At 34.7% G+C, this 72,089-nt stretch overlaps 2 protein-coding genes across 5 annotated transcripts in view; one reads left to right on the forward strand and one right to left on the reverse strand.

Annotated features, from left to right (window-relative positions):
• The first annotated feature begins 6,746 nt into the window (after positions 1-6,746).
• On the forward strand, positions 6,747-38,264 carry LOC118195181 (phosphatidylinositol-3,5-bisphosphate 3-phosphatase MTMR14-like). 3 transcript variants are annotated; one of them, XM_085806654.1, is made up of 16 exons: positions 6,747-6,922; positions 7,652-7,711; positions 7,848-7,942; positions 11,852-11,948; positions 17,483-17,553; positions 18,908-18,970; positions 25,179-25,292; positions 25,367-25,437; positions 27,068-27,135; positions 29,395-29,472; positions 32,316-32,379; positions 33,001-33,160; positions 33,260-33,296; positions 35,079-35,137; positions 37,828-37,958; positions 38,001-38,264. In XM_085806654.1, exons 1-16 carry the CDS (start codon positions 6,824-6,826, stop codon positions 38,045-38,047), a joined length of 1,314 nt encoding a protein of 437 aa, XP_085662780.1. In that variant the 5' UTR covers positions 6,747-6,823; the 3' UTR covers positions 38,048-38,264. The 3 variants fall into 3 exon arrangements, with proteins under 3 accessions (XP_085662780.1, XP_085662781.1, XP_085662779.1); XM_085806653.1 differs by having other exon boundaries at positions 6,748-6,922; positions 37,828-38,264; XM_085806655.1 differs by lacking the exons at positions 35,079-35,137; positions 38,001-38,264 and having other exon boundaries at positions 37,828-38,000.
• A 29,787-nt stretch (positions 38,265-68,051) lies between these two features.
• Positions 68,052-72,089, reverse strand: part of LOC146993706 (uncharacterized) — a 19,739-nt gene continuing 15,701 nt past the window's right edge. For both annotated transcript variants that reach the window (XM_085806657.1, XM_085806656.1), the window contains exon 6: positions 68,052-68,279. In XM_085806657.1, coding sequence (XP_085662783.1) covers positions 68,198-68,279 — 82 coding nt within the window. In that variant the 3' untranslated portion in view covers positions 68,052-68,197. The remainder of the gene's footprint in view (positions 68,280-72,089) is intronic.

Below are 72,089 nucleotides of genomic sequence, written 5' to 3' on the forward strand. Positions count from 1 at the left end.
TAATTCTGTTATGTTAAAGCCAAAATTTGGACGAAGATAAAAATAACTTCGTATTCTTGTATTAATAAAAACTTTAGTTTCAGTGCCGCCAGCTTGGCGAAGAATGAGTAAAGTAAAAATTTATTTTCTCTTATTCATTTGATGGTAAATTGTAAAAATCATATGTCTTAGAATTTTGTAAATATACGTAAATACTTGAATGTTATGTAAAAGTAGAATTTAGTCTAGAAGCATAAAATTTTAGATGCTGAAAGTAAATGTTCAAAACCAATGAATTCAAAATTTAAGTATTAAACTGTAGATAAAATCATGCTTTAGAGCGAAAGCCTGCATGTCTAAAGATGAATGAGGAGGAAGTTAGAATGAATGTGTTTTGTAGGGTTCTCCACCTACACTTGAATTTTAAGAATGTTAAAGTAGCTCATCGAGTTGTAGAATGTCGAGTAAGGTGTGTCTATTTGGTCGTTGAATTTTAACAAATCATGGTGGTTAGGGGAAGTGTTGTAATACTAAAACACGAATATTCCCGTTTGACACCACACATGGTGGAGAGCCAGGGTAAAGCTAAATTAATGTTTGAATACTTGAATGGATGTGAAGTAAGCAGTAACTAAGGAAAATAAATCGTTTAAAAACAAAAATGTATTCAGTGTCAAGAAAATGTAAATTATAATGTATTTAGAAAGATACTGATACTTATTCCTTCCAGAGGCTGGAAGGAAAAGAACAAGATTGATTGCTGAAGTCCAGGAAAAGTTGCTGTAAGAAGAGAGATTTAAATAAATATCTACAGAAATTTAGTATACCTTTTGTTACATAAGATTTTTTTGTGTAAACGAGGCTCTTAAAAGTTAGTTCAGAATTGTAGAAACTTTACAACAGGTCGTTTGTAGGACCTGCTTCCAAGTTTTCCAAATTCTGGCAGCGGCAAATGTAGGGTTTATATTTATTTTAACTAACATTTATTTTAAGTTGAAACTATCTTTCCTGTCAAGCCTTACTTTCTCCCGGAACTGCCAATGCCAGAGTATGTAAATTTTTGTAGAACGCGCAAGGATTCAAATTATCAGTGGAAGTATTCTTTGTTAAATAGAAAGGAAACGAGTTCGAGATGTGCTTTTCTTACTTCACGAGAGCGGAGGTAGTTAGTCAGAAATTGAAGAACCCCGCGTTTCGGCCTGTGTGCTTACCTCGGAGAATTGTTAATCGTTCAACGTGATATTCAAAGTTTGCTGAATTAGCAGCGGTATTGTAAAACGCGGTGAGGTTAGTTACGTTTAGAGAGCCTCGTAGTTAGAGTCTTGTTATTATTTCTTTTCAGGTTCTTATTTTTATTTTACTGCCGGGTCGGCGTAGTTTGTGAGCGTCAAGAGCACGCAATTGTAATTTCTTAAGTTGAATAAAAAGGGACTTAAACCCTTCGCAAGACTCTGTCTATTTCCAGTTTCAGCAGTCACCACTTTGTTGCGTGCAGGTTGGAGGCGCGCAACTGTACAAGGTATATGCCTGCATTTCTAGACGATTGCATTTCAGCTAAACGTTAGGAGCTATTGTCCACCTCTTATTAGTGCTTGACGAGCAAAGCTCCCTGTACTAACAAGTTTCCTTGGATTAATTCAGAACCTTTTGTGAATGAGTTGGGGTAATGGGAAAATCATTTTTTCATTTGTTATCAAGTATCTTAAAATTTCAGAAAAACCAGTCTTTACTACAGATTAGAACTGCCTCGGTTATGCCTGCATTGCAGACAAGTTAATGTGCTCTAGTTTTATTTCCTCAGTGTGTGGTGCGAACATGTAGAAATTCAGAATGTCTGCAAATAGAAAGTACAGAACTCTAACTTTGGAGACAAAGATAGAAATTTTAAAGAAAGTAGAGGATGGTGAATGTAAAACAAAGTTAGCAGCTGATTATGGAATTAAAAAATTACTTTGTCACCGTATTGAAAAAGTAAGGCATCAACTTAAGATTGGGAAAAATTTAAATTTTCTAGAGGAAAGAAACTCATGAGAAATGCGTCCCCAAGAAAATCTAGAAAACATTTTACTGCTATGCTTCCAGGATGCTAGATCTCGAAATTTTCTGATAAAAGGACCGCTATTGCAAAGGAAGGCTGATTAATTTGCAAGTCTAATGGGTATTGAAGATTTTAATTGCTGTGATGAATGTCTTTCTCGGTTTAAGACAAGACACAGTATTTCCTATCAAACTAAAAGTGGGTAAAGCTCTGATACATCAGAGCTTTCATTTGCATATGAACACGTATCCACAAATTTCGGTAGGAAACTGGCAAGACTCTTCCCTACTTACCTGCCGAAAGATGTTTTTAATGCGGACGAAAGTGCACTATTTTATAAACTCTTGCCAAACAAGACATTTCATTTTAAAGGGGTTGCTTGAGTAGGAAGTAAAATCAGTAAACAGAGGATTACAGCCTGAGTTAATATGCATGGAAGCGAAACGCATAAATTATTAATGATCGGAAAGTTCAAGAATCCACTGTGTTTTAAGGGAATCCAAACACTGTCAGTTGATTATGTATCCAATACAAAAGCAGGTATGACACAAGACATTTTCAGTAAGTGGTTAAAAAGAACAGATAAGCAGTTTTCGATGGAAAAGCGTAAAATTATCTTATTTGGGTATAACGCAACATTTCACAATAACCATCCAGGACTGAGTTCCATACAGGTTGAATATTTACCGCCAAACGGAACCAATGGATCAAGGAATCATCCAGGATTTTAAAGCAAATTATAGTAAAAGACACCTACAAAAAAATCCTTTTTTAATTTATGGTGAAACTACAACATTACTCTGCGGACAACTATAAATGATCAATACGCCGCATGGGATGCTGTTAAAGAAAGCACAATTAGTAATTACTTTCGTCATTTTAAATTTATACCCGTCGAAGAGAACACTCCTATCGAAGAATGTGACGACACTGATACAGCTTTTCCTGAATTCAAAAACTTTAAATCTGATAACGTCACTTTTCTGAATTATGTAAGAGTTGAATACTTGGAAGTCTTTGGAAATCTGAGCGACAATGATATAATAATAACTATCCGAGAAGATGAAAAAGAAGAGACCTTATCGGTTCAAAACTAGTGATCAAGCCTTAATAGACTCTGTAAAAACTCTGAAAGCATTTATTCAGATCTAACCTTAATCTGAAAATAAACTGAAATGTTTACTTCAGATCGAGAAGCTGGTTGAAAAATGTAGGCATAATAAATAAAGCCAAACATCCATTTTACAGTTTTTCTCAAAAGACTGATTCACATTTTTAATTAATACATTAATAAGTTTACTTCTGCTGCATATATTCTGCTTCCTTTTGTGGTTAATGTAATCATTTGTTGCTTTTTAATTTATTTAATTTTAGACAGCATAGTATAATATATTTTCTAGGGTTATAATTCTTGGATAATTATCTTCTTCAGTGATCCACTTTTAAAGTTATACTTCCACTTAACAACGGATAATTCGAACTCTTTTCTGAGAACCTTTGAGTATAAATCAACAAGCGTCCATTGTAATTCTTTGTTCTTGTCCATAACTTTCTTGAATATATACCTAAATAAACTGGCAAAAAATACTCTCTGGGTATTATATAAATATAAATATACTGTGGTCCCATTTTTATGGCATCAGAATAAGTGACGAAGAGAATCGGCAGAGACAGAATTAGTTCTTCACAGGTAACATGAGAAGATAAAAGATTTATATTATGATCAAGAATTGTGAAATTACATATACTGTATCTCTCAGCAGAAAGACATAATAAATTATCCCAGTTGGTTAGTGCTATCGATTCAATTAAAGATTCAATTTATAAATAGATAAAAGATTTTATTATCACTTCTGTAAATACTTGGGTATTTAATATTACCACATTCCCTCGTATATCCTCCCCCCCCCAGAATTTCAGCATCAGGTTTCGAACATTTAAAAAATATTCCCGAAAATTTTTCCTTATTCAGTTCATTCAAATAAGAGCTCTCCTAAATTTTGAAACGATTTCGTAAGTATCTATAAATAACATACGTATTTATATATAATGTACATAGTTGTTCATTCTATCATTTATTTGTAATCATTTTCAACTGTCTTAGCGTTTGTTAGACGTTCTTTGCCAGAGCTTCAGTTTCTCCTGAGCGACGAAAGGTGTAGCCGCGCTGCTCCTCACCTCATGGTGTAACATCGACACCCCATTCTTCTCCCGGACTCAAATCACCGTCCCACATACACAATACCCTTCACGTAGATAACAATCTGAATTGCCGCTCTCAAGGCATTATTTCAGCAGAGCTGGTAACGTCGCGCTCCTCGCGATAAACAAGCAATAATTCCTTATTGGTATTGGAAACGATTTGATTAACATAATGATTGTTTTCGTCTTACTAACAAAGACAAACCCTCTCAAACTAGCTGCGAAGGTCACGTCTAACCTTTCCTTTGTAACAGTTCCTTTGTAACCTTTGTCCTTTGTAACCTTTCCTTTATGCCAGCCTAATACAAGAACCGACCAATCACAGCGTAGTACACATGAACTGACATTCATTCTATGATTTCGCTGAGTCAGCTGCGCAGTAGCTGCTCTAATTATTCACAAATTATTTGAGGCTTTAGGAGTAGTGCAGACAACAGTAAAAATGTACACGATTTAAGTTACAAGGAAATGCAAATGAAGATATCTTATGACACCAATATTACTATATATTCTTATTAAAATGTAGGTTTCCTTTAGATAAATAATATTATAATGGTTACCTGTAGTTTATCCCTGACTAGTTTAGATTTCTTATATTCTAACTGTGACCGCATCCTTCGAAAATTAAATTAATTTTTCTCTCTCGATTTGCGGACTAAAAAATTAGTAAAAAAAAGGGGGGGGAGAAATACGTAAAAAATAGGGTATATAAGAACGTTCAACAAAAATCAATTTTGAAATGACGTCCTTCAAAAATACGCATTTATTTTGAAGATACAAAAGAGAAATAACCAAATTAAGAAAAATCTTTGGGAGCGATTGGAAATTAAAAGTGAATATTTATCCTACGTTTGTACAACTGAATCTTGATTGCTCAAAACTTTCAGTGCGGCAAAGTGAAAGCCAAAACGGGCTAACTTTCAAAATAAAGACTAACTTTGTTCAGGTTTTTTTGAAAAAATTTGTATTCTTTTCAGTTACTTTTATAAAAATTCGGATTACGTTATGTAGGTTTGGTTAATTTAATTTTTTCGTTTATGGCAAGTCTTCCCTTACGTAGCTTAGGAACTATAATAGCTGTAAAAAGAAAAAAAAGTAAAGCTTTAAACTTTTAAGTTTCCACTTTAATGTCAAACTGTAAGGATAATGTAAAAAAAATCTTGATGGTGATCTGCGTTAAATTTTAATTGATCGTTGTACCTCGCTTCATTTTGATTTATCGACTAATGTTCCCTGTAAGCTGTACATTTATTTTTATGGAATTTCGCAGAGGGTTTACTTGGCACGTACACGAGAATTAGAGGAAATAAACATGTTCACTCATTAAGTTTTTTTGAAGCAGGAGGGTAAAAATAAGCGCAGGGCCCTAGCCGGGAATCGAACCTTGAACCTCTAATATACGCGTCGAGTATGCTTACAATTACTCAACGAAAGCATGCGAAAAACAAGGAGAAAATGCCTTATATATTGCCCCTTTTAAAGAGGGATTGATAATTGGGGAACACGATTCACAAGTCTTGATGGTGACAATTTATCGTCCACCACGTTTTTGTTCGGGCAATACTTCTAGAGTCATTAGGTTATTTTTTGGCAGAAGTGTGAAAATGTGCAGTGCCCTCGCCGGGACTGGAAGCCTGGACCTCTCGAATACCTATCGAGTATATTTCCAATTACACCGCGGAGGCATGGAAAGGAAGGAGGAAAATACATTATAAACCTCTAAAATAATAATGAAAAACCGAAAGATTATTAGCCATTCTACACAGATTCAAACTTGATATGCTTGATATACTTGATTTTTTATTTGATATACCTTTGGACATCTAAAATTAGCAAAACTTCAATGAAGAATATCAGTAAATTAAAGGAAACACTTAAAATTTCCTTTTACAGAAAGCGAAAGTCGCAGATTCAGGTTAAGATGTAACACTGATTTTAAACGAAATTCTCATTCAGGGTGTAAAGGTAAAAACATACTAATTTAACAGACCTTGAGATAGAAAGAGAGTGTTGTATCATATTAAATATGCAATACCTTTCAAATAACGGCTGCTGTGTAAAAATTACACCCAGCTCGGTCGACTAAATCCTTTAGTTCCTGTTTTGTAACCAACACGTCGATTTCTTTAGCCGACTTTTGAGAACATTCATGTAAATTGAAATAATGAATCATTTGGTGATGAAAACTGAAATAGAATGATTGAAGAATAACTTCAGACTTAACACTGTGTTTAATAAAACCATTTCACCATGAAAAAAATTAAGATTACATTCAATAACAAGTTGGAAAAAATAAATATCAATAACTTTCGTACAAGTAAGTTAAAATTCATAAATTAAAATATATGTTAGTGAATTGATTGATTATTGTGATTTATGATGCAATATGATTTTAGTTATAAATATTTTAAATTAAATTACATTATCTCTTTGAGAAAAGGGAAGAGTAAAATTTGCATAATTGTTGTCATTGGTAGTTGGTGGTTGTATGTTAGATCTCAAAAAAGAACTTATAAGTACTTCCAACAAAATTTCCTCCAGTTTGAGTTGAAGAACAGCGGGTATTGTTTTAGTATATTTGTAGTTCCCTTAATACTTCACATTATGGCAAAAGAAGTCGACGTGTTGGTTACAGAAAAGGACCTAAAGGGTTTAGTCGACCGAGCTCGGTGTCATTTATACGAAGCAGGTGTTTATCGAAAGGTATTACATATTTGTTTAATATGATACAACATTCTTTTTGTAGCTCAAGGTCTACTAAATTAATGTGTTTTTACATTTGCAGCCTGAATGACAATTTCAGTTAAAATCAAAATTATCTCTAAATCTAAATCTCTGACGTTCGCTTTCTGTAAAATGAAATTTTAAATGTTTTCTTTAATTTGCTGATATTCCTCATTGAAATTTCGTTAACATTAGTTGTCCAAAGTATATTTAATGTATTCAAATCAAGGTAAAATGTCTAGTAATCGTGAGTTTTTTTCATGTACTAGTTTAGATGCTTTAAAATAAGAAATGGCTAAAATGTTTCTTAATCTTTATTAGTATAATTCTCGAAATAGATCTGTGGTAGTTGAAGAGAAACTAAATTTATATTCGAAATTGTTTAAGAACTGCAAATGCTAAAAGTATTCTTTTTTAAATAGCTGCAGCTAAACATTTAGACTTTTTTTATGCAGGTCATAATCACTAGCCTTCTTAATTATCAGAATTTATATGGAGGCAGAGAATAAAAATCAGATTTTCTTTAACAGTATCGGTCGAAATCAAAAACGATTTTACCGCCAAATGTTGGCAAAATCTTTTTCATGGTGTATCGGGATACCGAATAACCAGGAAGTACCATTCACATTTTTATAATCACATATTCATTAATTTCATAATCCACATTTTATGTAAAGTACCTAAATTTCGTTAAAATTTCTTTTGCAGGAGGATGAAGATATATATAGAAACTCTTTAAAACTTTTTGAAAAGGACTATGAATGTGAGGTTAGTTTGTCTTTTCAATCATGTTTTTAACTATTTATTATTCAGATGTATGTTTTTGCTAAAATTTACTCGTAAGTTTGATACTTTCTGATATGGAATATTAATTAATGGAACTATAATATCAAAATCTTTACAGCTTGTAGTAAATGATGGAATGTTTACACCAAACTACCCATCGAGAATCATTATTCCAGTAAAAGACAAAACAGCCAGTTCTGAAGAATCTCGCAAGTTAGTATTCCGTATTCATTTCATAAATTTTATCTCGCATCTTGATAAAAATTTTAATAGAAATTAAATGCTTAATTGCATTTTTTCATAAGTGTTTCAAGTCGTTGAAATCTTGGTTTTAATAACTACATATCTGAATCATAACTCGTAATTCATGAATTAAATTCATAGACTTCGGTAAATTTCTTAACTGATACTTTCTAATTTAAAGAATGATTATAGTTACTTAATTGAAGAATACTTATAGTTGCATGTACGTAGTGCACCTTATTTTCAACGAAATATTATTTTCAAACCATCGGATATGTAATTAGCCAAGCCATTTGAAAGTCTTATTTTTTATTTTCTACAATACGTCTAAGTGGCTTTCATCATAGCGAGTCCAAAATTAATTTTTTTTATGTGTTTAAACAATGAATAAACATGATTAAAAACTGCATTTCTTAAATTCGTGCCACTGAATATTAACGAACGAAAGAGATTTTTGCACCAATACTAATTTTGCCCACCAGCGGCCGAGCGGTAAAGTCGCTGAACACTGGTAGTTCGGTCTGAGGTTCGAATCCCGCGAACGGGCTGGCTGCATGGGCGTTTTCGTGGTTTTCCCCATGTGTAAAGTGTATACGAGTCAGTTTCCCTTAGAAATTCCTCCACGAAGGCATCCCTCCCCTTAAACGGATAGCCCTCGAGGCTTTCCCATAATCACACACACACACACCCAATACTAATTTTTCTAATTAGTTGTAAATGTTCAGTGATTAGCCATAGTTATATCGTGAAATACTTTCCACTCGCCAAACTAAACGTATTACACTAAATAAAAATTGCATATCCTGATTTCAATTTATAGAAACTCTGCAAGAGTTGTAGTGACGAATAGACATAAAATCGGAATTTAAAATAAAATTGAATCTTAATTGCACGAAAATTCAGATTAAAAATGAATTTAAATTTCCAAATAAGTTTCGAGCAACTGTCGTTCGTTTAAACAATTCTGTTTAACAACTATTCCTATTGTGCTCTATTGATTTTAAAATGTAAAGTCGTGATTTGAAAGCTATTTGAAAATTATATAATAGGTTTTAAATTAATAAAATTGATATGAAAGATCAAAATAACACTTCACATTCTATGGAAGCTTTAATTCTAGGTTTTTTCTATCTGGAATATTCTGATTTTTCTGGTAGAAAATGTTTTTAAATGTAGCCAAATGAACACAAAAATAAATCATTTAATCAAATGGGTTCTTTTACATATTACCATACATTAAGGGAATAATAGAAAATTGTTTCCTTTAAGAAGTCTGGCCCCAGCGGGTCGAACCGCAAAGTCACTGAACATTGGTAGTTTGCTACGAAGTTCCAATGTTACGAGCGAGCTTACTGCATAGGCATCTTTGTGGTTTTCCCCATGTGTAATATATATATTTGCGAGCCAGTTTTCTTAGAAATTCATCCACGAAGGCATCCGTTTCCTTAGACAGATGGCCTTCGAGCGCTTTGCCATAATCAAATAAAACGAAACCTCTAAAACGTCTGAAGATGAGCACTATTAACTGCAAAATCAAACTTCACAGCACTCCTCTAATTTAACCTTTTTCTCGGTATTATCACGCATCCTACTCCATATCTATGGACACGTGTACCCCAGTTACTTGAAATTGAAGGCCTGCTTATAGAAGGAAATTAACCGAGATTTGCGTTTAACCACATGTAATTTAAATGGAGTAAATACTTGTTAAACAAAGTCTGTATAAGCGAAACTTGTAGATACTTCCATGCCATTAGGAATTGCGCTTAATGTTTTAAATACTTTTTTGGTACTTTATTTCTTATCACTTTAAAACTATTGGAAAATGTATCTATGTACAATTACGATTTTTGCTTTAAATAGAGTAGAAATATGTCAGTGTAGTTTTACAGTACATTAAAATTAAAACTCTGGGATATATGTTGGGCGAATTCCTGCCAACAATAAAACCCTTGAAGAGAGTTTTCTCTAACTGGATTCCATATCCTCTAAAAACCTATAAACGTTTCTGCAATTGTTGCAAATCTCTGGAGCAAGTATTCCAGTGAAATTAATTCGGTTACGCCTTCAATAATTAAGGTAATTTAACTCACTAATTCATTATTAAACAACAAAGTCTCCACGTGGTATTTACATGAAAAAAAGCACCCATTTTTTATTTTTATTTTTGACGTTTTAAACAGCTGACTTGGATGTAAAATTTTTAATTTCCATTGCCTTAAATTAATTGCCTTTAAATTTCTAAGTTTCATTGTTAAATGAATAAGCAAACTACAACTGATTACCTCAAAATTGTTTCAGACCTTAAGTAGAAATTTACCTACAAATTCTTGTTTCCTTTTCACATTATTTTATATTAATTTTAATACCTTTTTAAATTTCTGAAACCTTGATTGTTAAAATCTTCAAGGTGGTAAGACTACAATTTGAAGTTTTTGACTCGCTTTTTAAATTTAAGCTTTAATATTAATGATGCGGCATTTATTAGCCGGTAGTCACCGATGCATTCCCAATAATGCTACTAATGTTTTCCTAAGAGCATTGATGCAACTCCTAAGTTACTCTGAATTCTCGTAGTAAGATTTTCTATTAATGCCCTATTCAATGAAGCAGGGGTGGAATGAAATTTTTTTCAGGGTCAGTTTTTGTCCAATTGGTTAAAGCGCATATATGCATTGCATCAATTTTTACGCCAAAAGAGGCTATTAATTCTCAAAATGGCACTTTCTGGCGTTTCACTATAAAAAGCGAATCACTTTTAAAATTCTTGCGACCAAATATATCGCCTTGTATTGTATTTAAAGAAATTAAATAAAGAATTTGCATGAATGTTTACATGTTTTTGGTAATGTAAAAAAACGACGGTATCCAGAGACATCAAATTTTTAATAACTTAATCCTGCACACGAAGATGGAAACCTGGAAACTCGAATTTTTTTATTTTCTATTTCCTATTTTGTAAAACCTTAACGCATTTTTGATTAACGAACTCTACGATTTCAAAGCAAATGGGAAATAATGGCAAAGCTGTACTGAAAGGCATTTTTATACCAGGGCGCGAGGCTGTGTATCAAATTCTAAAGATAGGCCGTTTTTAAATATTTTTAGTTCAAGGAACTTTACCCAAATTCTCTCGAAACTTGTATATGTATGTAAAATTTGAAAACTTTCAGATTTTGTATATTTTTTGGGGGCGAGGGTAACCATTTCCTGTGAAAGGTACTTCGTACAATGTTTCATTGCATAAGATGATTCAAAATGTAATGTCGACAAATTGCTTAATTTCTCTTGGAATAAGAACTGGAATTAACTCGGAATTGATTCGAGGGAAGTCACTTGACTTCTTTCTTTCGCGAGAACTAGTCTCGCTAGTATAATACTTAACTGGCGACTGTCCCTGTAATAATTATTTCATTTAAGCGAAAAATCTAAAAGCTTATATCGTCAATTTGTCTAAAAGTTCATTATAATGCGAAACTTGAAGTATATTTTCCAACATATCTCTATGAAAATAGGCTCTTACCAAGACAGAACAGCTGTACATATTTGTTCGGGATGTGTTATTATGGCCGACAAAATAATTTCATACGAAAGATTAATATTCTGATAGTATAGCTGCGATTGCTAAACAATTGCTGCCGGAAATCTAATTTTGGTCAACTGATCTGCTGTTACGAAAATATTTTACCACTGAAGCGTTAATAAATTGTTGGCGGTGTATAAGCACGTCGCGTTCATAACGACAATGTACCGGTAATTTGGTTCAATTTAGCATTCTAAAGCTCTCCCGTTTAAAATTAATCTTCGCTTAACTATTCGACAATTGCATTCTAAAATTGCGTAGTTGCATACTTACTTTTCAAACCATTTAATTTGTAGGTTTGAACCTCTAATGTTCCAGAGAATGATACAGGATACTCGTAAAGTGAGGCGCAGACGTAGGTTTCCAGTACCTGCCTTGTTGTTCGAAGGAAACGTAAGTTTATCTTCTACTTCGTTAAATATTATTTCTAATCAAATGTGACCTGTTGGAGACCATAAGTCTAAATGCTTTTTCTCAATATTTTAACTGCATTCAAATATCAACTTATTGGCATAATTTCGTACTAAGATTAGTTGGCTAGGTAAACTTCTTTTTAGGCATTAGCTGTTTAATTTAATTTTAAATACGAAGGAAGCTTATCTAGACGTTAAATAAACCTATTGTTTGCTACGGCATTTAAAAGCCGAGTTAAAAAAGCATTTCATAATTGATCTTTGAAGATATGATTTAATTTCTACTGAATTTCAAATACTTATAACTGCAACAATTCATATAAGGTGTATATTCTGACATTAAAATTTCATCGAATCGTCCCGCTTAATTGCGAAAATGTCTACGTTTATTTTCGGTTTTGTAGCAGCTATTCGTTATGAATTTTACGTAGTACATGATGGAGGTTTAACATCCTGATTTACACTTCGTCTGCTTTTCCGCTGATAAAGATGGGCAGTTGTAAATTTTTAAGTCATTAGTTATTTCACTCTAATATAAGGCAAAATCTGAACCTGAATGCTGGATACTTTAGATGGAATGATGGCGTAAATTACTGTAGATTTGTTTCATTTTTAAGAATACGTTTATATTCATAAATCATGGCTAGGAAAGATCTACAACGAAACCAGTTTAGATTTAATTGTTAATCATTAAAAGACGAATCCTTATTGGAAAAAGTGAAACTCGGAATGCTTAGAATTTAGAACTTTTAACCTAAACTTGAAATATATTAGCATATTTTGGAGGAAGTACCATTCGAGAATAAAAGTTGCCCTGGTCAGTTTTCTCTACATGAAGGTGACCATTGGTGGACAGTCGGTATTAATCGGAAGACTTTGAAAAAGTTTTTTATGGTGTTCATTTGTAGAAACGGTAAGAAAGGATTTAGGAAGCGTGTACTCAAGGGACTGCTAGGAAAAATTCTTATAAAAATAAACCCAAAGTTACTTTAATCATAAGCAAGGGAGGAAATGTTTGCAAATGGATACTTAAGAAAGCAAATGAGGCGTAAATAACATATCTTCCTGAATGTAAATGTTTTTCAAAGACGTAAACTGAAAGACGCCTTCAATAAAGTAATTTTTGTGGTAGTGTAAACGGTTTAAAGACTAGTGCTCAATTAGGAACACTGTTACTTTAATTGAATCAAAATAATGAGCCACGAAGTCTCCGTAGTCTGTATATGCAAACTGTGTATTATATTTACCAGGAATATTGAAAAAATGTCGTTAAGTGGAAGTAACGATTCAGCTCAAGTAACGACCACCATATTAATTAAAAGCATATAGAAAGAGCAAGGTGTGTCAGAAAACCATAAGTTGACAAGGTACTACAGCTTAACATTATTTCAAATGAATAATCTTGGAGTTCTATTACAGAGCTTAATTGTAACTTAAATACTAAATTTGAAAGCGAAGTGACCTTAAAGTTCAGTAACTAAATTTGAACCTTCCTTACCTTAGTGTACCTGTTGGATTTGTACACAGGCTCATTTAGGATGTTATTCACAACTAATACTTCAAATAGTTTTCCTTTGATAATTCGATCATCTGGGAGATAAATTTTATTTTCATGCTAGAGTGGGAAGAGTGTTTTACTAAAACTTGATTAACTTTCATGCTAGAGTGTACTCACTCTAGCGAAACTCTTTCATGCTAGAATGGGAAGAGTTTTTGCATGCCTAGCATCAAAAACAGCTGTTCTGGCCTTTTATGTAGTGTAGCAAACATAAATCCACTTTTCCAAATGGAATAGATTAAATCTTGTATCATTCTTACGATTCCATTTACAGAAAAGAAAGTAGAAATACATAATTAATGCCCTGGAAACCTATATTTTTAAGTAGTGTGCAATTTTAAGCTTCGTGTACTTTGCCATAGTCGACCTAATAGTTCAATATATTTGTCTTTGTTTCAGAACAACGTGCACCAGAGTAGAATGGTGTGAATGAGAACGTAAATTTGCAGATAATTGCAGACTATTGGTTTATTCAGCTTTGCTACCATATTGTATTTTCAGTATGGAATGCGAATAATTCTCTTAATTTAACCGCTCGATTTTGAGATACACATTGAATGTATGTAACTATATTAAATACTATTCTTGTATTATCATTCTTCTCGCATAAGTTCATCCGTTGCAATCAGATGTGTTAATCTGTTTGCTAATTTATACGATGTTTCATAATAAGCTTAAAATTGGGGTTGTATTGTGCCTAGCTTGACAATCGTTAATGTTTTCCTTTTTAAAGCATATTTGCTAGTTCTCCCTAGATGTTCATTTATAAACTTTGCTATGCTATGCATTTACTCTCCTTCAGAGGCGTATGTAATATCACATTTAATTACAAATAGCTAACTACTTACTAACATTTAATTACAAATAGCTAACTACTTACTAACATTTAATTACAAATAGCTAACTACTTACTAACATTTAATTACAAATAGCTAACTACTTACTAACATTTAATTACAAATAGCTAACTACTTACTAACATTTAATTACAAATAGCTAACTACTTACTAACATTTAATTACAAATAGCTAACTACTTACTAACATTTAATTACAAATAGCTAACTACTTACTAACATTTAATTACAAATAGCTAACTACTTACTAACATTTAATTACAAATAGCTAACTACTTACTAACATTTAATTACAAATAGCTAACTACTTACTAACATTTAATTACAAATAGCTAACTACTTACTAACATTTAATTACAAATAGCTAACTACTTACTAACATTTAATTACAAATAGCTAACTACTTACTAGATTATATTTTATAAATAACTGTTAAAAATTCTGGTTTCGCAACAGTTAGGTGGGCAAGGTGTACTTTCAATTACAAAAACATTTTAAATGCAATGGCATTTTTAAGCTTACGAAATCGATTTTAAGAGCTTTTTAAATGAATTTATGTATAGAATATCTAGATCCCTATAGTTACATTAAATAAAATGTGTTCATTCTAAAATTAAAATATTGTGTTCATGGGTCGTACAAAGCGAAGAATGAAATGGTTAAAGAAAATGTTAGTGCTACAGAAAATAAGGAATTGCAGCGTTTATGGCGCTATTTTGTATTATAAGAAAATCTAAATTGAACATCTGCGTGAAAAGAACTCTTTACGTAACTTTAATTCTCCCTATTTTGCTCTACGCCGTCCCAGCATAGACAACTGCTTTGCAGACAGATTAAAGATCAGCGTCCTGCAAAACAAAATACTTAGAGCAACCTTAAACGCTCCGTGGTTTGTTTGAAATTCCACGTCCATGAAGAATTAAAGATAAAATGACCGAATCTTAATCGCAGCGCTTTATCTAGCCAATCAAGGAATTGTAAACTATGATACAACAGTTGAAAGCACTGTTAAGACATGGAATGATTCCTCACAACTCGCGATGGTGGTAGTAAATCTGTACAAACGGCAAATGGAAATTTTTCGTTCTTATACTTTTATTTCTCCTGCCAAAGCAGGGAATGGATTTGGACTACCTGGTAAAGCAGATTAAGTACTTTACTTATCAATTATTATTCAATGTGTTAGTGTATTTGTAAAAATTTTACTACCAAAGTTTGAACGTGAACGTTCGCCATTAGCCAAATCACACTACGTGGCCTTACTTGCATTCATTTCCAGTTCGTCAGCCTGCAACATGCGACTTCAATCTAAAAAGGAATTATCAAGATTATTTCTCAATTTTACTGAAATTATGAAAGTGAAGCTTCATCATTAAAATAATTCATTTAAATGACTTAAGTACATGCAGTTAAATTTCTACAAATTTTGCCTTTTAGCGATTAAATTGAATTTCACTTTCGGAGAAAGAAACTTTTCCATTAGTTGGTTAACGTCCCATGAAGAAATTGCAAGTTTCAACATTCTGTATATATAAAAGGCTGTAAATAGTGTGTATGTGTATCAATCTAAATACAATAGCTACTAGCGGCATAATAAAGTCCTGTCGTATAAATGGATTAGACTGAATTTTAAGACCACTCAATTCACACGCTAACAGGAAAACTGAATTTACGAATTTACCTTTGAACACTTTACTTTGCCACAATAACCGTTAAATAAAAAAAAATGTCGACTTTCAAAACTGGCCCATAACCAACTTATAATTTTTTCATAAACTGAAATATTTAGTCCAATGTATTCTTTCAATATTAAATTATGTTCCTAAAGTAATGAAACTGCAGGTGACCATTATGAACGCATTTTCGGCATTTCAGAGGTGAAAATAATTATGTGAAAAGGCTTTATGTGGGCAAAAATTAAACATTGGTCCATTGCACACTAGTAAATCGAAGTAATATCATTGAATAACATTAAAGAAAGATCGATTTCGAATTCCTGTTTAACAGACCCTTTAAGTAAAAGCGAAATACGGTACAAATCCCTAATTTTGAAAATTTTTATCTTGCGTGAGTCTATTTTTAGTAACTTCAAGTACTTTTATCCGTATCATGTGACTGTTAAAAATTTCGTGATTTGCATGAAACGTTTTACAAATTTAAGAATTCAGAGATGTTAAAGCTTTTAATGTTTCAATTTAAAACAATTAATTGCGATTTTAAGTTTGCGAAAATAAAGGCTGCCTAAGGATTTTATATATAAACAGACTTATAATAAGCGGTTTTTATATTTAGCAGTGTTTTGTTTGAAAACTGTATTTCATTAAGGCCAAAATATTTACAGTACATTTTAATTATAAACTGTCGATAATTTCGGACTTTAGTCTCGTTTCGTTTTCAGGCCTTTTCGTTCATGGTCACCGTATGCCTGATTACTTCTAGTTTATTTCAGGTTTTAGAATTTGAAAACGATATTTTTATTTTCCTACATTTTTCACAGGTGTTATTTCGTTTCAATAAATGTGAGAGATCGCATAATTTACGATGATCGAAATTTCAAAGTTAGCACACTTCGCTAATTTTTTCCTTTTCGACAATGCTCAGATTCCTTTTCTGTGAAGTAAATATTTAATACTATTCTTTTTATTAATATCGATATTAAAAAAAGCGTTAGCTTGTGTTTCACACGTATATATATTCAAAGAAGCTTAAAATCAGATCGGTACATCATAGCAGCCTGAATCGTCTTTTTTCAAATGCAAGAAAGGCCCACCAGCGGCCGAACGGTAAAGTCTCTCAACACTGGTAGTTCGGTCCGAGGCTCGAATCCCACGAACGAGCTGACAGCATGGGCGTTTTCGTCGTTTTCTCCATGTGTAACGTGTATACGAGCCAGCTTCCCTTAGAAAGTCCTCCACGAAGGCATTCCTCCCCTTAGGCAGATAGCCTCGAGGCTTCCATAATCAGACACATGCAAGAAAGTTCAATCAGTTCCGGAAGTACATGAATCTGTAATCCTGTAAAATACTTGACTGAATTTAAATTTATAAAGTTCAACCTTAAAGAGCTGGTAGTTATTGATTCCATTCTCTTTCAATTTTAGTTCATATGCCGTTCTTCGTCTGTATATGAGAGTATGGCAATACGATGGACTGAAAAAGGAAAAAAACAAAAGTAAGTAAATATTTTAATTTTCCTCGTTTAAACTTCCAGTCAATTACGAAGAATTTCTCTGAACTACTTTCGTTTTGAGGCTATGCTCAAGATATGTCCTATCTTAAGATCAGTTTATTTAATCGAATGTATTTGTCGCCTATTGCGGGAGTGATCGGTCGTTAAATGATGGCATTAACAATACTTTGAACAAGAATAACTTCACATAAGTCACGAACACCTATATACATTATGCACAAAGTCCAGCATAGAAAAATATAGAAATATAATCTGTAGTTTAAAGTGGATCTCGGTTTTGGTTCAATCGATTGATTGAAGAGACGGTGCTATGCAACCTGACATGAACAAAGTATTTATAATCCACGCAATCCCATAAATGAAACAGCGTCTCAATTATATAATATATTGAATTTGTAGTTAATTTTTCTGGCTTAGAACCTTCAGTTGGGTTAACAAACCCTTAAATATGTTTTTAGACAAATATGCACATTCTTTTCATCAGTCTCCTGTCGTCAATTGCAAACGACATTCTTTCAAACTGGTTTCACAAATTGGTTGGCAGATGAAGTAACACGGTGCAATGCTAGTGTTATTATCTGGTTTCCGAATGCAAATCTTTAGATTAGCTGCCTATTTCTTGGTATTCTTTTATATTCACTCCTAAGATTTGCAATTTACAGAAGTTTCGAGCGCCTGAAAAACTCCAGATTCTTAGATGCCTGAAATCTGAATTCAAACGAACTCAAACCTTTTTGCTATCTGAACAATTCAAGTACTTTTAAGCTGAAGGTAATAGAATTAAAGTTCACACTAGGAAATTAATAAGCTTTGTTATTTTGTATTCATTTGTAGGTAAATCATTCCTTATCGTTGAGTTGATAAAATCCAATGCAGCCTGTTGAAAATTCATTTATGAATTCGCCCGATGCGTTGGAATTCTGTGGTTCATAAATCTTACTATCCTTGCTATAAATTTCTCTGGCATACATCGATTTTTATGCGTACAATAAAACCTGACCAGAAATCACTAAATATATCCAACCTAAATAAAATCTAATGGTTCTTAGTTTTAGCCGATTGAAAGGGCATCATGAATAGAATTCTTGGGTTTCTTTTATGGACAGTCTTCCGAACCATTTTCTAAGGTAACCTTCGAATATCAAACTACTTAGCATCAGTTTATATATTAGGACTTTTATAATTGTAAGTACTTGAATATTTTTGAAATAATATGACTGAATAAATCGCATACGTATTTCTATGATCGGTTATCAGTAGAGAAAATACTTTGTACCATGGAATTTATGAATTTTAAGTCTATTTTCTGTATGTCAACATTTCCTTTATTTTTCAGGTCTTTTCAGGAAGAAAATTTTGAATACGAGATGAATATTGACACTGCAGTTTTTATATTACTGTAAGTAAACTATAAGCAATCTAGAATTAGTATCTTATCGCTCTAGCAATAGTTAAAATGAACAGCTGAGATAGCGAAAGTTATAAGTAAGATGAAAGAGCTGTTTGCAGAATGTTTCCGTGGTATTTCAAATTTATAGCAGAATTAAAATCCATGTCATTAAAACTCAACAGTCCATTCTCCTTGACAGGTTTCGAAAGTTTTAAATTACCAACATTACCCGTAAAACCTTTTCTGATTTTGTTACGGTAGCCTCTACTCTTTCCTGATTTTGTTACAGTAGCCCAGAGTTCAATACTAGCAATGCCCACAAGCGACCGAGGGGTAAAGTTACTGAACGTTGATAGTTCGTTTCAGGGTTTCGTATATAGTGAAGTATGAGCCAATTTTCTTTAAAGTCCTCCACGAAGCATCCCAACTTAGGCAGCTAACTTTGGAGTGCTTTGACATAATTAAAACAAACCGAATCAATATTGGGGGGTTTTAACTAGCTACCCAATTATTTGCATTTACGCTGTTAAGTGAGCCACTTATTCGGATAGCTCCACTAGCATGTGCTGAATGAGTTCATGCATTTAATAACTGCCTCTACGGTAAACTGATTTCGTGAAGCATTGCAAAAGGTTTTGCATGCCTTGCGTGCGAAATAAAAGATCTGGGAATGAATGAAAGATTAAATTTTTTCGAGTGGAAGAAACTGATTTTTTCGTTTTTCTCTCTGCATTTATTTAAAAAGAAGTTAAGCGTTATTTAAAATTAAAATTCCTTATATTCAAAATGGCTAATCTTATTTTTTGTGCAGATTGTGGTATGTAAAGCACTATTAAAATTCGACAAATATTTTGCAAGTAGTCTTGATTTGTTGGGAAACATGGATACATTTCTTGACGTTTAATCTTGTGAATAAAGGTTTAAGAAATACCGTTTTGATACATTAAAATCTGAAACACCTAAACTAGTTGCTTCAATAATTATCCCAGTTTTGCATAAGAGAAATGAAGTACATGTTTTTATCTTGTACAAATATGAACTTTTCAGCTGGTCTTGTCAAGGTGCCTTAGTTGATTTTTTCCACTCACTGCCTAAGCCAAGATACTGTTATGAAATGACTATGTATACGATTCATTTGCCCTAACATTTTGAGTTTGCTATATTAACTTTTACTCACATCGATTTTTTAAATAGAATTTTCTCATGTTGATATTTGGTTTTATAATTCATACAGTTTAAATTTCACCCTATACATAAAGAGATTCACTATCTTAGTCGAGCACGATTTTTCTCATCTTCCAACGTTAGTGGTTCGGTTAGGATTCTTTCATGCAGTTACACTGCTGCAATATTTCTCACCTGCTAATTTAGTTCCAAAGATTGCCCTGGAAATAGAGAGCTGTAACCCTTGGCAGCAGTTGTCGCTTTATATCTTGGCTACAGTCTCGTAGATATACAGGGTGAATACGAAATTCGCGTAACTTGAAATGAGGCATATCCGAGATACATGACATGCAGTAATGTGGGTTGGTAGAAAATTTTCTACCCATCTGAATTTTATATTTATTGCATCTCGCCGTGTAATATTTATTGCTGTCCGAATATCCAGAAAATATTTCTATCCATGCACTGCGTCGGTGCGTCGCTTTTAAGTTTACGTATTTAAGACTTCGAGTGAAGCATTTTAGCGAATATTTCTTGTCCATGTAATCGAAGAAATCGGTGCCATTTCAGCACCTGAAACGGATGACTTTTGTTCTTTAATTTTGATCTGAAGTTGTTTCTTAATATCTCAGTAATGTGTATTTTAATGCACCTAATTTTTATTTTTCATTTTAAATCTAAAATAATTATATGGGTTTTATGTACTTGTTCATCTCTGCGTCCATCATTCTATTATTTCGTTTGATTTTATCAGTATGCTGTTTTAAAATTGTTTGGTGATAGCTTATGCTTGTATCGAAAATTCGTTGGTTATATGCAAGAAAATCTATCTGCACTAGGCACGTTAGAGTACGGCAACAACCCCAATCTCTAAAACTTTACCTGTGTAGGAAGATCTAAAATAAGAGTATTATAGACATAATTGATTTTATATAGACATATAAATAGAAAATTCATCATTCATCAACCCCGGCTTCCATTCTTGAACAATAACAAGACCCTTGGATTTTTTCCTTTGGTGCTGCATCCCTTTTTTCAGATCTACTTGTATTTCTCAGATGGATAAAGATTTGGTTGTAGATTTTGGTATGTGCAACTTGTGTGTAGAACGTGAAAATAATTTGCATGAAATATGGCAAGAATATATACAGTTTAAAAGTTTGTACATTTGCTGCACTTCGACCGTGTGCTCTTTTCATTACCCTCACGATGTTCAATTCTCGGAAAAACGGCATTTGCTCCACTCGCGTAAGTGGGCAAGTTAAACTGCTCCTAATCTTGTAAGCAAAAGGAAATTGTTCTGTTCTTGAAGTAATGTAGCTTTCTGATCTGAATTTTGTTAATTTCGCTAAATTATTTATCCTAAATAGAATTTAAGTCAAACCAAAAGACCATCCTAGACTTGAAATTAGGCATGCTGCACACACCTCTTTGGTAATCCTTTTTAAACACTAGCCAGGTTCCTTTACGTAGTCCTTTTGCTTTGCCAGTCCAGTTTAAGTTGCAAACTAGTTATTGCCTTGTATGAGAGAGCATAAATGAAATATTCATTTCGGACTTACTTTCCCTATAGCAAGTTAAATTTATCGTCTACGTTAACTCTCTTTTATGCTGGATATTTTATAGAATGCGTATATATTTATAGTTTTGTGGCGTTCCGACAGATACTTCAACTTTGGTCTTCGCACAGCATTCAAAGAAGGCATTGGTAGCACTTGTGCTGAAATGTTATATGGTGCAACCCTCCGTCTGCCAGGTGAATTCTTTCACCCAGAATCTACTCCAGTTATCGACCCTCCAACATTCCTTCAACGTTTACGTGAGACCGTGAGCAATACCTCGCAAACCCCAGCATCTTCGCATAACCAGCCAAGCTATTTTGTACATCCTGCGCTTGAGACATCTTCGCACGTATTCGTGCGCAACGATGCAATTAAGCCAACTTTAACACCTTCATATGATGGTCAATTCAAAGTTGTCAAACGAACACCGAAACATTTCACCATCTGCAATGGCAAACAATCGGTGATTGGAATCGATCGTCTCAAACCAGCATTTCTAATGCAAGATCCAACAACTTCCTCATCAACATCACTCCCGGAAGAAAGCTTACATCCCGTTAAAGAGCAACCTAAAACTACCAGATCTGGAAGAAAGGTTAAATTTAGCCCAAAGTACTTATAACGTACCGATGGTACTGGGGGGGGAGTACTGTGGCGTTCCGACAGATACTTCAACTTCTATTAATGAGATGGCGCCACGTGTAAAATCCAGTTCTTAATTGGAGCAGCAAAGCGACGTCATGACTCACTCAGACTTCTCGTCAGACAACTGTACGCGACGGTAGCATGAACTGTGTTCCGAGCTCTGCGTTGATCTCTGCAATGTAATTTAAATTGTAATTTAGTACTTAATATATTCTTTTGTTATAGGAGATTGTCTACTCTTATTTTCTTTAATTATATCATGCATTAAGCACACGACCACCAAAGTTTAAAGGTATATTAACAGTTATATAACAAGCGCCAAATTTTCGGACGTCGCCTTTTGGGGATCGTTCAAGACATCGTTTGGATGGTAATCTTTTCCAAAGCTTTGTCAATAAAGCTTTCAAACTGCACTCCGTGTTTTGTTCACTGAAGCAATTAACCTGTTAAACATGCTATTGTATCTTTTCATTTGATAAAAAAAAACTAGTTAACGTAAGCGGTAAACTATGCACTGTAGTCTTACACATGCAATCTCTCGTTACTTGTCATGCTAGCACTACAGCAACGAAATGTGAATTGAAAACAAGTATTTAAGCTCAATATATCCAAAGCACAGAGGATTCTATTTTCCAAATTTGAACTGGTGAAAGTTTTGTAATGTATTTAGTGAGTTTCAGTATTGGAGCGTAAGCTTTCGAACACTTTTTAAAGGAACTAAACGTTCAATTTAAATGCCTTTAATGGCATGCCTTAGAGCGATCGAGAAATCTTTATAAATGATAAATATTAATGTGTAATTGTGAAAAAATGAGTTGTGGTCAAATATTGGAGCATAAAATTTTAACCGCTAAGAATACTTTATAAAATGTGCGGCCTCCTTTTACGTTTATAGCTGATCAAGTCTTCAAGCATGGATCTAACAATATTTTGAGTTTATTTTTTCCTAATGTATGGTGGATTTTTGCTAAATCTTTTTGGAGGGAGGGAAAGGATACTTATTCAATTATGTCTTGCAAGTGAACCTGAATGTGCTCAATAAAATTGATGTCCGGACTTTAGGGAGACATTTTGATTTCCGGAATTTTATACTAAATATACTATTATGAACATTATGCTTGAGATTATTTTTCCCAGAAAGTTTGTGCGATAGTATGCCATTATTTTGAGCGCTTTGTTAAATCTTTAATTTAAGATACCTAAATAAGATTCATTTTGCCGTTAAAATGCATATACTAACGAAATATATGGCTTTCTCTACGATGTTTGACCCCCCACCATTTTTTGAGTGATTAAGATCACTATATACTTAGTTCGGCGAACGGGCTGGCTGCATGTGTTTTTGTGGTTTTCCTTATGCAGTATGAAAGCAAACTAGTTTCCCTTAAAGTTCTCCACGATCTTCCTCTTTGCCTTTCCACATATAAATATTTTACTGAAAGGATAATATTTCTCTTTGCAGATTTGTTACGAATTCGTTGGATTCTAAAGCCGATTTACCGGTTTTAGGGTTAAAGTATTTCTAATTACCCATCTTCCTACGTTTCTCATTGTAGTCGAGGGGAAAAGTCGCCGAACATTGCTAGTTCCGCTTGTGTTCGATTTCAGGCGAATGGGCTTGTCACATGGGCGTCTTCGTGTTTTTGCCGTACTGATACTAATCAGTTTCTCTTAGCCCCACACGATGGCGTCCCTTAGCATGCTTTTCCATAATCATATGTACGAACCATCTTCGTTTGCTCGGAGGCTGTTTATGGTTTTCTTATCAACCACACATCTTTATGCCATTTCGGAATTATATTAGGTGCAGATTTGCTTACGTTCAACAGGGTCCACCAGCGGTCGACTCTTAAAGTCGCTGAACACTGGTAGTTGGATCCGAGTACGATTTCAGGTGAACGGGTTGGTTGCATGGGATTTCTCATTTCTCGCGGTTTTACTCATGTGTACTGTGGATACGAGCCAGATTCGCTTAAAGTCGTCTACTAAGGCATCCCTTCCCTTAGATAGCTCTTAGGTGCTTTGTCATAATCAAATAATCTAAATCAACAGTTCACCTATTTTCAACTAGGTTTTCCCACAATTCTAGAGAATAGGTTTTCTCGCATGAAGAGTATCTAGGAATTATTTCCACCTAATTTATAGTAGATTCTCAACCTTAAACTTTCTTTCCAGGCTTAAAAATCTATTTCATAGCATTTTGCAAGAAGTCTTCCAGAACTAGTGTTCATCACGTTATAGCAGTTTTCCAACACCTTTAACTCTAGTGCGTCAGTGGCTGAGAGGTTAAGACGGTTGAACACTGGTACTTAACCCGGTTCGAATCCTGGCAAGTGTGCTGGCTGCATGAGTGGATTACTTGATTTCAGCAAGTGTAACAAATATGCGCCAGCTTCCTCAAAACAAATCTTGGAAAACATACCCTCACTTAAGCCCTCGTATGCTTTGCCATATCCTATATCCAAACGTATTAACCTTTCCGAACCGTAATGTGTTTTTAAAGATCGAAATTAGTCTGAGTAATGCTAGACAACTTGTTTTCCCTCTATATACTAAATTTAAGCGAACTGCTTAAGATCACATGTTTGTACATGAAATTCATTTTAATTGCATCAAATTATGATTTTAACTCTTTGCAACTAAATTGTTGACAATAACTTATCTAACCTATATTGTTTTACCCAAGATTATTTGTATAGAAATTTCCCTCATTAGTCTTGGTAAGCGATAAAAATGCAACCATTGTGAAAACATTATCTAAAACATTTGCTTTTTTTCTCTTCATATTAAAACTCCTAGAGTTGTCTGAAAGTGATATTTTAAGTTATTGAAAGTATCTTTTTCAGGAACTTAAACTATTTAAAGGAACTAAAGGATGATGTAGCTCTTTTACAGTATTTGGATGTGCGTTATATTTATGATTTGAGGGTAAAGAACATGAAGGATAAATATACTGACATGTAAGTTATTCTGTTATTTTTACGAAATAGTGTAGAACCTTGTTGCTAGGTTTTAACATCCGCTTGTTTTACAGTGTGAATTCTTCCTCTGGAGCTTGCACGCAGCTGTACGAGAACTTCAATACTGTTCTCGTACCATACCCAGGTGAGTAAATAGCCTGTAATTTTATTATCAATCGTAGAAGTTAAATTTTGTGTTTTGAAAGATGATTGAAAATCTGCCCTTTTAGAGGTAGATTATGCTATACTAGTTTGTAAACGGCGAAAATTAAGTTACTATCAGTTGACAAAACACTTCGAATTTTTATAAACTGCCGTACTAAAGGATTTAGTTTATACATGGGCTAATCGAAAAGTTTTGGCACTACCTTAAATTCTTTCTCTGTATCAGATGTGGCAGTCTTGTACAGTGTTCTGTGAAGACTGCTCATGCCGATGAATTAGCTGCGTACAGCTGTGGCCTTTCGTATTTCACAAGAGTGGAAGTTCCTAATGCATTTTGTCATGGCAAGCGCAGATCTCTGGATGTATTACAGATGATGCCCACCTCGGGGAGGTGGAGAGGCAACAACGTTCTGTATAAAGAGACAGAAACATCACACTCGCAAAGCAGTACTCGGTGGTGGGTTTTTTGTCTCGGCTAGCGATGGTCGTTATGAGATACCTTGTCGGAGCAAGTCTGTGTGAGTTAAACTGGCGATAGGGCCACTTTAGGCCTTGGGGCAGGATAATTCCAAACCTATGTACTACAGATAACTGAATTTCAAACTCAATTTGGCTAGGACCGTAATAAAAGTTTAAATTTTGGTGTACATTTGGAATGAAACATTTAACCCTGCGTCTGTTTCGCAAACGATCTTCAAAATCGTTTACACGGAGTCCGATTTCATCTGCACAACTTAATGGGTTTTTCACAAGATACGACCCGGATTCCTCTAGCTGTTGTGGCATTCGCAACACTGTTTGAAATCAGTCTGCCAATATTTTAATACCCTATATATAGTCATAATTTAGTGGCATGTTGATTTCTTTATTTTCAATTTGAAAATATTTTGTGCTGAAAGAAACTCTGAATTAGATCGAAAAACAACGAATCTGAAGTGCTAAAAATGCCGGTAAAGTTTTTCTTGTTTTCACTAGTAAACTAGTTCTCACTATATTATATAAGACTAGTAAAACTAGTCTTTTATAATATAAAATAAACTAATTTGGTCTAATGAACTCTTAATTTGAAAAGAATAAAAGTCCTTCGAAGCATCGTATTGTTAATGAATCACCTTACGTGTTATTATAGTGAAGGGTAAAATAATATTCAGCCTCTTCTATATATGTTTCCAGAATTTGTGATGCTTCAAAAGAAATATGTTTATGTAATACAGACGGGAAAATGACACAGGAGCAATTATCTGATTTTCTCATACTTCTAATAACGTTAATGGGAAAATTCTGTAACAAACAGCGACATCTAAATCTAAAGCAATAGTTATTCAGTTTAATATGAAACTACAATATTACATAAAAGTGCTTGATATAATTGTTGAAATGTGTTTTAAAAAATCAATGTTCCATTCTTAGAAGTTTTTGGCATGAATAGATATAAATCCATGGCTGCACATTCTTCCCCGCAGCATTTAATTTTAATTTGTTCTGAATCATTAATAAAAAATCATGCTTCCAAGAGCAAAACTTTAATCAATCTATAATGTAATGAAAGCGATAATCGTGGAAAATTTTCATATTTTAACTAAAAGCTAATTCTCTGAATTTTGTTCCAGGTATTGAGTATTTTATGGAGTACCATTATAATCCAGATCCTGAAAAACTACATTACGACTGGACTCAGGTACGTCTGTGTTTTTAAATTAGAAGGAAACCGCAGGCTGTGTGAGAAACGTGACCTGAACGTTTAGTTCAAAGTTGGAGACCCAAGATTTGTCCTGCCTTTTCTCGAAAGACTAGTGTCAAATTGTAACATTTCAAAGAATTTGATAAATTGCACAAAAATGAAAAGGGTTTCTTCTCATTTAACGGGCCGCTACTTCGGCCGCACGTAAACGTTTGCACAAATTTAAGGTTATATCAAAATAACAGTCGTAATGATAGTGCCCACAAAAGTTCTTATCGACCATTTTCGAAAACGCTGGACGTAGACATGTACTTCCGAGTAAAAAATGTTTCAAACGATGCAAATGAAAATGCTTTCCCATTTTAAAATTTAAAGACCAATATTGCAAATTGCGACATGAAATTTCTACCAATTTTTACTAATTTTTTCTACGTTCTTCTGGTGACCAATTTATGAAAATGTTTTAGTCAACAATAAAGTTCTAAAGGTTTGAATCCCTTACGAAAAATTGACCGAGCTATTTAATTCAAAAATTTGTCATTTCTGACCTCATTTTTAATTTACATTGAAGGGTCTGTTAATAAATTGGAATAATCGATATTCCTTAAACGGGGCCTCTGAGCGGTAAAGTCGCCGAACACTGGTAGTTCCGTCCGAGGTTGACATCCTATGAACCAACTGGGTGTTTGGTGTTTTGTGGTTTTTCCCGCGTGCAACACGTATACGAACCAATTTCCCTTAAAAAGCTTTCCATGAAGACAATCCTCTCGTTATGAAGATAGCCCTCGAGGTTTTGCCGGAATCTCATAAATCAAACCAACTTCCTCTTAAACGACATTTAATGTTCTTTTGTGATTTACTCGTCTTTAGTTTTGTTATATTATTTGGCCGAAAGAATTTTTACTGAAGTTTTCGCGTAATCTTTCAAAGTCGAAACATTACTTGGTATTCTCATGAAGTTTTGTTCCTTCAGAATCTTAATTCGAGAAACGTACAAAAATTCCATCCGTAGGAAATATTTATTTTTAAGTGCTGCAGATGACACAAGTTGGCTGCGTGCTAATACTGAAGCTTGCCAGTGTTTTCTAGAACGCGAATTGTACAAGATTCTGGAAATAAGATTTCCATTTTGAAAGCAATTTATATGAACACTTTGCATAAAATGCTTGTCACCTAACCTCTTAACATCAGAAGCATTTTTGTAAACTGATAATTGTACTTTAATTACGTATAATTGCAAACATTTTGCTCTTTAATTTGTTTACAGGCCTTGAATATATTCGAATTTAATACAAAGCATCTCTGTCAATTTTGTTCGTACGGGACTCGTGCTTTTGTGCTTCATATTTTGACTGAGAAGTAGGAATTTATGAAATAAGTACTTACCATGGTTTCTACGGTTGGTATCATTGTATGTAATATAAAAGGATAAAGCTGCAGTGATTAATCTTGTTTACTTCCACTCGCAGTTGAAAGTACGTTTAGAACCAAAGATTACGAAAATAAAAGCTCGGTAAGAACTTTTGTGGCCACCGGCCATAAGGATAGTGGTTATTTTATTAAATTACAGGTAAATAAAGACAAGTACAGAAATTCCCGTAAGCGTTCATAAAAAAAATTGTAGCCGATAGATGTACTGAAATTTATGTTTAACAATTTTCTTAACGTGAGCTTTCGACACCAGAAGTAAAAGCTAAGTTATCAGTAACTTAAACGAGCGCGAAACTCGAAACTAACATTCACTCTGTAAACTTTTCCAGCTCGCTGCATAATTTTCCGTTGATGCGCCATTTTTCTTCTGTAGTTGTAAAAATAGTTGTTTTCAAACGTTTTTCAAAATGAATGTAACCTTTATCTTGGAAAAATTTAATAGTGATTGCTCGTCTTCCCGCAATTGCCAAACCATATCTTCTCTCCCTTTAGAAAAAAACCACCTTGAATATAAGCTAAATCTCAAACTGGGAGGCTGAAAGTCATTATTCAGCGTGACGTTCATGACACAGCTACCTGTAAGGTGGCAAAATTTTTAACACATTCAGCTCACAATAGCGGGTTGCCACTTCAGTAAGTTTAGGAGTATTTTAAAGTAAATGCTCGAATTTAACTGTAATTTAAATCAATTTGTACAACATCTAATGAATCCAGTAACTTGAAAAATTAACACTTTAGTTTGTAATCTTAAGTTTAAGCTTTTATTGTTGAATATTTTGCCTAGTTATTTTGTACAGCTTATAATTTTACAATCAATTATTTCAGGAAAAAGTAGGCGTCGAGTTGAAACTACCTACAACTGATGTTGTTGTTCCACCTGGCATAAATTTTTCAAAGTACAAGGTAAAAGATTTTTGAAAATTAATAAAGTGTTTAGCACCTTGCATGTAAATTATAAAACGTTTTAATAGCTTCCGTTCTAGTCTTATCGAATTGGTAAAATTAATACTTTAAATAAACTTTAAAAACTTAAATTACTTAGTCACCTTAAAGAAATGTTGATGAAATCTCAGTATGTGTTAAAATAGCCACTGCAATCCCTTCGGCGAAATTTGAAAGTTGGTGGAAATTATGAAAACCTGGCGGTAACCTTTAAAACGATGAGAACGCACTCGTATACGTGTTTAATGTACGCAAGGCAAAGCCTACACTACGCCAAAATTGTCCAGCCGTTTTCTAAAAGGAAATGGATGACTTTGTACCATAGGGAGACAAATATTTTTCTCATCCTATGTATTGTCACGACATGAATATTTATCGGTAAACAATTATCAGCAAATCAAAAGAAACCGAACACAGTTTAAAATGGGAATTTAATGATGCATTTAAAATACTCTATTCTATTTTCATACTATATTTTGATGCATTACCGTTATCGTGTGTACGGAAATTTGCTTTCGTTTGAACATCAGAACTGCTGAAATTCGGCACTGCAAATATAGACATGCATGTTGCTGGATTTACAAATTTGCCTATTCTGACCGCTGATCTTCCGATTTGGGGGCACTCTGAGCTGCTCGTTTTAATCAAGTATTGAAGTCTCGTACGTAAACCAGAATTATGATGCTCTTGTTTGAAACGCTTATAGCGAACCTATTCATCGCCGCCTAGTTTCCCTTAGTGTTGAAGAAAGTTAAAATTAGTATCTGCAAGGCGTTAAGCCATAATAAAGTAGGAAAATGATTTACTCAAGATGCCATTTCATAGACCTGCAGGAAACCATTAGCTATGTAGTATTCGTTTTGAAACTTCCTGTTACTAATCAGCAACGACAAGCTGCTGATTTAGTTGAAATATTAAATTTTCAAAAACCCCTTCAGAAGTGCAAAGGAAAAAAATTTCTGCACCTGCAGCGCTTGGCTAACGTCTGCGCTCCTGCTTTGAGGACATTTTACAACAAATGGCTGTTCAAAGGAAGTTCAACAGAACTCTCCGTAACTAAAATTGCATCTTAGTTTTAACCCTCGCAGCTTGCGTTACAATTTGCTTGACCTTCAGGTCTGAGCGGGTAACGTAAAAGGCAAGGCTTAAGAAATAGAAATTGAAATCGCAAACTTCCTACTTGAGACAATGTTAAGGTTTGATCGCAAGAAAATATTGTCAGCTAATGCTAGTTATGTTCAACTATCAAAGCCGTCAACTATTTCTGAGAGCAGATTTAATATTTCAACTAAATCAGCAACCAGTCGTTGCAATTAGTAAGACAGGAAGTTTGTTACTAATCGCAACTATACCGACTATATCTTGCTATTATTATTGATAAAAATATATGCGAATCCAAATTTCCCTGTATTTTGGAATAATGGTCTCTTGATTTCCAGGTTAACCGCATTAAAAATCTCTAGTAGCACAAGCTTGCTATTCTGAAGGCAGAACTTTCTTATGAATGCCTAATGTTGCAACCAATGGCATGCAAAAATTAGCTTTACCATATAATAATCTCGCCCGTATTACCCTTCATTCAACTAATATCCGCAAACTAGCACCGTGTTAAAGTTCCCTAAAAGCGTATTTCGTGTCGAAATATTAAGTTGCTTAACCATATTTTGGAATTTTCCAGTTTATAATTTTCAAACCATCCAACTTGGCTACAAATTTTTGTCTTAGCATTAATTTTAATACTCGATTTTTCATTTGAAAGATGACTCTACATTGATGGAAATCTTTAGTTTCTCATGAAATGAGTCAGAATTGAGTTTTAAGCATTTAAACTTGGGGTTTGGACATACCTGCTTATGCAATTGCAGGTGGGTGTGCCCAGTAATTGTGCCTGTTAATCACGCTGCAATTGACGAAGGAAGAAATTTCTTCCGTAAAATACCACTGAAATTTAATTTTAAAATTAGAAGTTATACCGTAAATACTTTAAACCATGTCGACTGAAAAGTTTCCCTAAACTGTATGTCGGGGGCGAATTTCGAAGCAAGAGATTTCGAGATTTGATGGACCTATTGGTAAAGGAAATATTGTAATGTCTAGGTGATCTATGTTGGTTGTTGTTGGTTCTAAAAACATGAATAAATTAAAGCTTTTTAGATTTTAACCTGTCTCAAATTTGAATCGCAATTACACACTCGTAATTTCCAGCAGAGATGTTAGTTCTGTCTTAATTTATCAGAAAGGTAACATTTTCTTCTGCTTTACGTTAGAGTAGCTTAAGTTGTAGAAAACAGTACTTCATCCAATTCTATTTCCAGTAAATGACGGGGCTGCTTATATACGTTTTCTCCCGTGTGTAAGATGAATATGCAGCAATTTTTCATAGGAAGTCTGCCATAAAATCTTTCCTTTTCTGCACAATAGCTTCAGTGTGATTTGTGAACTTGCAGTACGATTAAAAATTATCTATAACAAAGTAATTGGTTTTTAAAAATAAAATCGTTCTTTATTTCTTATTCAGTTTCCTCGTCACTATTTCTAGCATAAATTTAAGAAAATGAGTTAAATTAAAATTATATGCTTCTACCATCCATTCTATAACGTTCTAAAATGGAATGACCAGTTCTAAGTAATACATAAATTTTAAAATAATGAATGATAAATGATGCATGGATAACTTAATGTACTACCTTATATTCAGGAAACGATGTAACGTTTTCGTGAAGATGCTGAATAAAGTGCATGTAAGAATTGTAAACTTGAATCCCTAAATATTATAAACATGGGGTAACTTTGGTATTTTCCAGGAATGGAGTGTTCCTAAACTGACGCAAAATTATCTACAGCTTCTATTGGCCTACGTGACTTCCAGTAAGTATAATTAAAATTATTTCTATTGAGGATAAGCATCTCCAGTAACATTTGTGATAAAAGTTAAATAATTGATAAAAAGCGGAACTCACTTGCTTTTAGAACTAAATCATTAGCTTGTGCATATATTAAGATTTTTATATTATTGGTTAACATTTTTAGTTAGTATAGTCGCTGTTTATTTTCAAATCGGGAGTTACTGAAATGTTGGTGCTTCACTGACCTAATCATAACAGGTAACTTAAACATTCTTCGGAAACTGAAATTTTTCTGTTAATCTACAACTTATTTACTCATAACCCAAGGACAATTAAGATTATCGAATAAACCATTTAAGTTTATAACCTTTCCATGTAAGAAATTCGAAACCTTATCGAAACAGCTTGAAAGCAAAATCTGGCTCCTAGAACATCATTGTACATGATATTCTTATGCTAATTTTAAGCTAATAACATGCTAAAATGCTTAAGCTTATGAAGGCTATCTAAAACTATAAAAATTAAAGTAGAAGATGCTAGATAATATACAGCTTTTACAACAAAGTAATCCACAAATTCTAACTTCAAACAAATTGTGTAATAAATATGCAATGTGTAGTAAATTGTTTATAATTTTTTCCAGAACAAGGAGTTCTTATACATTGCGTTATTGGGTGCGATCGAACACCATTCTTCATATCCCTTTTACGCTTATCGCTTTGGGCCGATGGTTTGATCCATGCATCTTTGAGTCCTGTAGAAATGGCCTATTTAACTATAGGTTATGATTGGTACCTTTTCGGGTAAGCATTGCTGAATGGAACGTAAGTGGTAACATTTAGAGATCTTTCATATTTTTCTTGTATGATATAGAATCTCATCTGATCGAAATTTATTTGCAGACATGATTTACCGAAACGTATTCAGGAAAGGTGCGAGGTAATAATATTCCCCTCCAATTATGAACTTTCTAATAGTGAATTAATGTTTTGTAAAAACTTTCTCTGTATCTTGCTGTTTAGACTAAATGATCGAATTTAGCTACGCTTTGTCAATACTCTGTATAGTGTTATCTTAACATATAAACCCCTGGGCAAACCAGCGTGCTGAAGCACCTACAACTTGCAGAAATGTAAATGGATTAGTAAGGGGCACCTAGCTCGCGGGCGAGTGCCCAGAGGGTCCATGCGTTAAGAAAGCCCTAACTGATTATTTACAAATATTAATTCCTGTGCACGATTAATTCACAAGTGTTGAACTTCTTTACTAGTTAATATGCCATTCCTTTCAATCACTGCAACAGTAGTCGAGTGGATGAAGCTGCTGTGCTTTGGTAGTTCGACCCAGTTTCGAACCCTAGTGAATGTTCCGACTGCAATGGTGTTAATGCCGATTTATTTTCTTTGTAACGTGCATACGGGCCACTTGCTTTAAAAGTCCTCCTTAAAAAGACATCCCTTGTCTTACGTAGATAAACCGTATAATTCGTGATTCACAATACTAAACTCTTTTCTCTGAATATTCATGAAATTTTCAGCAATCGTTGTATTTAACGAATTTTTAATACTCGGTTTCAGTGCCCATCAGTTTTCAAATTTCTGCTAGGATGTTTATGGGAACCAATTCTTTACCCGGAATATACTTAGAATGCAACAGTATGGTACTTAATGCTATTACATATTTTCAATGGTAATGGAATGTAATAAATATGGAAACAAATATACAATACTTGGCTTTAATTACACAAAAATTTTAATATTGATGGGTAGTTAACCATGACAACCGATTAATGAAGAATGATATAATCTTGTAGCTTTACTTCAGTTGGTTACAAAATATTATTGGTTAACATTTTTATGAATCATTGTTAAATTATCGGTAAGTGTACCCATCCTTCTTGAATATATTTTTATTCTTAATGTGGAGAAAATAGCAGCAACGGAGAGTGATCTTGGAGGCGACATAAGGAGAGGTGAAACTGCACACTTGTCCGATTCAGGATAATAGTTCTAGTTACGTTTAATCCTTATTAATTTGAAGTTTAGACTCTGAATTTGAAATTATTAGATCAAGCCAATAACTTCAATGTAAATATCTGAATCATTAGCATTACGAAGTGATTTTCTTGTAGATAAACGTTTTTGATGCATCGCAAGAATCTTGAAACATTAATTTCTGACAACAATCTTACTGGGAGCATTAATTTTTGGATAAGTTTAGGGTATGTAAGCGATTATTTTTAGGATGGAAACTGGTGGTAACAGAATAGTGAAGCAAAAAGCTATTTCAAATTAAATTTAGAAATGTTATTTACATATTTTACATGTATAAGCATGATTTCCGTATGGGTGTTTTGGAGACCACAGGCAAGAATTCGAAAAATAACTCCGTGCTAATAATTTCCACTTGCATTAAGTATACTATATCAATCCAAATTAAAATGGGTTTTTGGAAATTAAAGGGACCATATTATGTATTTTGCCCATATTTTCACATCCAGCTTCTGTCATTCGCAAGATTTAAAATTATATAGCTTCTTTTTGCCTCTGTCACGCTCTCATAATTTTGTGAAACTATTTCATTCAAACTAAAAATATTTTATTATGAAACAGATTAAAAGAAATTATGTATTTTTTGATTCTTTGCGAAATATATTATAGAAACATTAAGTTCAAAGCTTTAACGAAATTTTTTCAAATTCTCATAACTCTCATATTACAGATAATGCACTTAGGATTTAACATCCTCGATTATTTTACATCGGACCAGTTCATGGCAAGGTAAGTAAATTTTGAAGAATCAAATTATATTACAGATGCTGTTATCAAATTTCATATTCAAACCGTCCAGTAATTTAACTTCCAGAATTGGTTGCACTAAGACTGGACATCACAGCGCCATACTTCTAGGATTAATTTTTATGGGCTACAACAGCATGGTGGGCATATTCTCTGGTCACTCCGTGAATAGGCGAATAGGCTTGTAGATGTTCGTTACATACATTCCTATTTCTAACCATCTTAAAGCTATGCACAGATTCCAGTATAAAAAATCGATGAAACTGGCAAACTGCATCTTTGCGTGAGAACCAGCATTTCCTGTTTACACAAATATTCGAAATTACTTTCACAAGAATCTTGAGCAACTATTTATTATTCCATGATGTATTCTCAAATGTTTGTTACATGTACTTCGCAGTCCGTGGTCCTATATAACGCAACTCGATCTTGGTGGTACCCAAGTTGGGTAAAATAGGCACATTTAATCACCTCGCGAAGGGAAAAGTAGTGTTGTGGAGAAAGCTCCAAATTAAGAAATGCTGATTAATATATCGTTTTGATGCACATTTAAAGTGCTTCACGGCCTTTCGAGTACAAAATTTTTAGGTTTGAAATTCATTCTGGATTTATGATTTTGGGACATGATTAAAAATATCGCAGCGAACCATGTATTAATACTAAGAATTTAAAAAATGCGCACACAGATTTAGATCTGTTTATTTTCGTTTAGTAGTTCTTTGCAGTGTTGCCAGACCTTGCGATTTTTTCGCAAATTTGTGACTTTTGACAAACTTGTGCTATTAAAATTTTAATATTTGCAATTTTGCGAAATTTTTGCGACATCCATCATTTTCTTATGCTACTTTTGCGACATCAAAGAGTATTTTAATATATCGTAAAATGCTTTTATGTTAAAATGTATCAACTAGAAATAATTTATATTAAAGCTGTTTATATAGGCTTAACAGAACTTGGCGTCTGGTAATCTCGCTTACATGTGGATTTCGCTTTAAAAGGCTGCATAGCCTGACGCCGGTATAACGAGAAAAGTACAAAGGAAGTGAAAGTGCTTCGGGACCTCTCCCCACACATGCAGGTTATTATATTGAAGACTGCTGGGTGCCTGGGCATGCTGGCATCAAAGGCGATGAACTCGCCGATATCACAGCAAAATCTGCTGATATTACCTCAGAAAATGCTGTCCCTTTTACAGACATACGAATTGCATCAGAGCAAAGATCTTGTCCAGGTGGTAAGAATTCTGGGAATGCCAAACTCTGAACAAATTAAGGCGGGTAAAACCCAATTTGGAGTACTGGGAGTCGAGAGGGAATCTGAAGGAGGATGTACTGCTGACTCGCCTTCGCATTGGTCATTGCAGACTGACACATTAGTATCTCTTGAAAGGAGATAATGAGCCTATTTGGCACTTGCAACGTTCTCGTTTCAGTCAATCGTATTTCAACCTGCTGTCCCGCTTTTAGTCAGAAACGTGAAATTTATTTTAACTCTACGAATGTCATCTTAACAGATCTCATTGGAAGAAACTTTCACATCAACCTTATAAGATTTTTAAGATTTCGTATGTCTGTAAAAGGGACAGCATTTTCTGAGGTAATATCAGATTTTGCTGTGATATCGGCGAGTTCATCGCCATTGATGCCAGCATGTCCAGGCACCCAGCAGTCTTCAATATAATAACCTGCATGTGTGGGGGAGAGGTCCCGAAGCACTTTTTTCACTTCCTTTGTACTTCTCTCGTTATACCGGCGTCAGGCTGTGCAGCCTTTTATATATCTTTTTACCATATGATTTGAACTACATTTTATCCTGCTCTACCTGTTGCTAGAGCATTTCTATCATTTCTCCATGCCTTCATCTCATTGGAATAAGCTCCCACATCAACCTCATAAGTTTTTAAGACATCCTTTTTTACCATACGATTTGAAGTTATTTCCCTTTTATCCTGATCTACCTGTTGCTAGAGTGAATGGACATTTCAAAGTCATTTCTCCATGCCTTCATCAGTATCTTAGATCCATTTCATGAATTCACTTGATAGTGTGTTTTGATCTTGAATTTTACTCAAGATTTGTCTGGCGCAAAATAACCCTCGAAGTTTTGTGCCATTAAAAAATTAACCAACCAACTTGACAGTGACAGCGCATAGTCTTGCATACTTTCTCTGTACCCATCAAAATGCTCATTATATATGTTAACCATGGAGATTTTCTAAATGCATAGCTCGAACATATCTGCAATATGCAGCTTCAATTACAATGTTAAATAAGACTTGCGGCGTGTAATGCAATACAAATTAATATATACCGTATATATTAATACAAAGTTAAAAAAAAAAGCTTGCACACATTCGAAAATCCGTGCTTCGAATTTTAATCTAATATGGAACCAAGAGACCTTTTTCAAGCCTATTCAGCTTTCTCTTCTAGTTAGAATGTAGTTCTACGGTATTGTATATAAACCCTTTCTTTTGCCTGAATTTAAACCACCTTCCTGAAATTTTATCTGAAGTGGAAGCGGAATGTTTATCAAATCAACGTCATGTTTATTATGACAATGTTTGCATTAATTTTGTTGTTTGACTTCTGAATTAGTATTTGTTCGGCGTGTTATTGTGTCTTAAACTATTTGACAACTTAACAAAATTATAACGTGATTCTCTTTTACAGGAAACCTGGTGAAAAACCTGCAGAAAAGGATCAGAAAATTCCACGTGCAAATGACCGTAAGAAGAAGCTCGAAACGGTACGGAAACTTTTTTTGGAGGCTTACGGTGAAATGATAAAAGCAACTGATGAACCTCCTAAAGAAACACCGCCCGAAGAGGGCTTAAAGGATCAACCTCCTAAAGAAACACCGCCCGAAGAAGGCTTAAAGACTAGTAACTGATCTAAATCGACTGGCTGTTATTATAACATTTCCTGAATTTATGAACGCTGGCCATTACATTTTAATGCCGAGAATTTAATTTTTTTTTAATATTTAATAAATCGAAGTTAATTTTATCACGAAATCTGAATTTTTGTGATTTTAATCGTAAACCTTATTCTAGTATCTCTTACCATCTTCTATACAATACCTCAAATAAATTTTATTACTTAACCTATTGCTGTTTTTCCTCATTAAAACACTTCCTCAGAAGCCAATACATTATCAGATTCTAATAAATCTTTAATATCACGCAAATTCCATCTGATATTCATTCTTTGAATATTCTATGTATTAGGTTTATTCAAAATACTTGGAGAGTAAGCTTTTTGCGAGATGGTAGAAATTAAATAAGTCTATCTGATATTTATTATACTATCAGGCTAATTTGCCTCTCGTTTCTTTTATAAATTTGTAAGTTCCAAAACTCAATTCTTTACGAAGCTCTCTTACATTTAAACTTTTAAAACGTCGGAATTTCATTCGGAAATTTTTCTCATTCGGAAATTTGAATATCGTGTTGGTCACAAACAGTATAATTCTGTAACTTAAAGTATAATTCAGTTCCCTACATAGCTTAAAAGACGTTAGTGATGAAATATTGGTTTGCTAATAATCTAAACTTCCTGTCAATAAGACTAAACTTTGCTGTAAAGACTCGTTCATTGAGATGGTCATATGACTCTACAGTTGCTCGAAAGTGTCCTAAGCTCTTTCTGACTGCAGAACACAAATGACATTCGCTCTTAACGTTTTACTGCCTTTTTTGTTTTCTGAACAGTTTCATATCTTAAGCGAGCATCTAGAGGATTTGCAGAGTTTAAATTTGTTTAAGAATATCTAATTTAAAACTATGTAGAACTAGTTACTCTTTGCCCAATGTTCTCTGTCCTTTTTCCTCTGCGTCAATTCCTACAATTGCTTAAATAGGAAGATGTTTCTATAATTTCTAAATTGGAAGTGAGTGGGATAAAACGAAGCAAATTATTCAGTGTTAAAGCTCAGCTTGAATGACTAGCTTCACATTTGTGAATTTCTTGGAAAATGAGACCGATTATTATCTTTTGCACTCCATGTATTAAATAGTACCTACATGGTTCATTCTTGTATTCCAAGCATACAGGCTAACTAATGCCCAATGAATAAAAGGTTGAACACCTGTAGTTTAAACTCCTATTAAAATCGCAGAAGTGACTGGTAACAAACGATGTGCATGGTGTTTCTTATTGATGATGTAAATATTTGAAATTTTCCCTTACGCCGTTCACCTAAAGGCATTTTCGGCCTTGGGTAGATAACTCTTGCAAGCTTTGCTTCATTAGCTAGCTACGAAATGAACTATAGAAGAGCGATACTTGGCTGGGGGTGAGGTTTTTTTTATAGTTTCAGATAGGGGAATTCGTTCAGTTTTATTTACCTGTTGAGGATTTGGTTTTATGAAGATAATTATGAATAACTATTTTACGAATATAATGCGATATTTGTGAGTATAAAAACTGTTTTTATTATTTTTGTTTATCGACATTTTATATACTTTGTTGTTTGATTTAAGAAACACGTTAAAAGAATCTAAATTGAAATAAAAGTACCGATAATATTCGAACTCTGAAAACAATAGGGAAATAATCCTATAGCAATGATGAAAGGGCTGCATTAGAAAAAAAGGTTGGAAATCGCTGATATAGAATGTTACGAAAGTCGTTTGCACGTTATGGATAAAACTATGTAAATGTAAAATAATTCATTACTGTGCAGTCTCTGTACGGTGTAAGTTTGAAGTTTTAATAAATTAAGAAGCACATACTTAACATTTTCAGGCATACAAAATTATTCGCATATAAGTGTTGCAATTTTGTTATTCGCTGCGGAGCCGTTGTATCCATATTGCATGGAACAATGGTTGCCAGAGCCTACTCGGAAGAGAGGTTGAACTTCTATTTTCCACCCCCCAATTTTGAGGGAGAGCACTCTTCTCTCTCACCAATCCACACGAGATTACTTTCGGCTCTCCGCATATTTCCGTGCCACCATGCCGCACCGACACTATACATTTACAAACATCCATGTCATACCCGGGATTCGATTCGAGACACATCGGTACCATGGTAGACTCCCCTAACTACTATACCGTCTGGGTGGCTACGAAACCATTTAATCAACAAAATGAACCTTTTCTGAAGATAATCCCTGCACCTGGGCAAAAAAACACATAATTTCAATTTAATAAGAATGGAGAATTGATCTGATTTGAGATTTATTTTTTGTGTATCGAAGTCCTCAGTTATAAAATGTTTTTTAGTTAGGTTAACATAAAATGGATGTTTTGCTGAGAACTAACAGTTTACAGGAAGCGTATAAAAGTTTAATTTTATATTTACTAAGCGTCCAGACAAATGCAAATAACATTATTTGCAATTACATGGCGTTTCTGTTTTAAGGCAATTAGCCAGGTTGCCGTCAGTTATATCCGAGTTATAGAAGTAAAACCATCAAGTGCGGAACCCGTATTAAAGTTTTTTTAATTTCTGGGTCGTTTAGAACCCAGAATTCCAGAGTCTGATGTAAAAACAGACTAGCGTTGAGACAATCATGACCAGTTAAACAGAGCGATGCTGCCACTATAGCACGACGATAATTGGAGATGTTATATAATCAAAACAATTTGTAAGGCCCACCAGCGGCCGAACGGTAAAGTTGGCGAACACTGATAGTTATGTCCAGGGTTCGAATCCTAGCAAACCGGCTGGCTGCATTGACGTATTCGTGGTTTTACCCATGTGTAATGTGGTAAAGTTTCTCAAAATAGTTTATGAAAAAAATGGCGAATCACAAAAACTAGTTAGTATTGTTCAAATTCTTCCAGAGGAAGTGAATAATAGCTCTTAATTTAAAGAAATCATTAAGGTTAATTTCAGTTCATTGAAAAAGAAATTTAGCAACTGCTTATAACATTTTCTCTTTTACCATAAAATAGGCTACGAATTTTGTGATAAATTATTCAGCATAAATATAGATTGATTCTCCGTTCTAATTGCATATATCCATCCAAAAGGTGGGTGGGGCGAGCGGACTCGAATCTTTCTCCATTTAAATATGATTTAAATATGAATGCTAGGATACCTTCCTGCTCCAACAATGTACCCGATACTTCGATTGTGACCGAAAGACTAAGAAGCGACATAGAAAGCACTGTATCAGATGTATTTTGTCCACGTTTCTTAATTATAACCAGCTCTGAAGAATTGAAAAAAATGTCACCGTTTCTAATAAACATATTTTGTCTTCTGTAGAACTGAAAAATATTACGAGACTTCGGTCTGAAGACTTTTTGATAGAAACTGTGTCCGGAAAGCAGTCTAATAGTCTTTTCAAACTAACTAAATTAGGACAAGCAAACATTGCAGTTAAGCCACATAACACTCTAAATTCGTCTCGAGGAGTAATCTCTGAAATAGACTTACTGTCAGTAACTGAAAGGGAATTTGTTAAAGAGTTCGGGAACGGGCTGGCTGCATGGGCGGTTTCGTGGTTTTCCCCATGTGTAACGTGTATACGAGCGAGTTTCCCTTGGAAAGTTCTCCACGAAGGCGTCTCTCCTCTTAGGCAGATAGCCCTAGTGCGCTTTGCCGTATTCTCAATACACCAACACCTTGTTAAAGAGTTGGCAGATCAAAACGTGTGTCCTGCTCGTAGGATCACAATACAAAATGAAGGTCAACTCATTCCCACTAAACATGTCATACTTGCCTTCAAGTCTCCTAACCTGCCTAAAAACATCAAAGCTGGATACCTAAACTGTTCAGTCAGGCCATATATACCGAATCCAATGCTTTGCTGTCAATGCCAGCGCTTTCGACATGGAAAGACCTCTTGTCGCGGTAGCCTCACGTGCCCTCGATGTTCCATCGCAGGCCATGCCAGTGAAGGCTGCTCTGCTGTCCCCTTATGTATAAACTGTAAAGGCGAGCACCCAACGTTTTCAAGATCATGTCCGAAATGGCAGACAGGAAAACCAACTCAAAAAATTAAAGTTACACAAAAGATATCATTTGCAGAAGGCAAAAGACTCTCTAATCAGCCAAGACCTAATAAATCTTATGCATCAGCAACAAAATCATTCAGATCAATATCAACGCAAACCACAATAATCGCCCAGAAAATATAACTAGCAATGACAGAGGATACTAGAAACCCAAAATCGGGGGAAAACACTTGATGCTGAAATTAGTACGCCGATGACTGCACCCAAAGGGAAACAGGATGTCCAACAGAGCAAACGTAGAGATAGTATCAAAGAGAAAAATATGAAAAAACCTAAGACCCCCAGTCAACGTTCTATTGCAAGCATGAGTTCAGGAAGTCTAGACGACTCGGACGAAATGGACGTTGAACAAGGGTTATCCCTTCCGAAACACATTTTGCCTCGAATGTCAAACAACACCACCGCCAAAACAAGCATCCATAACGGATACAATTATTTCGTGGAATTGCCGGGGTTTCCGTCAACACCTGGATAATATCAAGGATTTAATCAACATGTATCAACCTGCCTGCCTTGCACTTCAGAAGACCTTGTTAAAAACCAAGCAGATATGCTAAGATACGGAGATATACCACACTAAGATAGGACAACCCATCTGGGGATCGTGCCTGTGGTGTGGGCCTTATCGCCTCCCACAATCATTCCTACATTTCTCTCCCTTTGACGACCTCCCTTAAAGAGGTGGCGGTTCAAATTAGTTTACGCCTTTTCAATCTCAGTATGCACTATTTATTGACCCCCCCACACATGAGCATGTTGATCAGCGACAGTTGGACAGAATAGAGCAGCTCTAAGAACTTTTTTTGCTTTTAGGTGACTTCAATGCCCATAGTACATTATGAAAAAAAGGGATACTAATTCAAAGGGCCGGCAGATCGAACAATTAATGGAAGATCACTCTATTTGTCTCCTTAATAATTGGGAATACGCTTATTTTCATCAGTTCACTAGAACATTTCATGCAATTGATCTGGTTTTTTTTGTTCTCCCTCTCTACTACCTTTTTGCTCTTTCGGTGTAGGGGAGAATATCTTCGATATGATAGTGACTACTGCCAAGTCGTAAACATTACAGGAAAATCGGTGATCTCAAGACAACCCCGCCTACTTTACGATAAAGCTGATTGGGATCTTTTTGCATCTTGTGCTGTGCTGGTTGAAGAAACGGTTAACGATGTGGACATTAACACAGCAGTAAAAATGATCTCTGATACTATTGTACAAGCAGCTGAACTTTGTATTCCGAAGACTTCGACAACGTTCCCTAAACTCTAGTGGAACAGTGATTGTCATGAAACTTCGAGAGAGCAAAAAAAAAAAAAAAAAGCTTGGCGTATCTTTCACCGATATCCAACACGAAAATCTTCTGGCCTTTAAAAAAGCTAAGGCGAATGCAAGAAAAGTGAGGCGGCAAAGTCAGAGAAAATCATAAGCAGCCTACGTATCCACTATTACCTTTTAATGTCTAGCAAACAGGTTTGGCAAAGAGTCCGCAAAGATTCTGCACTATATAATGATTATTCCTTTTCTGTTCTAGAAAAAGATGGAAAGTTTACAAGTACTAGAAAAGAAAAGCCGATGCTTAGGTGATACATTTGTTGCTGTATCTGGCAGTAGCAATTACTCAAGAGTTTCTGTCCACAAAGATGCGCTTGGAAAGAATTCAAATCGAATTTTTTAATCCTAACGCAAAATCTTATAATAAAGATCTCACCATGTTTTAATTAAGAAGTGTAATATATCGCACTGATTGAACTTGCCCTGGTCCTGATGGCATAAGTTATTTGATGGTAAAGCACTTTACCTATGAATCTCTAGTGGTTCTTCTTCAAGTACCCGAAAAACCCTTTAAATTATTGCCCCATCGCGTTCAATAGCTGCCTTTGCAAGATCATGGAAAAAATAGTAAATCACAGTCTCAGCTACTATCTAGAGACTAATCATTGCCTATCACCTTACCAAAGTGGTTTCCATACAGGAAGATCTTCACTTGACAATGACTTGTTCTTAGAAACCGCAGTACGCAATGCATTTGTGAAAAGAAATCGTATGGTTTCAGTCTTCTTTGACATGAAAAAGGCGTACGATAGAACTCATGACATCTAATGAGTGCTGGCATGGAACTCTTCATGACCTTTACAACACTCGATTGCGACGCAATTTACCCATCTTCATTCGAAACTTTCTGAGGACCGCGCTTTCCGAGTTAAGATTGGTCCGTTGCTTTCTCAAGTATTTGTACAACAAGAAGTTGTACCCCAAGGTTCAGTGCTCAGTCTCACTCTTTTAAGCCTGAAAATTAATTCCATTTTAAGAGAACTTCCTCCCACAGTGCATGGTTCCCTGTATGTTGATGATTTGATGATGTATTCTCACGGTCAAAATATGAGATACATTGAGAGACAACTACAAATTGCTCTAAACAGAATCATAAAGTGGTCCAACAACGATGAATTTAAATTTTCTAGCCAGAAGACCGTCTGCGTGCATTTCTGTCGCAAAAGAAATCCACATCCTGATACAGAGCTGCATCTTGACGGTTCTTTGAGCCAGAAGCAAAATTCTTAGGAGTTATATTTGACAGAAAGCTCACTTTCTTTCCCCATATCTTAAATTATCCCCATATCTTTAACAAAGACTTATATTATTATTCCCCATATCTTAAACAAAGACTGTGCTAAAGCTCTCAACATACTGAAAGTCCTGGCTAATACTTTATGGCAAGCATAACGTTGTTCTATGCTCCGCATTTATAGAGCTTTAATCCGTTCCGGCTGTGTTATCTATGGATCAGCAAGACTTTCCGTGCTACTGAAATTGAATCCAGTCCACCATCAAGCGCTACGGATTTGCTGTGAAGCTTTCAGAACATCTCCAGTCCAACGTTTATGTCTTCTGTTTCGAACCACCTCTGGAATTCAGACGCAAGCAGTTGTCTGTGTGACTCATGACATCTAATGAGTGCTGGCGTATCTACCATGCACGTCTTTCATGTATCCCACCTTTGATCTTCGCATTCACTCACTGATTGAAGATTTCAACTTAAAAGAGCTGCATCCCAAAAGCCTTTACTTTTTCGGTATTGCTCCCTTCCAAGAAGTGAATATTCACCTACTTAACATTTTTGAAGAACTAAAGAAGAGAAGTACCAATGATATCCAATTTCAACAAATTTTCCTAGAGCACAAGAGCAGTTATTCTAACTAACAATTTTTACTGATGGCTCAAAGATTCGTAATCATGTCGGGGCAGCTTTTGTTTGTGATAAAGAAATCAAGAGTAGTAAACTTCATAAGGCTGCATCTGTTTTTACTGCAAAAACCTTTGCAATTTTATTTCCAAAATCTTTATCTCTAGGCAGAATAGCAGGAAATTCATCATTTACTCCGACTTTCTGAGTGCTCTTGTATCAATAAATACAAATACCAGCCACCCTTTGGTCTTAGAAATTTTAAAGGCGCACCTCCGTTTGAGGAATGCAAGTAATTCTGTTGTGTACTGCTGGATGCCTAGACATACTGGCATCAAAGGCAATGAACTCGCCGATATCGCAGCAAAATCTACTGATATTACCTCTGAAAATGATGTCCTTTTTACAGACATACGGAATTACATCAGAACAAAGATCTTATCCAGGTGATAAGAACTGTGGGAATGCCAGACTCTGAACAAATTAAGGCAGGTAAAACCCAATTTGTAGTATTGGGAGACGAGAGGGAGTCGAAAAGAGGATGTACTACTGACTCGCTCAGAGTGAAAAATAATTTGTATTTTATGCTGGTGTTAATGCGCATTTTGGAAAACGGGATCTAGTTTTGTACGCCATTTTCGATTCTGCCACATATGGGCTCAATCAGCAGCGGATTCAGCGTCAGAAAAATCCCTCGTTGAAAAAATTATCAAAAAATAAAAATCTATATATAGCACACGTAGATTTTGTACATAGATCTACGATATAATCACTTTGGATGTTACTAACACATTTTTCATTTTTGCATGAAGCAAACAATTTTTCAGATCTTCAACTTAGAGTCACGTTGATGAAGCACACGCAACAATTTAGAGCACAATTGAAATTTGTCAATTTCACAAAAATGACTGATTTAAATACTAATTTTGTTTAGGAGACATTTGAGATTCCCAACTCGTAGGCGCGGAATTTGAAGATGCAACTAGATTTTCAGCAGACACATAGTCGCAAAGTTCCAGGTCATAGTTATGGTATTTCTCCATAGGAGGATTGAAGGGTCATCATTCTATAACTCGTCGGAAGTCGCACCAAGAAAAGTTACTAGAGTGGGCGCTTGGGATATCCCATACCCCAATATTTAAAATACGATAAAAGTAGTTTTATTTAGTTTTAAAGCTATTTTTCTTGTTATCGTGTATTATAAATATGTGAATAATAATTGGGTTTCAAAAAATTAATTTCGAAAATAATCTTAGAGTTAAAATTAAGATAAATGAAAATAATAAAAATATAAACATCATGCCTCTAAGCTTCATTGCATCTCTAATACACAATGCTTATTTTATTTCATTACACTTTGAACGAAATACATTTATGTGTTCTTGAGAATGTTTTCACATTTTAAACATTGCATTCACGTTCTTCTGTCCTTGGCGCGAGGGCAATTTATCACATCTTTCATACTTAGTTGTTTCGAATTTCATGTATTCGTTTTAATTCTTCGTCGAAACTTCCGCTTCTGTTTTGCATGCAATACGTCAGTTTCTTGGTAAAGTATTAATCTTTGATCTTTGTTTAAAACTTTTTTTCATTAATTGTAATGCTAAGTCCTTCAAAAACAGACTTCTGTTTCTGGTTGGTGGATTATCAGTTGAATGCAATAAAATTCAAGCATTTATTACAGCAACATTCAGTGCAGGAAAGAAAATTACCATTGGCCACCTCCTTGTTATTCTGGCAATTGAATAATTAGCTGACAGTTCCTCCCCCATATCCACTGCTCCTTTAGTCATATTATAAAAATATATAATTCCTGACGTTTTATTTTGAATGCATTCAGAGCCTAGACTCGGAGCGTGAAGGTGCGTAGTTCCTCTCGCTCTGTGCTGAGCAGTCATACGTAAAGTTCCTTCCAACACGACTCTCGGTTTTGCCGACTTAATTTTATTCTCTGATTTAGTTGCTAGCACATAAAAGGTTGCTCACCGGTCTTAAGTGACCAAAGAGTTGTAAAAAGGCCTTAATGCGTTTTGCTGAATATCAGTTTCGCTTGCCTAGCCCCTGGCCCAGTAAAAGTAGGCGGCCAGTGATTTGTTCTTGATACACGAGGCCTAATTGTGATACACGAGGTAACCACGTGCTTCGGCAGTTTGATTTTAGCAATATTTTTTAATGCTTTCATCGGTTTGTAGTTTAGTGAACTGCATAAATGCATTCGCTGTATTTTGTTCTAATTATTTTGCATTTTTGTGAAATTTTGAGATATATGCTTTGCGTGGGCTATGCCAAAACGCCTGATTGTTGAATTAAGTTTCTAGCATATTTTGCAGTTGCGAATTTTAATTTTAGCGCATTTGATTAATTAATATCAAATTAATTTTGAAATTATCTTGAGGTTTTTGGATTTTTGCGGCGCTTATAGTTACCCTTAAGCTATCGCTTCAGGCGATTGTCAGGGGCCTTAAGTACTATCTGTCTACGCATCCGTTTACAGAGAAGGCCGTCGAGCCAGTGCTCTGTTCCGGGACGTAGGACTCCGTTTTTTTGGTGCCGGATTTATTTCTTTTTCATGCACAACCATGGAGAGGCTTGTTGAACACTATCATACCCAGATTTCAGAATTAAAATGCACCATGGATAGGAATGATTCACTCACTGATGTGGAAGTAAAATTCTACAATTTTTTGATAAGCTCACTAGAAATGATACAGGCTTCACAAAAGGAATCTGAAAATAATAATGCTAAACAGGATGATGTTAAAAAAAGATGAAGTCACACCTATTGGTAGTACAAGGCAAAGTTATGCTGAAAATAAAAGAGCTAGAAGTCCGATTAATTTACACTCAGGTACCACAGCTAGTGCTGATGAGGAACTCACGCTAGATAAGGACCTTAGCTCAGACGATGATATTCCCAAAGGTAGACGTGGTGATCAGACAGTCCGAACTAAAATTCACCGCCAGACGGCTAAGAAAGTTAAGCTTACCTCGCAAACACAGATTATTTCACCAATAATCACGATAAATAGTAACACTAGTAATATTATCAATGTGTGTGTGTGTGTGATTATGGCAAAGCCTCGAGGGCTAACTGCCTAAGGGGAAGGATGCCTTCGTGGATGACTTTCTAAGGAAACTGACTCGTATACACGTTACACATGTGGAAAACCACGAAAACGCCCATGCAGCCAGCCCGTTCGCGGGATTCGAACCTCGGACCGAACTACCAGTGTTCAACGACTTTACCGCTCGGCCAATGGTGGGCGTAATACTATTAGAGACGGTATGAAAGTAATTGCGAATAACTCTGACAGTTGTAAAGGGATTGTTAAATTATGAAAGGAAAAAGAATAAAGAATTAGATTTTGAGCACCACTCATACATTCTTCCAGAAGACAAATATCTCAAAGTAATGTTGAAAGGACTGCTTCTCAGCACTGAAATAGAGGAAATAAAAAGCGAACTTGAGGACTTAAAATATAAAGTACTAGAGATTAAATAGATGTCAAGAAAGAGAGAAGGCGAAGCTATTAAACTTCCCTTATACTTACCAAAAGAATGAGGCCTCTGAGGCAATTTATTATGAAAAATATATTTGCGATCTCAGAATAAATATTGTCGAGTATAAAGGCAGACAGGGACCTATCCAATGTTTCCCCTGTCAGGGTTTTAATCACACCCAGGCAGGCTGTCACTATAAACCAAGATGTGTAAGATGCGGAGAAGAGCATTTTATCAAAGATTGCCCTGACAGGGGAAATAAGGAGAAACCACCAGTGGCCAATCTCACATCTCAAGTTATAAGGGGTGTGAGAAATTTCCAAAGAAATAAGCTGAGAAGCAGCAAACTTATTCCAGCAGAATTATGGAAGGTAAATCTTTCTCGCAAGCCCTTTTCAGAGGTATTTATTCGGACACTATCAATGAGGCCCGCAAAATTTTCAGTGACTTAGCTGAGATAGTCTCAGTGATAGAAAGCGCAGGCTTTTTACAATTTACGCAACAAATCAAAGAAATGAATCAAATTAGTCAAGAGAACAACACAAATAATAGTTCAAGTAATGGGCCAACACAATCTTAAAAAAGCTCCAATTCAGTTCATGATTTGGAATGCGCACGGCGTATTAAATAAAATTCCCAAGCTTAAAAACTTTCTTCTAACCTACGATATCGACATCGCTCTGATTACTGAGACACATGCCTGTCCCAGTAATAACTTGAACATTCCAAATTATAAAAGTTTTAGGTGTGATAGATTGAGTCACAGAGGGGGGGGGGGTCGCAATTTTTGTAAAGAGATCCCTTCAAGCTTGTCTAATCAGCGAAGATAAAAGGAACGGCTGCGAAATACTCACAGTCTCTGTGCTACTCCCTCTCTTTGAAGCAGTTTATTTTAGTTCCATGTATAATCCGTCAAATAGCCAACTCGATGAGAACTTACTTGCTGAAATTCTACTCACTGATAAACACACTATAGTAGGAGGTGATTTAAATGCAAAAATTGTCGAATGGGGTGTCGAAGATCGAACAAAAATGGATTGCAGCTTTATGATTTTATTAATAATTATCCAATCTATTTTTTCGCTCCAAAAGAATACACTTACTTGCCAGATAACTCTAGACTAGGAGATATTTTAGGTATTATATTAGCCACCGCATCAATACCCTTGTATCTGGAGGTTAAAGTGCAGCTTACGTCTGACCATGTCCCTATTATTGCCACGATCAGTGCAATGACACCAAATACAGAAAATTTACGGATTGGGAGATTTACTATGATTACCTTCTTAATAAACCCTTGAACTTCGAGAATCTGAGAAATATCAGTGATATCGATTTAGCCATCGAGACGCTTACGAATAAAATTCTCACAACTCATAATAGAGCTACTAAAAAATTCCTTGTTGATCAGAATGCTGAAAGGCTCCCTTGGTTTATTCGCAACCAGATTAAGGAGCGAAATAAGCTCAGGAAAAGGTGGTGCATCTCATGGGACACTAATATCAGAAGAGAGTTAAATAAACTTAATGTGACAATCAAGAGGAATATTTATAACTGTAGAAACGAGAGATGGAATGATAAAATCGCCAGCTTCAATGAGCCAAATAATGCCTTTTGGTCGTTTGCTAGGAACCTAAAGAATAGGCCCACTGTAAATAAGCCACTTTACCGTGCTAATGCAGTTGCTGTGACTAATAAAGATAAAGTAAAAATTATGGCAAACCATCTGGAAAAGCAGTTCATGCCAAACATGGATCCTCGCGACCTTACGTTTTCTTATGACATAAGGTATTTTATACATGACTGGGTCAATAGTCCAAGTCCGAGAAGCAAACCTGATCTGACTACTCCAAATGAAGTTAAAAATGTTATTAGAAAATTAAAGAAAAGGAAAGCTCCAGGTTACAACGAAATAACGAATCTTGCCATCAAAAACCTGCCCTTAAATACCGTCCCAAAATACACAAGTATCGTAAATGCCTGCATTGTAAATAACTATTTTCCTAAGAACTGGAAAGTCGCTAAAGTCATTCTCCTAGTTAAGCCAGGTAAAGATATAATTAAACCTGAGGGTTTTCGCCCTATTAGTCTTTTGCCTGGTTTAGGCAAAATCTACGAAACAATTATTTTAAGAAAAATGGATCCTTATCTGGCCAAATTAACACCCAAACAGTTCGAGTTTAGAAAAAAACTCTCCACGACAAAGCAGCTTGTGCGCCTTAATGAACTTATTGGATCAGCGTTTCACAATCATCAGAAGGTAGCTTTAATCATGCTAGACGTGGCGAAAGCCTTCCACTGCGTCTGGCATGAGGGGCTGATATTCAAATTAATCTGCTTAGATTTTAACAGGGATCTTATACTACTCATTGAGTATTCAATGATTGATCATTCAAAAATGAGAAGTTCTTTGTAAATATAGGCAAAGATAATTCTGTTCAGAAAAGGCTAAACGCAGGAGTAGCTCAGGGGTCCATTTTAGGTCCAATCTTGTATATTTTCTACGTGGCAGATTTTCCGCGTGTTTTCAATGATTTAAATGGCCTCATAGGTTGCTTTGCTGATGATACGGCCCTAGCCGTACCATCAGCAAAGCAACCTTAACGTAGAAAGTAATCTTAACGTAAGTAACCTTAACGTAAGTCACTTAACGTAGAAAATGCCGTAAATAAATTGCAGCGCATTACTCCACAAATAGAACATTGGTGCACGGTGTGGAGAATTTCTATTAATGCACAGAAGTCTCAAAAGCTTCTAATCGTTCAGAAAAAGGCCAAAAGAACCCACGCCACTGCCAGACTTAAACTTTTCGATGTTGATGTTCCCATAGTGCAAAAAGCAAACTAATTGGGTGTCACTCTTAATAGTAAATTCACGTGGAGCGACCACATTAATAAGGTTCGAGGCAGAGCTATCTCCACGATGAAAAATCTATTTCCATTGATAGGGAAATATTCCAAACAGGATCTCCTGAGGAAGAGACATGTATACACTGCTATTATTAGACCCATCTTTACGTAGGCTTCGCCAGCATGGGCGGCGGTCAGGAAGAAGGATTTAAATAAATTGAAGTTGTTCAAAATAAATACTTAAGGCTCATCACCCAAGCACACTTCTACGTGTCAAATAATACTCTACACAACGATCTTAAGAGTGAATGGGAACCTTATTAATGTAGAAGAATTTATCAATCGTATGAATAGAAGTTTCTTTAATCAGGCCACGAATTGCTCACACTTACGAGAATTCAACACCTTAGAATATGTTATACTACCTGAGGATGCAAATATCACACCTTACGCAACCCACCTCAGTCGTAACTCGAACTTCCCGATTTACTTGCACCTTATGTATATATGTATATATAGTTATGTAAATATTTTGTAGTTCACATTTATTCTTATTTTACCGTACTGACTTATTTTAGTATATAAAACTTTGTATTTTATGCATTTTCTTATGTATGTTATGTTAACATCAGTCAGACACCGACACTCTTGTCAAGCCTCTCCTGGTCTTCGTTCTTGTTTGGTTTTCTAAAACCTTGTGGCATATGGTCATCCCCGCTTCTCTTCACCTCAGACCTCCTCTTACTCTGTTCGTCTGTTACGTCATGCGCCTTTTGGGCAGACTTGTCATTGAGCCGACAACATCGCACATATTAGCGATAGCCCGGCAATTGATTGATTGAATGATTGACGTTTTATTTTCTCCAATAGTATCATCTATAGTATAATCGTTATATAATGTTGAAAGCATAAGGACAGTATTTCCTTTTTTAGAAACATTAGGAATTAATGTTTTAACTTATCGAAAACAAAACAGTGTAGAAAATATTCCTAGTTTCATCTTCAGTTTCCGAAATACAATCTTCATCGCTTTCAAATATTTCTCATAAATCTCACAGGCATTGAATCTCCAAATCATAGGGAGTCATTCTTTTTACTACAATGCGGTTAGAAATTTTTAAGAATTCAATGTCAAATACTTTAAAATCACTTGCGAGTAGAAATATTTACTGTTACACTCAACAAATAAATTTCTGAACTAAATATTCAGTCAGAAAAACACTTATGCGGACAGGCGCGTGGGGTGTGTCATACCCCAGTTCCAACAAAATACCGATAAATCTTTTCCTGAAATACACAGGCAAAGAAAAAGTGGTTGTGAAACTCAACCACAACTAGAAACTCAGCTACTGAATGCAGCACAGAATTTCAGTTTCACAAGTTAGGAATATTCCACTTTTATGTAGGGGTGGGGTATGATACACCCCACGCGCATTCCCGTGGGTAAAGATGTGTATTCGTGATAAGGATAAAAATGCGTTGCATTAATTCGTACCTGTTTTTACATCTACTATCGAAACTACACTGGTGTGCGAAACTTAAGCAACATGTAAATTTTAATCAGATAGCCATTAAATTGTAGAAAAGGGGTTCTTGCGTTCAGTACAAATGAACACGCAATTCAGCAGAAAGGTCATGTGTATGCAAATGTCAAGAAAAAACGTCACAGGGTACGTGAGCGTACGCAAAACGCGTACGGTCGGCGCGCTCAACTCGAGACTACCATAAAAGAAAGATGGAGACGCAATTAAAGACATTCGCTGCAAGTACAAGGAGTTCTTTCGTGAAATATGGCTAGAAGAAATGATCTGGATGACTTCACACGTGGAAGTATGATCGAAAATCTGGAGCAGGTGTGAAGTGTTACCAGTATAGCTGAAGAGTTCGGAATCAACAAAAATGTCGTTTCGCGCGCTTGGAAATCCTTACAAACCATAGGTACGGCTGTTAGAGAGGTTGGTGGTGGCCGCCCAAGGAAAACAACTGCAGTGTATGACCGATATATTGTCCTGCAGGCAAAAAGAGCCCGAAACCAGTCACAACACTCCATAGTTCAACAACTGTGTACAGCAACGGGGCGACAAGTGTCGCGGTTTACTGTGTCCAGACACCTTCACAAAAGTGACTTATTCGCCTGCCGTCCTGAACGCTGCATCCCTTTGAAAGTTGGGACATCGGCATCACCAAAATTGGGACATCGGCGTTTACAGTGGTGCACGAATTGCAAAAACTGGGCATCTCATCAATGGAGTCGTATCCTCCTTACGGATGAGAGTCGTTTTAGTGCCACAAGAGATTCTCAACACAAATTGATTTGGAGAAAGGTCGTGATACGGTTTAATCTCAGTAACATCACGGAAAGAGACCGTTACGGTGTCCTGAAGATCTCGTCTGGAGAGGCATTATGCTGAACGAGCGGACAGAGCTCCACGTTTTCGACAGAAGTTCCGTAACCGGAGATCGCTATTGTCAGGAGGTGATCCTTCCCCATGTGCGTCTGTTCCGAGGTGCCATTGGATCAGATTTCGTTTTTATGGACAACAATGCATGGCCACCAGACTCCTGCTGTTCAGAAGCTGCTGAAAAGTGAAGATATTACTCGAATGGATTGGCCAGCCTGCTGCCCTGATTTAAATCCCATAGAACATGTGTTGGATGCTTTGGGGAGATGCCTTGTGGCACGATTACATCCTCCGGGGAACACCCAGCAACTGAAACAGATGCTGATTGAGGAATGGGCACTATTACCTCAAGATCTTTTGGACAATCTGGTGCTGAGTATGGAGAGACCATTCGAAGCAACCATTGAAGTAAGGGGAGGGCATATCCCATAGAAAGGAATATCTGCTTGTTGTTCTTCCTCTTGTACAGACAGTCATGTATAACGATACTATGAGTTCAACAAAGCCTATTTTTGTTTGATTTCATACTGTATGCGTTGTATTAATTTTTAGCGCAATTATGCTTTTGTCGTCGTTTAAATACAAAATGCTGTCTCTTAATTCTGAATTTCATGTCTCTCAGATGATTGCTCGTGGAGTTATACAAAAAAGAACATCTGTTGCTTAAGTTTTGCACACCTGTGTAAATTAAAACCTACGTTAGTTAAGCGCACACACACATATAGAGTGGTTATAATTAAAGTTCCACTTTCAAATGGTCATAAAAGGAAAACTACTGCAAATGTTATCAAACTTGTTAATCGTGTAAAGGGGGTCATTGGAATTTATTTCCAGTGAAAAAAAATGAATGTTGAAAAGATTACCATCGGGGATGGGGAGGAATGGCGATTTATGGTAATATTGTTAAACGAAATAAGGGTTGGAATCTAACTTAACCTTTTGTTACACAGGGTTTAACATGTATACCCTTAAGACACATTTACTTAAACAAAATTACCATTTTAAAGGCGGTAAGTCGAGTGCGCCATACGTGTAACGGAAAAATCCATCCGTGAAAACCACAAATTAGCGATTAGAAAATGTAAGATCGCAAATCACTCGCAAAAGTGTGCGGATTCCGGAAATCGTTTTCTTGCAGATCGCTAATTGTGATTTTTGTAGCCTAAATTATGCCCTAAGACATTAAGATACCGGTGTGATAAGTTCGCATAAAGGAAGAAGAAATTGAAGATTAATAATGGACAAGGATGTCTCGAGAGCATAAGATGAGTATTATTATTATTTAACTTCCGAATACGTTTTCAATAGTTGTTAAGTTGAATTAATTGTTTTAAAAATAATATTAATATGTTGCATTGTTTCAAACGCAGGCTCGAGAACCCCGTATTGCACTCGCACGTAAAATATAGAGATTTTTGAATTTGTTTGAAAAAAGGAAGATATAGGTTTTTTTCATGTTGATTGTATGTAGCCTTTTATTTTGGGCGTTCAATAAAATTTTCATGAGGTATTCCATCATTAGAATTTTCATTGGAGTTCAACACCACACCGTTGAAGCATTAACACCACACCACAGTGGTTTACAACGTTTTTAGATGTTTCTAAAACGAAACTGCAATGGCTTGTAACTTGCTTACGGCAGAAAGAAGCAAATAATTTATGCAAATAATCTAAACAATTCGATAAACTGAAAAATGCGGTACACCGACAGTTCCGTAGCATTCCTCCTGATATGCCAAGAGCTGCTGTTGAGAATGCAGTAATACGAATTGACTTGTTTTCGGAAAATGGTGGACGCCACACTGAACATGCCTTGTAACATGTTTCAGAAATTATAAACACATTCTAAACCGATGTCTTATTTCGTCTAACAATGTTTCATAAAGCGTCATCCCCCCGGAGGTGACTTTTTGAACTTACCTTTCGCCGAAAATAAATTCCCATGACCTCCTTTACAAGATTACAAAGTTTGATAACATTTGGTCCAGTAGTTTTCCTTTTATGACCATTTCAAGGTGTAACTTTAAATATAACCAACCTGTACATATACACACAGATAACCAAATTCAATACCATATGCGAGTCGCTAGCCATAATCAAAACGTAATAGGCTGTTATTCACTTAGTGACACGCATGCTTAGTTCAAGGTAAACTGCACTACATTTTAGTTATTAGCACTATAAGGCAAATTTATTGTTACGGATTTGGTATTTAAATAGCTTATGTTAGTTCAGTTATAAATTAAATGGCTTTTTTTCCCGCGCAGTGCAGCGCGTGACGAATATTAAAAGAAAGCTAAGCCGGAAAATTGAAAATACAAGAGCGCGTGCATTAAACATTTAATAAATATCTCTTTTTGATTTCGAGAAAGTACTAGAAAATTCTCGCGGGCTATTTTAAAATTGTATAAAGGAGGAAAACCTCTCAGTTCGTTGTAGTTACTTAGTTTGTTGTTTAGAAAACTGCTCTTGTTGACTGTAGCGAATTCGCGAATTAGCTTTCTTTAGCTGTTTTGAATTAAGTTCTCTTGAACGTTTGAGTAGTTAAAAGATAACTACTGTGATATATTGTGATACTGCACAATTATTTGAGGACATTTAATCATATTTGTTGTGATAACAATAAATTTTTGTTCATTTTTCATCGGACTTGTGCATTTATTTCGTAACGAACCCGTGCGCACGCAACAATTTTTGGTGTCAGAAGAAGGATTTGAATGCCAATAACAAGAGCGATGGAAGAACAATTGAGGCAGCTTATCAGTGCATTTGCTGCGTTCCAAGAAAAGATGGAAGCTGGCCAAGCATCATTTAAAGTTAAAGATGAGATGAAATCAGTCAAAGAGAAAGTGGATGCAAGTCAAAAATCCGTTAAGAAATCTGTTAAAGAAGTAATACGAAATGAAAAGAGAAATTGCCTGCATAATAGAAACAAAATTCGATGCTATGGAAGGCAGAATAGATGTGGTTGAAAATAAAGTGGGACAAATTGAGGAAAAAGTTTCTTCTGTCAAAGAAGAAATAGAAGGAAGAGTTTGTTCCGTTCAAAAACAAATCGAACAACAAATTGATGACCGGGCTTCTGCGGTTGCCAAAGAAGTGGATACTTTAAAGAAATTCGTAGCGACAGCAGGGAACCATTCGGATGGTTTTAAATTTTTACCAATGATGGATGGGATTCCCAAACTAAGGCCTGTCATCTTCCCGCTTCTCTGAGAGCAGACGCAGGAATATCCTGCAGACGCTTCCAAAAAACCAAAGGCTTGACTTCGAAGCTTTATCCGGCGCATTGGAGCTGCGCTTTGGCGAAAAATGTTTAAAAGACTACAGCAAGCTTCAATTAAAATCTTGTCAACAGAAGCCCACCGAATCACTCCAGGAACACGCCACGGATGTTGAAAGGCTGTCCCACCTCGCCTTTACGGTGTGCCCGACAGAAACGAGAGAAATCCTGTCCCTGCAGTACTTTATCGATGGAATCCGGGATCCCGAAATACAGAAGGCTCTACGAATGGCGGATGTTAAAGATTTATAAAGCGCTCTAGTGTACGCCATGAAATTCGAGGCAGCCCAGCAAGCAACTCATAGAGACCGCTACCCAGTCAGAGCTATGCGAGTCCACGAGCCAGTGGATCAACTGATGGCTCGTTTAGATGATTTATCCAGAGAAGTCAATGCTTTGATACAGAGTAGCAGTGAGAACAAAGTGGCTCTAAGGTGTTGGAACTGTGGTATTGAAGAGCACATGCGGCGGCATTGCAGAACACCCCAGGGCACGGATAATAAAACGGATGAGTTGACAAGACCAGTAAATGCCTTGAGACGGAATAGTGGTGAAAAGAAACTGACCCTAAAGTGCTGGAACTGCGGTGTTGAAGGCCACCTACGAAGGAACTGCAGAACACCCCAGAGCACGGAAAATAAGGCATACGATTTAAACAGACAATTAAATGCCATGGGAAGGAAACGTTTTGACAACAAATGTGCTGGAACTGTGGAGCTGAAGGCCACGTACGAAAGAATTGCAGAACAACCCAGGGTACGAACATTGAGACCATTTCTCAGCAACGACGGAGGAAACAAAGTAATGACCATATCAAGGAACGGAGGTTGCCAGATAATGAAAAACCATGTTTTAAAGCGCTTAAGATCTCTACAGTGAGTAGCAACAATAACGGACTGTCCATCAATGGGAATATTGATGGAGTTCCTTACAATATGATCATTGACACAGGAGCTAATCTTACCATCAGTAGGAAAGATTTAGCTGAACAGTTTAAAGATAAACTTATTTGGACGCCATCCTGTGTTCCCCTTCAGACTGCGTCTGGTGATAAGATCGACATAACTGGGAAGTTAAACGTGAGCATCACGTTTGGAAGTGCCGCCTACCATCACACGGCTTATGTGGCGGATATTACAGATCCATGCGTACTCGGATTGGACTTTTTAAGGAAATACATTTTTTCCTTAGACTTCAAAAACAACAAACTGCTTTCAGCATCTGGTGACATGACTATCCATCCTCAGAAGAGATCCTCACCTGGAAATGCCGACGCCTTGTCCGAAAGACCCAGCTCGGGAAGCCGCCGAAATCATACCAGGGTCGAAAAGAAACGCAAGACTACCAGCTATTCTCCATCCCAGAAGCTCTTCGGTCGAGACCTTCGTCTGCCTTTGTGACCGCCTGTTTAGTCGCCCTACGGATGCGCCTTCATCGCCTGAGGAACACATCCAAGATGTCCAGGCCCGGTTTGAGGGGATGCACCGTTCTGCACGAAAGCGAGTCAACTTGGCGACGGAGAAAGTGAAGCCCAGATACGACACGAGAGCTACTAGACATAGATCCAACAAAGGAGACAAGGTGTGGTTGTGGAACCCGATTCAACGAAAAGGACTCAGTCCTAAATTACAGTCACCTTCGGATGGTCCACATACAGTACTAAACAGGCTGAATGACGTCGTGGTTCGAATTCGTAAGTCTTCGAACTTTAAACCTAAAGTCGTACATTACGACAGGTTAGCTCATTACTATGGCCATAGTACGTAATGTAAATAATTGTAAATAGTGTAATAATTGACCATGGTCCTTTTTGTTTCTAAATGTGTATTTTGTAAATATAACGCTGATTTTTGTTGTTTGTCTTCTGAATTAGTGTATTTAGTATTTGATTTGTATTTTGCATTTGATTTGTATTTCGTATTTGATTTGTATTTGATTTGTTTTATTTATTGCATTTATTGTTCATGTTGTTTATTATTGTAATGTAATGCTTATTATTGCATTTATGCCACAGTGTAAGTTTGCCTTCCTGTCCAGGGATTGCACTGCCCGGGACGTGCAGTCCTTGGGAAGGAGGCAGTGTTACAGATGTGGTTTTTAAGTAGCTTATGTTAGTTCAATTATAAATTAAATGGTTTTATTTCCCGCACAGTGCAGCGCGTGACGAATATTAAAAGAAAGCTAAGCCGGAAAATTGAAAATACAAGAGCGCGTGCATTAAACATTTAATAAATATCTCTTTTTGATTTCGAGAAAGTACTAGAAAATTCTCGCGGGCGATTTTAAAATGTTATAAAAGGAGGAAAACCTCTCAGTTCGTTATAGTTACGTTAAGTATGTTGGTCACCTTCATTAAGGAATCTGGAATTCCTTTTCTGTGCAAGAAATTAATTGATGAAAACTCAACTACACATCAGAAACGAAATCCGGACTCGCAAATTCATGGATAATTACACCAGACAGTTAATTTTATTTAATTGAAATTTTAGCGAGGTATTTCTCAGAAGACACGTAACCAATGATAAGTCAGCTTGCAGCCCACGTGACAACTGGTCACGCCCCTTCGCCATTAGCTCCTGCCCTTCTGGACTCACACTTGGAACTTATTCTCTTTTCAGCGCCCAAAGAGCAAACATCTGATGAGAGCCGGAATACATCAAGCAGAATGCTTGATAATCTCGGCATAAGTGTAATTTGGAACTTGGAGTTCGTTGTAGTTACTTAGTTTGTTGTTGTTTAGAAAACTGCTCTTGTTGACTGTAGCGAATTCGCAGATTAGCTTTCTCTAGCTGTTTTGAGTTAAGTTCTTTTGAACGTGAGTAGTTAAAAGATTACTACTGTGAGATATTGTAATACTGCACGAATATTTTAGGAAATTTAAGCATATTTGTTGTGATAATAATACATTTTTGTTCAATTTTCATCGGACTTGTACATTCATTTCGTAACGAACCCGTACGCACGCAACGCTATGATGATACATAAGATTAATACTGACTGTTGAATAAGTTTACTTGGGGACTTTCCTATAGAAGCTACCGAAAGTATTCAGAACTTATCTTGGATAACAATTTTCAGTGGGAAGTATCATTATTTCCCATCTCGCAGAAAACAGCGAAAAGATATTTTCAGGATTATTTAAAATTTCTAAGAACACTTATGTCATCAAAGAGACATTCTTCTATAGGCAAGGAATACTACCGGTTATTTCCTATGCATCAAGGGTTTGGGACGGTTCCTTACTGAAAAAAGTAAACTGCAAGCTTCTAAAAGAAATTCATAGAATTCTTTTTAACAGTTGTTCATGACTACAGAGCTATTAGTTACGAGGCACATTTTACTGTCGCTAGTATTCCACCCATAGATACTGAAATTTTCAGCAGTCTTGCGATGAAGGAAATCATTTGTAGGCAATTCTCATCAAAGTTTCTTTACAGCAGTCTTCCAGGTTCTTCCTTGCCGCATCTATTTAACAGGAATCCTACACCAGTTGTTGGCTATTCAGATGCTGTTCTTGAAGAGTACAAATTTTTATTTTTTTACAGATGGAAGCAAGATGAATTATAAAGATGACCTTACTTTTGTTGTTTATGAAGATAACAAAACATAGAGACTTTAACAGACAGTACTGAATTAACGATAAATGCTCTGTTTTTCAGGCTGAGTTGCTTCCTTAAATTTTGTTGTGAAAATAAATTCAAAATTCTTGTAATGTATTGAATTTCATGCGTATTTTAATACTTAGTGATCCTCTTTTCTAGCTACAATTATTACAGAAAATTAGTGTTTCAGAAAAACTTCTTGTTGAAATTCAAGTTATTATTACGACCTTGCAAGATCTTAATATCAACATTCATTTTGCTTAATTTTGTGGACACTGTAGAAATTCTAGAAATGTGAGGGCTAAATAATGCTTTGGCAAAGCTAGCCACGAAACTTCACATTCGTTTAAATCTCCGTGTTTCTCTTTCTGACAGGAAACGATTGTATAGAAATGATGTTATGCGTATTTGAAGCGGAGAATATCTGACCTCACAAAAAGCACAGTGGATCAAAATGTCTTTTCCTACAACTTTTTGCAGAATAAAACTCGATCAACTTTCAGCAGATTTTAAAGTAACTCAATTTATTTACTGGAAATGACAATTTTAATAGCTATTTAATTTAAAGCTACTATCTGGACTTGCTTCAAGTGCTTTGTGCAGTTGAGCTAACGCCAATGAAGATAGATGTAAAGCATATTCTTGAGTGTTTCATATGTCCAGCATAGGAAGATATTTTAGGCAACTTCGAAGCACCTGTCCGTACTTTGGTCGCCAATGTTTTCTGAATATTTTTGGGCTAAAGAGACAATTTCTGCTTTCATTCTAAATTTAGATTATTGAGTTCTTTTATTTTTAAGCTCCAAAGGGGCGTTAGCCTAGAAGGGCTATTAATTTCGTTTTCTCATTTTGTGTTGGTTCACTATAAAAGTCCGAATCACTTTTAAAATTGTTGCCACCAATTAGAGCCCTGTGTTAAAGAAATTAAATAATGAAGAATCTGCATGAAGGTATGAAGGTACGTATGTTTCTCGCACATACATATATTCTCTATGTGGAAAAAAAAGCACTAGCTGAAGACATCAAATTTTGAATAATGTAGTCCTCGAATATGAGCCTCTGGAAGCTGAAATTTGGAATTTGTTTTACTATCTATATCGTGTTTTGTAAAAGTTTAACGAATGTTTTATTAACAAACTCAACGATTTCAAAGCGTTCCGTTAACATTAACATCGCATACATCTTCAAGCATGGATGTTTTATGCGCGAGGTTTCTTTACATTTCTTACTGGTATCATGTTAGTAGCGTAGCAACACAAAGACATTACAATGCCTAATGGCATTTGGCGTCGAATGACTGAATGTCTGTATCACTTTTCACATCCCGTTTTCAATCCCTCGTAAAAAAACGTCCCTTTGGGACGAAATATAAGATGTGAAAGCTTTCAGACTTTTTTTCGCCATTTGTAATGCTATTAGCTTCGTGGTTATACTTTGTGGAACACGAGGAGTTCAAATTAAAGTTAATAAAAAAATTTAGAAAAAAAAAAAAAAAAAAAAAAAAACCACTAAAGCTTACGTAGAAGATTCACGTAGAAGTTTTTTTAGAATTTTTTACCTTAATTTTTTATTTTGCACGTGCTAGGAATTACTTTTGTACTTTACTCATATGATATTCATAACCTTTCAAATGTTTTACATTAACTTGCCGATTTCATTTGCACTAGTATCGCGTCAAATGAGTTTATTAGTAACTAATTATTGAATATTTACTTAGTTTATGTTTGTTACTCATTGCATCTTGTACCCTATCTTATTCCTTATTTTATTTATTTATTTATTTATTTTTGTGTTCGGCACTCGGATAACGTGTGTATATATATATATATATATATGTAAGATAAAAATGTATAAATCAGAATTATAATATAACTATAAAGATTAATTCTTCCTCTCTATTCTAAAATCGTAATAACTTATCTGCATTGCGTCATTCAAATTAATCATGCGATCTTACGTAACCGTTAATACCAGATGCCTCTTGACGACCAATCACCGAATTGTAAACCAAAAGTTTCCTCTTCGCGTGCTTTCATCTTTCATAACTACGCACTTCAGCTTTTGCTGTCTACTATGCTAAGATGTAATTTCGCTGGCTTGCTTTCTATCCCAACAATATCAAAAATGTAAATCTTCTGTGGAAAGGCACGACTAGAGTGCCAAGTGATTGTGGCCACAAATATCAATTGGAAATAAAAATGGAATTAAAACTGCCTTGACTGCCAAGTTCTTCTACGCAATCAAAATTCTTCAATATGGATCTAATCACGCATCGACACTGCTCCGTCTTTTTCCTTTGCTCTTATTATGACATTATATATATATATGTAGAATCGGTACTTACTGTCTAAGAATATGATGTCTGTAAACTTACTTCCTGTGTGGCTGTCTAGGGGTTTAAAATGACGAATCGGACTTATGATTAACTCGAATGTTTAATGGAAACACGAATAGCTGCTACAAACTACAAGGTGATTACATATGAATAGCGAAATAGACGAGACTATATACAAGTGAAGAGAATTAACCGTCTTTTATATATACACGTCTTCGGATATCGTCATCGTCGTCACTCTCTCACCAACGTCGTTCTCCGAATGATTGCACAGTTCACTCTGTCTTAGCACTCGGGAGTCCAAAGGTCCTTTCTCGTACGGCTTGGCTCTACAGCTACTCGATGACGTATTCCCATATATATATATATATATATAATATGTGCGTGTAATATACAAAATACAAAATATGTAACTCAAAATTATAATTTAAATTAGCAATAGCCCTGTAATTCTTAATTTTAATACAAATTAAAATTACGAATTATATTCTAAGAAATACCCCTTTTTCTGTTCTAAAAACAAAAATCGTTTATATTAATTTTCCTGGGCTGCGTCTTTTCAAATTAATCTTCATCATGCGATTTTATATAAGCGTAGTATTGCACCTATATTTTCGCCAATCAGTTTAAGGAACCTTTTAAATATTTTCCTGAATGTTCGCTTAATAAAATAGAAAAGATGAAAAAGGGAGAAAATAAAAGGGAAGAAACAAGAGACAAAACAAGATAAAGAAATAAAAAAGAAAATGATAAAGACGAAATTAATCATTAGACACTACTGACAACGTACTGTCATTCTTTTACAATCAAGCGAGAGACTTTACAAAATTGTAATGACAAATATTGTAGTAGAAAATAGTGACTTGAAAGTTCGGTTGAGAGAAAGACATAACAAAACACTTAATTTTCTTTTTCCTAAGCTTTTGTACATGTGCACAGTGATCTGTTTGAATTGAAGAAACATCGGAGAATTGCAAAATTCTCTGTATTGTTGAGCAAACTGGCATTGTACTCCACATATACAGCGATCTGTTTTAACTTTAAAAAAAAAATTCATAGAGCTGCACAAATTAACTTCATGGAATCCGCATTCCTAAATCTTTTACTACTAGTTAAAATGCCATATTTCTGGGAAAAAAAAAAAGCAGCACCATCTTTTTTCATTAAAAAGAGCATTTTAGGCAAACTAAACATTGACATTATGATTCAGTACAAAAGAAAAGCAACTTTACACATTAATGATAACTAGCAGAAAGAAACAACAAACATGACCCTCAAATTTCAAAAATGTATGCATTAACACCATCAAAATAGATGGTGGCATTTTCCTGTGCCTTAAACCATTAGTGGGTTGACGGATAAATACATTTTCATAAAATTCTGGGTTACCAACTTTGGCAACAAAGCACTTTGCATGGTAATTCTTCTCACAGTTGAATGCATAATGCAGTAGTACCTCTGGAAATTTCTGAAATCCAGAATTAATGAAGTTTCAATCTACTCTATTCTTTCAACTTAGTTCTATCAAGAACAGAATTTCGTACTATAAATGTAAAATTTTACCTCATGGATTCCAGCAACACATTCTACAAATAACACAATTACTATTTATTTGTTGACTTATTATGGTGAATCAAAAGTGAAGAAATGATTTTATATTTATTATCATAAATAGAATAAACTACAAGCAATATTAGCTACTCAAAATCAATTTTTTGTTTACCAACATATATCACTTAATGAATGTTCCTTAATTTACGTGATCTTAAATATTTGTTGCTATTAATCGGGAATGGGACATTTGAGTTCATGAATCACGAAAAACTTTGAGATTTGCAAAATTATAAAGCTTCATACTTTTTCTTCAGTCAAATCTTGAATCTTAACCCCCAAAATCATCAAAATATTTTAACTTAAAACTTTGGAAGATTAGTTTCATCTATTCACAGTAGTAGCATTTTCTTTAAAAAAAATGAAATATATTGATATATTGCTGGAACATATCGATATTCAAGCGGTATATCTGCATTCCATATATTACCTCACATCTTAAAAGTGTTCAGTGCTTATTAATTTTACAAGTCCTTAAAATTAATCTTTTTTTTATTTTATTATTATTTTTTCAATTTTGTCAAGAAATATTAGTATCCAATGTTTAAAGTTTATGTTAACTCTTGAAAAAATTGCTTTGTTTTTTAAAAGGCTGTTGGAAAATAAATTTGAAAAAATTAATGTAATAATTCTGTTGTGGAAATAAGCCTCTAGATTCAAGTTTTAATTATATAATTCAGTTTAATTATATACTCACTCAAAAGATGCAAACTCACTGCTCACTTTGGAGAACATTTGTTAATATGCTAGTGATTAACTTTTCGGCAAACTAATGCACGCACGCACACACACACACACACCCACACACAAACTATTTTCAAAATGGCAGCACACTACGAATTCCTCACAAGAGCAATCACACGATAAAATTTTAAAGGCAAGAAACATCATTAATAAAAAAAATTATATTTTCCAAGAAATCCGTTTTCCATTGTTGTTCTCAACACATACCAATGCGTTTTCACTTAAAATAATATCTGAGAATTGCACAAACTCAACCTATACAACTTCTGCATTGTGCAACAATCAAAACAAGTTGCTTCATAAATACATTTTGGCAGCAATGAGGGTTGTCAGATAACTAATTTTGAGGACATAGTGCTTTAACTTATAAATACTTCTCCATATAATTGAAAAGTATCTTTAATACATACAATATTTAATGTGTGCAATATCAACACTATAATTGCAAAAATTTGGCATTGGACACATTAAATATTACATATTATATGATACAATACTGTAATAAGAAATTTGCCAATTCTGGAAATTAATCTTCTGATTTCAGCAAATGACCGAGATGGTTGTTTTAAGTATCAAAGCTTTTAATATTGTATTAAGGATAAGTTTTCGCCTTTTTCTTTTAATTCTTCTTATTCTCATATAAAGGATTTAAAACCCTTCAAGATTCAAATTTGGGAAAACAAAAGATTTCTCCTTGTATTTTTAATGAGTAGTGAATAATCATTCTGATCTATGTATAATCCAAATCAGATTCATGACAAAAAGGGCAGAGGGTTGTGGCTTCATTAATCCAGGCTTTTGGATAACTTTTAAATGACTAATGACAGCTTCCTTCAAATTTTGATAGAAAACACCAGAGGCGTGAACCTCTGGGTATTCTATAGCCAACCTATCAAGGGTTTTTTTGGCTCAATATTATTTAACATGTCCCCACACTGCAAAAGCACTGCATTTACAAACATCCGTGTGCTCTTCAGAACTCACATCGAGATAAAATTATATGGCATTTAGCATCGCTAACTTATCAGCACGGCACTCTTAATGTTAATCTTTATTTCTATTGAAGTTTATTCATACTTTTTATTTAGCACAAAATTTTATACAGTTATATATTTTATTTAGTTTTATATAACATACTTACCAAACTGTAATTAGGATGAATCACTTTTCGTAAGCATGGATTGTTTAGATACATACGAATCATTGCTCTATCGGATATTTTACATCCTTCTAAATATAATTCTTGTAAATACTGAAACTGTATTGCTTGAATAATACTTGCATCAGTTATTCGAAAACATCCACTCAAATTCAGCTTTTCAAGGCCTTTGGTATTTGACAGTGGTTTACTCGTATATTTATCTTCGTAAGTTGTACAGATTAGCTGAATTTTTCCTATTAATCCGCCATGACTTATAAAACAACAGTCTTCTAGGTTTAAGTACTTAAGATGGATTAAAAGTTTAGATATTATTTTCAGAGTTGGATCTCCTATACAACAGCTACTTAAATCAAGATCGACAAGATACGGAGCTTTTTGCAGAAATTCCATTACGATATCTTCTAATATGTTGCCAGATCCTCGGAGAACTTTTAATTTATCTAATTTAGATTTCTGAATAGCTTTATAAAAAGGAGACATGTGGTACGAATGTATAGGGATTCTAGGTTTAAACTGACAACCTGAAATATCCAAATACTGGAGCTTTATTAATTGAAAGATATACTTTGCAGAAGTGTTAAGATGCGAATAACATTTTATACTAATTTCCTCAAGATCTGAAAGCGTTAAGCAAACTAATTTTAAATGCTCAGCCTTTAATGTATTTATAAAATCTAAATTAATAGATGTTAAGTAAGGCAGTTCTTTACAAAATTTTGGTAAATAGTCTATGCAATTCAATGCCCATTCAAATGTCATAAACTGAAGCTTTAAATTTTCTATTTTGGAGAAGTGTACAAATTTTGATGCAGACAACTGATTAAGTTCTTCCATATCTAAAACTGTAATTGTTTCAGCTCGTTTTGATATAAATAACTTAAGTATTGGATAAGAAAGAAATGTTTTGAAAGATTTTTTTTTTTTAAACTTGCTTCCACCATGATAAAACACTGTGGGTAAAATAGGATTTATTTTTTGGCTAGCCAATGATAAAACTTTCAGCTTTGGCATAGCATTATCCAAATGCTGCATAATTTGATCTGTAAGATAAGCACCCGAGTCAACATATAGTTTTCTAAGGTTTGGAAATGAAAAAGAATAGAGGTCAAATATTTTACTTCCTATAATTATGAGACATTTTAAATTTGTACAGCTGCCTAACTTACCAGAAGATTGTAATGCTTTAATATCCAAAACACAATCAACAAATGACAAAGAATGAATCCGTGTAATAAACTTCTTAAGAAATTCTATATAATGGGCATCAATGTTTTGCTTGACAAATTTGAAGCATGAAAATTCACGAGTCGTGGAATTGAAAATTTGCGTTCTATCTTTACTATCATCTTCAAATACAACATATATATCCTCAAGCTGATGTTTTCTACTTGTTACGTGAAGCCATTGTTTACAAACAAGATTAGCTGTAAGTCTGTCATAAACATTGAGAAAAGAAAATATATGTTCAAGAACCTAAAAAAAAGAAAAAGAAAAAATGTCATTATTGGTTACATTTTAAACAAAAACCTGAAATTTAGGAAAAAAAAATAATTATGCTAAAATTTCAAAACCTATATAGTGCAAATTCCAAGATCATCAGGGACTTTGGCGATTCCCGATTTTTGAAAATTTCCAGATTTTAGATCATCAGTTTTAATCTAGTAAGGAAGCATATGGGTTTCATTTATTGTTTATGTCAGATATAAAAATGCTAAATCTCCATAACCACTCAAGGGCCAAAAATGTTATCCTGGCCAACATAAATACTAGAAGGTGTCTGAAAGTGAAATGCAAGAATATCTGTTAGTCCGGAAAAATATCCTATTTACACCGCACCAACTTACTTTTGTTGAGTATGATATTCTCCATTTTTAAACTTTTTGGGAGTTTTTTTTTAATACCATTTTATATATATATATATATATATATATATATATATATATATATATATATATATATATTCGTTTCACCAGCAGCCTGGAGGTCCAGATAATTAGATCATTCTAAAGACAGGATGTACAGATGAGGCTTTCTACTACATATATTTTTGAGAGAGACAATATCTATAACTTTTTATGACCATAAGTTTATACCATAAGTAATAATTGATATTATTGCCAGCATATTCTGTAACATTAACTCAGTTGCTAGTAAAAAGTCAAGACGGATTATTTGCGGTAAAATCCTAGGAGAGCCCACACCATTGGCGACAAACTGGGAAAGTGCAGAGTCATAAATTATATTTAAATAAATAAAATTGAAAATATAGAAATAAGTCATATTTATACATCAAGACCAAGATACATCATATCAAACCTAGTTATAATTTATTAAAATAATGAAATACATAAAATTAATGAATTCTGAAAGAATATAATTCAACATAAAATTTATATGAAGTAGTGACAAAAAATTATGATATATGGTAACTACTTTTCAAACTCGAGGCACAATTACTATTATTCACCACATTCCAGTTAATACAATTCTTGAATTCTTAAACTCTAATTTTAAATACACAATACAATATCAATAAAGAAACATTTCTATAGAACTTTCTGAACAAAATATTATTCAATATATTTTTGCTCTCTTATAAGATGCTTCCTGCAATTTGAAATACCAAATATTTATTTTTCGAATAAATCTTGTTTTACTACCCCATCTTACTCTAGCAGTTTCAAACTAATTTCCTTGCCCACTACATACATAAATACTTTAAAATAAGAATGATATTGTAGAGTTCTTTTTATTATTTATTTTTATTTTCATAAATTACTAATTTAACGAAAACTGAAACATCAGAAAATTTAGAAAACAACATTTGTTTGAAAATTAAAATTACTGAAGCTTTTCTAGCATGTAGAAAACAGCCTAAATATCATTACAGTTCAACTGAAATAGATTTAAATACAACATTCAGATTTATTGAAATGTTATTGGTTTGGTGTGTTTCTTAAAGATCAATTTCTTATCTTAAAGAGCTAATCTAAAATCTTCTACCTAATCTTAAAGATCACTTTTTTTTATTCCTTCATTATTTCAGAGCTGCATACTTTGAATCATTTTTCTTAAACAGCAAATCAGATACTTAAAATAGTGTTTTCAATTATCTGCAGTATAATGAGATACGGTTTATTTGACTATGGCGAAGCATTCTAGGGCTATCTGCCTCAAGTATAATGAGAAAAATATTCTGCAGAATATAAGAAATACATAAATGATGATATATAAGTGCTGCTCAGAAGGAAATGCTATAGTAAAATATCAAGCTTAGGCTAAGCATACATGTACTAATATATATGTCAAATATATATGCATCTAAAAATTAATGCAGTAACTTCGGGTTTAGGGAATTTTAGAAACAAATTTTAAGAAACCATTAATTAGTTTTTAATAGGAGGTATTTTAGTTATATAAAAAGTGTGTTCCTAGTTTACGCTATTATCCCAGTTAAAGGTAAAATAAACAAACGGATCTCAAAATAATGTCAATAATTTTAGTTCACCTCATTAGGTAATGGATTCATCTTTTATAACAAATAACGCAAAACTAAAGTGTGCAAAAACATTGAAGGTATGTTTCTGAAATTTACAAGCGTCTAGGCCCTCAGATGCTAGTTTCCTTCCGATTCCTCCCTGATCATTTGCGCAGATTCACGAGCAGCGTGTTTACTCGAAGGAGCTCGGCCTCCGTGACCGAACCAAAAATGTTAAATTTGCTTTCGACAGCAAATAGGTCATTATTCCAGTACATTTCGGGTGTATTTATCAATGATTTTTGCGAATGAAAGCCTAAGCTTTCTGGTTTTTCTCACTAACAAAATTATTTTTACGGGCAGAACGCCCACGTAATCCAGTTTCTCTGAGAACTCGTCGAACAGTTTCAGGTGAAGTAGAAAACTTTGCATTAAATTCTGCAGAAACTTTTACAGAACTCAAACGTGGGCTTTTTACAAATTTTCTAAGAATAAAGCTCTCATCACGTTTAGCTAACTTTCTCGGTCGACTTTTTCTTACCTTATTTTCAATCCGATTTTCTTCTTTAAAGCGTTTTATCACATACTGCACTGTAGAATGGGGTAAATTAACTAATTTAGTGATATTTCAAATTGATTTACCACTACTGTGGTGAAAAATTATCAATTTTCGAATGCTGTAATTTCTTTACGACTGCAACCATTTTTCAATAATAGAATATTATGAAGTAAACAGTAAACAATTAAAGCAAACGATTTTTTAAATGAATGTAAAAACACCAGAATGTAAAAATTAAAAAAAGCGACAAAGGATTATTCTAATTTTGATTTTATCCAAAAATATTTCAGTGTACGATGACTTTTGCGAGATAAAATATTTATCATTTTTTGATTATTAATTTCTTAAGAATAAAGTTTCGCTATATTTTAAAAATATTTCATGTAAATTTGTTACGAATATATTATAGATCTTCTTATTAAAATCTCAATCAAAAAGTTTACTTTAAATTAATGGATAAAACCCTATTTCAATGAAAATCATAAGTGTACAAACCACTGTTTTGGGAGCAACTATATATTTTTCACTAGATGTGTTAAGTTTCTTCAATGGAATTACGTGTAAAATTTTTGTGATCCAAAATAATTTTTAGTATTGTATTTTTGTCTTCATTCTGTGAAGTTACTGTAGAAGTTTTTGTCAGTTTCCTTTTCGTTTTGTATTTGAGAATCTTTTCAGTATTATATTTTTATTAGGTGGAATATCTTTATTAGCAGTTTGGGATGGTGTATTTAATTATGGCAAAGCACACTAGGGCTATCTGCCTAAGAGGAGGGATGCCTTCCGTGGAGGACTTTCTAAGGGAAACTGGCTCGTATACACGTTACACATGGGGAAAACCACGAAAACACCCATGCAGCCAGCCCGTTCGCGGGATTCGAACCTCGGACCGAACTACCAGTGTTCAGCGACTTTACCGCTCGGCCGCTGGTGGGCCGTAGCAGTTTGGGAAATGTATTTCTTGTGCATTTAACATATCAGCAGCTTCTAGTTACAGCGGTGCTGATTTTAGAATCTTGTTTAACACATCACATTGTTTGCCAGATTTTAATGAATCTACTAATTCCAAACATGTTTTAGTTCATTCTTTCTGTGTTCCAGTGAGAGGGTCTGATTTTTTTAGGGGAAGGCTACTTAATTCAAAATTAATTTTCATCATCTATACTAAGTGGATAATTCATTATGTATTGTAGTTGTAGTATAAGTAGTAGTATTTCTAGTGTGCTGATGTCAGTAATGTATTTAA

This window comes from Stegodyphus dumicola, chromosome 12, assembly GCF_044657685.1.
Source record: "Stegodyphus dumicola isolate Sdum_Otavi_A_Nest chromosome 12, ASM4465768v1".
In the NCBI taxonomy this organism is placed as follows: Eukaryota; Metazoa; Arthropoda; class Arachnida; order Araneae; family Eresidae; genus Stegodyphus; species Stegodyphus dumicola.

Bases quoted from the DNA above. Each gene is read 5' to 3' on its own strand.
- LOC118195181 (XM_085806653.1), top strand. From the start codon at position 6,824: ATGGCAAAAGAAGTCGACGTGTTGGTTACAGAAAAGGACCTAAAGGGT. The intron at 33,297-35,078 runs GTAATAATATTC...CTCATATTACAG, and splicing joins GTATTCAGGAAAGGTGCGAG to ATAATGCACTTAGGATTTAA. The intron at 35,138-37,827 runs GTAAGTAAATTT...TCTCTTTTACAG, and splicing joins TCGGACCAGTTCATGGCAAG to GAAACCTGGTGAAAAACCTG.